The sequence below is a fragment of the Tupaia chinensis genome, unplaced genomic scaffold, assembly GCF_000334495.1.
Source record: "Tupaia chinensis unplaced genomic scaffold, TupChi_1.0 Scaffold000647_1, whole genome shotgun sequence".
Taxonomy (NCBI): Eukaryota; Metazoa; Chordata; class Mammalia; order Scandentia; family Tupaiidae; genus Tupaia; species Tupaia belangeri.
The window spans coordinates 3,132,196-3,196,505 of record NW_006160168.1 but is presented as its reverse complement, the minus strand read 5'-3'; the positions used below and the strand labels follow the sequence as shown (position 1 = coordinate 3,196,505).

Below are 64,310 nucleotides of genomic sequence, written 5' to 3'. Positions count from 1 at the left end.
TGTTGGATCTATAGAAATAACTTGAGCAGTATGGGGGTTAACTCTTCTTTAAAAGTTTTGTAGAATTCAGAGGTGAAGCCATCAGATCAGGGCTTTTCTTTGTTGGGAGTTTATTTATTACTGATTCAATCTCCTGGCTTGTTATGGACCTATACAGACTGTTTACATAATCCAGGCTCAATCTTGGTAGATTATATGTGGCCAGGAATTAGCCCATCTCATCCACATTTTCTTGTTTCTTGGCATATAATTGTTCATAGTATCCTCTAATGATGTTTTATATTTCTACTATGTCTGTTGTTATATTGCCTGCTTCATTGCAGATTTGATTTACCTGGTTCCTTTCTCTCTTCTTAATAAGTCTCGCTAGTGGTGTATTGATTCTGTTTACCTTTTCAAAGAACCAGATTTTACTTTAATTTATTTTCTGTATAGTTCGTTTATTTTCTATTTTATTTACTTCTGCCGGATCTTTATTATTTCCTTTCTCCTGGAGTTTTTTGGATATTTTTGCTGTTGCTTTTCCAATTCTCTGAGGCATGATGTTAGTTGATCCATTTGCCTTCTTTCCATCTTCTTCTTATGTACACTAACTGCTACAAAATTCCCTCTTATGACTGCTTTTGCAGTGTCCCAAAGATTACGGAGACTCGTGTCCTCATTGTCATTGGCTTCCATGAATCTTTTAATTTCTGTCTTTATTTCTTCAGTAGTTATGAAGTCATTCAGGAGTAGGCTATTCAGTTTCCATGTATTTGAGTATTTTTGAGAATTTCCCTTGAAATTAAAATCAAGTCTAATTCCATCATGGTCGGAGAAGATGCTGGGTATAGTTTCTATGCCTTTAAATCTGTAGAGGCTTGCCTTGTGCTCTATCATGTTGTCAATCTTAGAAAAAGTTCTATGTGGGAGTGAGAAAAAAGTATATCTCATGGTTTTTTGGTGGTGGTGAGAAAAAAGTATATCTCATGGTTTTTTGGTGGAAAGTTCTATAGATGTCTGTTAAGTACATTTGATTTATGGTATTATTTAGATCCTTTATCTCTTTTTTTTTTCTTTTTTATGGAGAGGTTATTGCTATTGGGCGCGTGCACTTGCCAGAAAGACTGAGACAGAGAGAGACAGAAAGCGAGAAATCACCCCCCAGGGGGGATGGTCATGCCCCAATCCCTTCTCCTCCATTCTCCTCTTGGGATCTTGGGCATGCATGCAAAGGCACTCAGTGTGACTTTAAGATACCAGATCCAGGACTCAAACTGTGGTTGACTACATGGGAGTCCAGTGACATAGCCATTATGCTAACTGCTGGTCCCTAGTCCTTTATCTCTTTACCTCTTCTTTTGTCTAGATGATCTGTCAAGAAGGGATAGTGGGGCGTTGAGGCCTCCAACCATTAGTGTGCTGCAGTCTATCTCTCCTTTTAGATTTAACAGTCTTTCCTTTACGTATTTGGGTGCTCCTGTGTTAGGTGTGTAGATACTTATAAGCATTATATCTTCTTGACTGAATGATCCTTTGCTACAATATAGTGCCCTTCTTTGTCTCTTCAAACAGGTTTTTTTTTAAAGTCTGTTTTGTCAGAAATTAGTATCACAATTCCAGCCTTTTTAGGTTCCCATTTGCATGGAAAATTTCCACCCTTGACTTTTAGTTTATGTATGTATTTACCCATGAGGTGGGTTTCCTGTAGGCAACAGATCGAGGGTTTCTGTTTTATCCATTCAGCCAGTCTGTGTCTCTTGATGGGATAATTTAATTCCTTTTTTTTCTTTAAAGAATTATTTTTATTTAACTTTATTTATTATTATTATTATCATTATTATTTTCCAGTTTGATCCGAGAGAGACAGAGAGAGAGAGAGAGGAAGGGAGGAAGCAAGCCACCAGGTCCGAGACTTGAACCATGGTCGGCCATGTGGGAGTCCAGCGCCTTTAACCACCATGCCACTTGCGGGCCCCTAATTCCTTAACACTAAATGTTGTTATCAATATTTGCAGATTTGTCCCAACATTTAAGTTGTATATTGTCTTGGTTGCCTTTTATTCCTTTATTTCTTGCTGTTTGTTCTTTAGTTATCCTAGTACTCTCTTCAGGGTTTCTTGAAGAGCTCGACTAATGTTGACAAATTCTTTTAGGTTTTTTTTGTCTGAAAATATTTTAATCTTTTTTTTTCCCATCTGAAGGATAATCTCACAGGATATAATAATCTTGGTTGAAATTGTTTCTCTCTTAACACTTTCAATATGTCTTCCCATTCTTTTCTTGCTTGCATTGTTTCCATTGAAAAGTCTAGTGTTAACCTGATGGGATGACCTTTGTAAGTCACTTATTTCTCTCTTGCCAGTTTTAGTATCTTGTCTTTATCTGTGGTCTTGGCCAGTCTGGTTAAGATGTGCCTTGGGGAAGACCTTCTTGGGTTGATTCTATTTGGGGTCCTTTGTATATCTTGGGTCTGGGTTTTAAGTGCCTCTCTAGACTTGGGAAAAGTTTAGTCCCCTCAGATTTCCCCATAACTATCTTGTGAAAAAAAAAAAAACAACAAAAAACACATTTTCTAAAAACCTTTTAACTACTGTGACAGCATCACTTTTCTTCACAGGAAAGTTCTTGCACAACTAAAAATATGTAAGGAAAATGACAATGAGTGACATTCCTTTATAATATTTATTTTATTTATTTATGTATTTTTTAATTTTTAATTTATTATTATTTATACATACTATTCAGTCATAAAAAAACATAACCCTGATATTTAATAGAAAGTGGACAAACATGGAAGATTTATTGCTGAGGGAAGCAAGTCAGGATATGAAACAGAGACACTGTATGTCTCCACTTAACATATATCAACTGTCTACAGTCTATGATAGAGACTGGAGGACACAAAAGTATTGAAAAATGTTATGGACACTGGGAAAAAAGTGAAAGGAGAATGGGAGAGGGGGAGAGTGTAGGAAGGGAACTTCGGGAAAAAAATGGAGTATATATGCATATTTTTTATTTTATACATTTAATTACTATACATCACTTTGTATATTGGATTTACCCAGCATGAATACACTTCACACCAGTCCAGTCGAGAATATAAAACACATTATCATCAAGAGATAATAACCCATTTCTGTGCCCCATAAATATCTTGTCTCTCCATTTTTATCCTTAATTTCTTTCCTTACACTCTCCCTCTTCTATCACACACTTCCCACATTGTCTGGCATATTAGATAGTGAAAATGTTTCTGGAGCTTTTACTGTCTTTCCTCAATGTCAAGCAAACAAAACATTGGCTATAAGAAATTTTAGAGCAGTCACTATACTAATACCACCATACAAACTATCAATACTTTTTATAGCAAATACAACAAAGGTTTAATATCACAAGTATATAAAAAGTTATAATACATTCATTTAAATATAAATATATGCAAAGTCAATTCACAAGATAGGAATTTTAAATAGCTAATAAACATATTAAACATCAATGTGCAAGCACTTTTCTGACTAAGGATTCTTATGTCCTTTGGGTAGATACCAAGGAGTGGGATTGGTGGATCATATGGTAGTTCTATTTGTAGATCTTTGAGGAATCTCCATGTTTTTCTCCATAGTGGCTGGACCAATTCACATTCCCACCAGCAGTGTAGGAGAGTTCCCCCTTCACCACACCCCTGCCAGAACTTACAATTTTTCTTTTTTTTTTTTTTTTTTTTTTTTTTTTAATCTTAGTCATTCTGACTGAGGTTATGTGGTATCTCATTGTGTTTTTTATCTTCAACTCCCTTAAATAAGGAATGTTGAGCATTTTTTTCATATGCCTTTTGGCTATTCATATGTCTTCCTTAGAGAGTAGTTTTTTCAACTCTTTCTCCCATCTTTTAATAGGGTTGATCATCTTTATTTAGGACAGCTGCTTGAGTTCCCTGTGTATTCTGGTTATCGGTCTGTTATCTGACACATGGTTGACAAAAATATTTTCCCATTCTGAGGGCTATTGATTCACACTGATTATTGTGTCATTGGCAGTACAGAAACTTCTTAATATGATGTAATCCCACTTGTCTATTTTTGGGATTATTGACTGTGTTTTGGTAGTCTTATGTAAGAAGTCTTTGCCTATGTCAGTGACTCCCAGAGTTTCCCCAGTGTTTTCCAGCAGTACTTTTATAGTTTGAGGTCTTAGGTTTAGACCTTTGATCCACTTTGAGTTGATTTTTGTCAATTGTGAGAAGTAGGGGTTTAGATTCATCTTTCTGCAGGTGGATATCCAGTTTTTCCAGCACAATTTACTAAAGAGGTTTTCCTTTTCCCACTGGATTGACTGGTACCCTTTATCAAAAATCAGTTGACTGTATGTTTGGGAGTTTTTTCTGGGATCTCTATTCTGTTCCATTTGTCCACCTGTCTGTTTCTGTGCCAATACCATGCTGTTTTCATTATCACAGCTTTGTAGTATGTTTTTGGGTCAGGGAGTGAGATACTGCCCACTCCACTCTTCTTGTGCAGGATTGCTTTGGCAATACAAGGTCTTTTATGATTCCAGATAAATTGTGTGATTGTCCTTTCTTCATCTGTGAGGAATGTCTCTGGCACTTTGATTGGGATTGTGTTAAATATGTATATTAATTTGGGTAAAATTGCCATTTTGATTATATTAATTCTTCCAATTCAGGAACATGGGATGTCCTTCCATTTTTTTGTGTGTCATTTTCTTTTTTTTAGCTTCTCATAGTTTACCATGTAGAGTCCTTTAACTTCTTTGGTTAGATTCATTCCTAGGTATCTTATACTTTTTGTGGTATGGTAAATTGACTTTTTTCAGTTCTATCTCAGTCTGCCTACTGTTCATATATAGAATTGCTATAGATCTCTGTATGTTGATTTTGTATCCTGCAAATTTACTGTATTTGTTTATTATGTCTAGGAATTTTTTCATGGATACCATTGGGTCTTCTATGTATACAATCATGTCATCTGCAAATAGGAAAAGAAGAGGTGAAATTATCTCTATTTGAATGCATTTTATTTTATTCTCTTTTCTGATTGCATTGGCAAGGACTTCCAGTACTATATTGAAAAGGAGTGGAGAAAGTGGGCATCCTTGTCTTCTACCAGTTTTTAGTGGAAAATATTTCATCTTTCCCCCATTCAGGATGATGTTAGCTATGGGTTTTTCATAGATAGAATTTATAGTGTTGAGAAATGACCCTTATATGCCAATTTTGCAGAAAGTCTTGATCCTAAAGGGATGTTGTATCCTATCAAATGCTTTCTCTGCATCAACTGATATGATCGTATGGTTTTTTATCTTTCTTTCTGTTAATATGGTGTATTACATTTATGGTGGTTGAACCAACCTTGCATCCCTGGAATAAAGCCTACCTGGTCGTGATGTATAATCTTTTTTATATGTTCTTGGATATGATTTGCTAGTATCTTGCTGAGAATTTTTGCATCTATATTCATCAGAGATATTGGTCTATAGTTTTTCTTCCTTGTTCTGTCCTTGTCTGTTTTAAGGATAAGGGTGATGGAGGCTTCATTGAATGAATTTGGGAGAGTTCAATTTATTTTCAGAATAACTTGAGCAGAATGGGAGTTAACTCTTCTTTAAAAGCTTTGTAGAATTCAGAGGTGAAGCCATCAGGATCAGGACTTTACTTTGTTTAGAGGTTATTTATTACTGATTCAATCTCCTGGTTTGTTATGGGCCTATTCAGACTTTCTACATTCTCCTGACTTGATCTTGATAGATTATATGTGTCCAGGAATTTGTCCATCTCATCCAGATTTTGTTTTATAGCATATAGTTATTCATAGTACCTCTAATGATGTTTTGTTTTTCTATTATATCTGTTGTTATATTGCCTGATTCATTGCAAATTTGACTTACCTGGTTCCTTTCTCTCTTAGTCTAGCTAGTGGTGTATCGACTTTGTTTATCTTTTGGAGAGGTTTTTGCTATAGGGCACGTGCGCTTGCCAGAAAGGCAGAGAGAAACAGAGAGACAGAAAGCAAGAAATCACCCCCCCGGGGGGGTGGCCACACCATAATCCCTTCTACTCCATTCTCTTCTCAGGATCTTAGGCATACACACACACACGTGCTCAGCATGAGTAAAGCCACCAGGTCGGGACTCGAACCGCAGTCAACTATATGGGAGTACCAGGACATAGCCATTATGTGAACTGCTGGTCCCCAAAGAACCAGCTTTTACTTTCATTTATTTTCTGCATAGTTTATTTTCTATTTCATTTATTTCTGCTTGGGTCTTTATTATTTCTTTTCTCCTGGAGTTTTTTTTGAATTTTTTGCTGTTGCATTTCCAGTTCTCTGAGGCATGATATTAGGTAGTCTATTTGCCTCCTTTCCATCTTCTTATGTGCATTATTTGCTATGAACTTCCCTCTCATGACTGCTTTTGCAGTGTCCCAGATTATAGAAACTCGTGTCTTCATTGTCATTGGCTTCCATTAATCTTTTTATTTCAGTCTTAATTTCAGTCTTAATTTCTTCAGTAGTTGTAAAGTCATTCAGGAGTAGGTTATTTAGTTTCCATGTATTTGTGTATTTTTTAGGATTTTTCTTGAAATTAATATGAATTTTCATTCCACCATGGTCAGAGGTGATGCTGGTTATAGTTTCTATGCCTTTGAATCCATAGAGGTTTGCTTTGTGCCTTATCATGTAGTCAATTTTCAAAAAGGTGCCATGTGGAGGTGAGAAAAAAGTATATCTCATGGTTTTTTGGTGGAAAGTTCTATAGATGTCTGTTAAGTACATTTGATTTATGGTATTATTTAGATCCTTTATCTCTTTTTTTTTTCTTTTTATGGAGAGGTTATTGCTATTGGGCGCGTGCACTTGCCAGAAAGACTGAGACAGAGAGAGACAGAAAGCGAGAAATCACCCCCCAGGGGGGATGGCCATGCCCCAATCCCTTCTCCTCCATTCTCCTCTTGGGATCTTGGGCATGCATGCAAAGGCACTCAGTGTGACTTTAAGATACCAGATCCAGGACTCAAACTGTGGTTGACTACATGGGAGTCCAGTGACATAGCCATTATGCTAACTGCTGGTCCCTAGTCCTTTATCTCTTTACCTCTTCTTTTGTCTAGATGATCTGTCAAGAAGGGATAGTGGGGCGTTGAGGCCTCCAACCATTAGTGTGCTGCAGTCTATCTCTCCTTTTAGATTTAACAGTCTTTCCTTTACGTATTTGGGTGCTCCTGTGTTAGGTGTGTAGATACTTATAAGCATTATATCTTCTTGACTGAATGATCCTTTGCTACAATATAGTGCCCTTCTTTGTCTCTTCAAACAGGTTTTTTTTTAAAGTCTGTTTTGTCAGAAATTAGTATCACAATTCCAGCCTTTTTAGGTTCCCATTTGCATGGAAAATTTCCACCCTTGACTTTTAGTTTATGTATGTATTTACCCATGAGGTGGGTTTCCTGTAGGCAACAGATCGAGGGTTTCTGTTTTATCCATTCAGCCAGTCTGTGTCTCTTGATGGGATAATTTAATTCCTTTTTTTTCTTTAAAGAATTATTTTTATTTAACTTTATTTATTATTATTATTATCATTATTATTTTCCAGTTTGATCCGAGAGAGACAGAGAGAGAGAGAGAGGAAGGGAGGAAGCAAGCCACCAGGTCCGAGACTTGAACCATGGTCGGCCATGTGGGAGTCCAGCGCCTTTAACCACCATGCCACTTGCGGGCCCCTAATTCCTTAACACTAAATGTTGTTATCAATATTTGCAGATTTGTCCCAACATTTAAGTTGTATATTGTCTTGGTTGCCTTTTATTCCTTTATTTCTTGCTGTTTGTTCTTTAGTTATCCTAGTACTCTCTTCAGGGTTTCTTGAAGAGCTCGACTAATGTTGACAAATTCTTTTAGGTTTTTTTTGTCTGAAAATATTTTAATCTTTTTTTTTCCCATCTGAAGGATAATCTCACAGGATATAATAATCTTGGTTGAAATTGTTTCTCTCTTAACACTTTCAATATGTCTTCCCATTCTTTTCTTGCTTGCATTGTTTCCATTGAAAAGTCTAGTGTTAACCTGATGGGATGACCTTTGTAAGTCACTTATTTCTCTCTTGCCAGTTTTAGTATCTTGTCTTTATCTGTGGTCTTGGCCAGTCTGGTTAAGATGTGCCTTGGGGAAGACCTTCTTGGGTTGATTCTATTTGGGGTCCTTTGTATATCTTGGGTCTGGGTTTTAAGTGCCTCTCTAGACTTGGGAAATTTTCTTCTAGGATTTCATGGTATGAATTTTCCATCCCCTTAATAGTTTCTTCACTTTCTGGGATACCAATTATTTGAATGTTTGGACATTTAATGGAATCTAGTATTTCTCATATATTATCCTTGTGTTTTGGTTTGTTTGTTTGTTGTTATTTTCACTATCTTTTTGGTGTTTTTTCAAGGACAGAGGTTTTATCTTCTACATCAGAGATTTGATCTTCAGCATGGTCTAATCAACTTTTAATACTTTTGAGAGAATTTTTGATTTCCTGTATTACATACTTCATCTCCAATAGTTCCATCTGATTCTTAGAGTATCCATTTCTTCTTTCATATTGTGGAAGGACTTCCTAATCTCCTATAGTTTGTTGTCTCTTTTCTGCTCTAACTCATAGAATTTTGTCACTATGAATGTTCTAAATTATTTCTCTGACATTTTGTTAACTTCCTTTGTTTTTTTTGAGAGATGGAGGGGAGTTACTGTGTTCTTTTGATGGAGACATATTTTCTGGTTTATTCAGACCTGAGGCTCTTCTACTTCTATCCATTGGGAGAATGAATTCACTTTTGAATTCCTATTAGGAGAATGCTTCTTCTACTAAGAGCAAGTGTGTTTTTCTTTTGCTGTGGACTGATGTGTGTTGAAGTCTCTCTTCTGTTGTGTTTAGCAATGTGTTCTCAATAGGAGTATTCTATTCAGATTTCTGAAGAGCAGTATCTCCTTTTTTACAGGTGGTTCAGTAAAAGGGAGGATCCCAGGGAGACTTTGATTTTTTTTTTTTTTGAGAGTTTTTTTTTCCTATTTTTCCTTTTTTTTTTTGCTATAGTGTGCGTGCGCTTATCAGACAGAGAGACAGAGAGACAGAGAGACAGAAAGCAAGAAATCACCCACGAGGGGGGATGGCCACGCCACAATCCCTTCTCCATTCTCCTCTCAGGATCTTGGGCATGCACGCACATGCACCCAGCATGAGTTTTAAGCCACTGGGTCCGGGACGCGAACCGCAGTCGACTATGTGGGAGTCCAGTGACATAGCCATTACACTAACTGCTGATCCCCCTCTCCCCCAGGGAGACTTTTAATACTAGGTTATTTCAGAACTGTGATTCTCAACCTCTGCAGTCCCTCTGGGAAGGTGGAGGATGTGGAGGAGACAATAATATAAGAGGGGAGAAAAGAGGATGAAGGAGAATAAAGAAAAAGTTGCACAGCGCACGATTTTGCTGGGACCTGGAGATGGAACTGGGGCTCTGCTGGAGAGCAGAGGCCAATCTGTGGGAGCAAGGAGGAATAGGAAATTAACAAAAGAGAGAAGAAGAGCAAAAAAAATTCCTGCCTACTTTTCTCAGAGGGAAGGTTCTGGGGCTGGGAGAGCTCGAGCTGGGGCTGGTGGTAGTGGTACCCCTGCCTCAATGTCCTCTGCTGGCCAGGCGTCTGGAAATGGCACTGGTGCTCTGCTGGAGAGCAGAGTCCAGTCTTTGTAGTCTATTCAGGTTTCTGAAGTTGTTTATTAACTGTCAAGAACTATGGAGTATGAGCAAAAAATTTTTTATATGTAAAGTAAATGTTTGTGGAAAAATGTAAAAATAAGTAAAAGCAATAAAAGAAAAAAACTCCTAAAAATAACAAGAGACTCATATTTTAGCACATATCAGTACTTTATTCCTTTTAATGATTGAACAATATTTATTTATATAGATATATCACATTCTATTCATTCATTACTTGATGAGCATTTAGTTTATTTCCACTTTTTGGCTATTATAATTAAGGCTGCTATGAACATTGTATTTGTGTTTTTTGTGTGGACATAGTTTTTCCTTTCTCTTAGGTATATATCTAGGAATAGAATTAGTAGATCATGTGGTAACTATATTTAAACCTTTTGAGGATCTGTGAAACATTTTTCCTGGGACCAGCAGGTGGCGTGGTGGTTAAGATGCTGGGCATTCCCACCTGGCCGACTGCGGTTCGAATACCAGACCTGATGGCTTGCTTTCTCACTTTCCCTCTCTCCCTCTCTCTCTCTCTCTGTGTGTGTGTGTGTGTGTGTATCTCTCTCTGGTCAAATTAAAATAAATGAATGAATAAATAAAATTAAATAAATTTTTTTTCTCAAGTGGCTGTATCATTTTATATTTCTATCAGAAATATATAGGTTTTAACTTTCTTTATATCCTCACCTATGCTTATTTCTCTTTTGTCTTAGCCACCTTAATGAATGTGAAGTGGTATCTCATTGTTTTTATTTGTACTTCCCTAATGGTTAATGATGTTGAGCATATTTTCATGTGCCTATGGTCCATTTGTATATCTTCTTTGGAGATCATCTATGCAAATAATTTAACACCAGTACCATAGTGTTTTAACTTTACTGTAATTTTTTTTTTTTGAGAGGTTTTCGCTATAGGGTGCGTGTGCTCGCCAGACAGACAGAGAGAGACAGAGAGACAGAAAGCAAGAAATCACCTCCCAGGAGGGATGGCCATGCCACAATCTGTTCTCCTCCATTCTCCTCTCGGGATCTTGGGCACGCACGCACACGTGCCCGGCGTGAATTTTAAGCCACCGGGTGCAGGACGCGAACTGCAGTCGACTACTTGGGAGTCCAGCGACATAGCCATTACACTAACTGCTGGTTCCCTACTGTCATTTTGTATATACATTTTAAAATCAGGAAGTATGATGCCTATAGATTTGATGTTCTTTCTCAGGATTTCTTTTGCTATCTAGAATCTTTTGTTGTTCCTACTAATTGTTTTTTTATGATCTATTTTCTATACATTGGGATTTTGATAGTGATTACATTGAATCTGTAGATTACTTTTAGTTGTATGGACATTTTGACAAAATTAAGTCTAAACAGCACTCACGTTCTGTTTTTCAAGTCCAATAAACTTGTTCTTTCTGAGGAAAAGTTTATTAATGACTTCACCTTACCCAATATTCTTTCCTTTTTCAATTTTTGGAGGAGGTTTTCTTTTTCTTTTTTTTTCCTAAAAGGCATCTGTCTTCACTAGAGAGACAGAAATAGAAGAGAGAGAAAGCACCTTTACCCCAAATGAGGAGTGGTCATACCACAATCCTTTTTCCTCCATTTCTCCACCCCATTAGGATTTTGGACATACTCCACATGAGCCCAGCATGTCATTCAAGCTCCAGTATTCTAGAACACAAGATTTCTAACCATTTATTTTTATTTCTTCCATCAGTATTTTGTAGTTTCCTGTACACAAGTGTTTCAACTTTTGGGTAAAGTTTATTCCTAAACATTTTACACTTTTGATGCTATTGTGCATATGATTGTTTTCTTAATATGAATGATTGTGTCCAATTACTTTCTATGAGCAATCTATTGTCATCAGAACTGACTCTCACCCATGAGAAAATATGATGTTGGTGAAAGGGCCAAAACAAATGCTCATTTTCAATGCATTTACCTTTAACTTTCTTATTAGTATTTATCAAGTACCCACTGAGGGGCAGGCACAGCATTAGACTCTCTATATATGAAACTCTTTTATCCTGGGTTCTCTTTAAAACAGATATTATTAGACCCACTTTACAGATAGAGAAACACATTTTTAGGGAAGTTACGTAGCTTTCTCAAATTCATACTGTTGTAAAGTGGTGGGGGTCAGGATTAAATTCTGATTTTCTTCTGAAGTCTGAGCTCCTTCCACAAATCCACACTGTCCTAAAATTTAAAATAGGCCTTACATAGTTCTACATGTAGTGAACAAGAAACTATTCCTAAAATTTATCAGATAACGGGTGACTCAAATTATGTTTGGTGTTATTTACAACTATCTTCAGGGTTAAGTTTTTCTGGAATGATTTTCTGTATTTTAGTAGTCTTAGTAAATTTTTCAGACAATAGGAAAATATTTTGCCTTGGGTGGGGGGAGGTGGTATTTAGTCAGTCCACACCCATAGGATTCTCTGATTCTTATTTCAAATTGACTCCTATCTCCTTAGATTATGAAGCTGGACGTGATCTTGGAAGTCACAAGGTCCAATCATTCGTTTTATGGATGAGCAACCTATAGAAAGGTCTATAAGGTCAATTTAATTAGTTAAAGTCATACGGCACTTAACAATAGACTTAGGAGAAATATTTAAACTTCGTAACTCTAAATTCAATATCTTGTTTTTAGTGAAATAGCTACTTCTGAACTAGGGCTTACATTTTTTTTTCTATAAAGCAAATTTGGCCACTTTTAGACTTCTTTCATGGATTGACTACTTCCCACATGACTACCACTTACTCTAATTTTTTCACATGAATAGCACATGTCCTTTAGCACATAGTCTAGTAAAAATTCTTACATGAATTGTATATGTAAGCCATCCAAACACACATTGCCTCTCAAACTTCTGCCTGGTCTTTTTATTCTGGAAACTAAATTTCCTGAGAAATTCTTTATTAACACAGTCATAGTATTTATAGATGCTCCTTAAACATAAGTTGACTATACTGCTTTCTTGACATTAGCAATTTTATTAACAGGCAAACCATAAACAGGTCAATGTTTTCATTACTCATAGTCTTATTGATACCCTTTGGACAAGAAGAGATAGAGGCACTAGTTTGTAAAATTATGAAGTTTTTGAAAAATAATAATGTTGCCCAACATATAAAAAGAATAATATTTTTCTACTAAAATAAAAAAAATACTGCACAAAAAGAGTCCTCATAATCTCAGACAATCATGTTGACAAAAAGGCTTGAGGGCAAAAAGGAACTCAAAACAGTATCCAGAATAAGTTTACTAAGTAGTTGAGCTATACCATGATGTATGGTCTTTGATTTAAACTTTGAAGAGCCGGGATTGAAGAAAGCATGAACAATCTTGAACTGTTAAGTTCCTTTGAAAAAATGAGTTCAGCACAGCTGAGCTAGAGAGTGAAAGCAAGTTGATTTATGTCGAAATAAATTATTGGGTGCCATGTCTGAAGACCCAGAGGACTCTGCAGGATGAATATTAGCAGGTTCATATCTAATTTTAGGGACCAGACTTTCTGTTCTCTTCACCATTTTTCTTGCCATGCAAAAGGAGATCAAAATAAGTGCCATCTACTGAGAACTAACTGATGGCTCCCCTAGGTTGCAATGTTTTAATTAGAGAGATAAAAAGAAAAGGCCAGTTTCTGCTGTTCAATGAAGGGAGTCTTTTATAAAAGGCTCATAAAAGCATGAGACAGATTTTTATTTGATAATGAGAAACAAAATGTGTAAAAAAGAAATTGGAAAAAAGACTAAGCAATGGAGTGCTATGAGATGGAGTTTCTTTTCATTTCCTTTTTTTTTTTTTTTTTTTGGTAAATAACTTTAGAGGAAACTGGCACATTATGAAACTAGATTTACTTTTTGTATATGGAAAAGCATCAAAATCTTTTTGAAATGACTATACCGAGAAACAGAGGACAAAACTTGGTCTCTGTAGTTTGTAATGTTTCCTTATATTGCTTTTCTGTCCTTTTCCAACTTTTTCCTCATTGTCTTTCTATAAGAAATAATTCTACATGAAAAGATTTCAAGCTATGAGGTTCATAAGGAGAAATACATTCTTTTGATCTCTGGATTGTAAAGAGATACTAATTTCAGTTGCATTATTTTAATTATGACAACAAACATGACTGGAAGCTCAAATAAAGTATTTTCTTGGAACCAGCAGTTAGTGTAATAGCTATGTCGCTAAACTGCCATGTAGTCAACTGCAGTTTGAGTCCGGGACCCGGTGGCTTAAACTCATGCCGGCACATGTGCATGCGTGCCCAAGATCCCGAGAGGAGAATGGAGGAGAAGGGATAGTGTGTGACCATCCCCCCAGAGGGTGATTTCTTGCTTTCTGTCTCTCTGTCTCCGTCTTTCTGGCGAGTGCACACGCCCTACAGCCAAGACATCGCCAAAAAAAAAAAAAAAAAAGAAAAAGAAAGTATTTTCTTAAGCCAATTTTATTTTATGCACAATATTTTTATAAATAATATTATAGACATTTTATAAAAATAATAAATTTGAATTTACATTAAATTTCAACTCGATTTTAACATGCATTTGCTAGATTTTTGACAAGAGATCTGCTTGATTAGAAATAAAAGGAATTATTTTATGATATGTGAAAAGAAAGCTTGGAAAATTTTACATTTACTTAAACACTTAAGGTAAACTATAATAAAAAGAGCATTTGATCTTTACTTTTTAAAAAATTACTTATTTAATTTTATTTATTATTACTATTTTTAACTCAACTAGAGAGGGACAGAGAGAGAGAGAGGGAAAGTGAGAAGCAAGCTCCAGGACTTGAGCCACAACTGGCCAGATGGGATTCCAGTACCTTAACCACCACACCACTGGCCAGCCCTGACCTTCACTTTTTCTATCCTTTTTCACAAAAATAAAACATGATGTCAGTATTATTTTGATAACTAGTATAATAATGAAAGCAAGTAAATAAAACATGCATCACACTTATTTATTTGGTCTCTTTAGGTTGTAGTCCTGGGTTAGGTCTGGATGTTTTAGAACAAGAAACCAGGTCTGCTTTGCCTTTCTATCTAATTTTACAAAAAACTAGGACAATGGCAACATGTCATCACTGAGGGCATGCTGCAAAAGATTTATCTTCCTGTGTTCAAACAAATCATTAGATTTATCTTTTTTGGTATCATAGGTCTTCATTGAGTCAAATAAACCGTATTTTGTTTACTACACTGGAAAGATATAAATGCTAAATACTGTTTAACTTTATTTTATGAGAGTGAATATTATATTCTTCTTCCCAGTGACCTTTCATTGCCTTGTGAATAAAGAAATAATTTGCTAGACAGAAATAGCAGCAAGAAAGTGATGGAATTTATAAGTAGACCAACTATCCTAAAACTGAGAGATAAATATGATGGTTTCAGAATAAAAATAGAGAAGGTTTCTGTACCTCATTGTCAAAACTTTTACAAACTTTATACTATACAGTAAATAACACGTAAGATTTGAATGGTAGATAGCTCATCAATCTTCCGTAACAGAAAAATAAAGCTGAAACCAGAGATAAATATGATACTTTTCAAACTCTTAAGAATTTATTCTCTAAAAAGTCTCAAAGAGAGGAGATAGTAAAATGGATAAGAAGATTACCTTTTACTAGAGAACAAAATAACCCAATAGCACCAGAAGGAAATAGCACAGCACTGTGGTCAAGTCTGGAGCCTTGGGAACTTGGTAGAACACTTTACAGCTATGTAGTCTGGAGCCTTGGGAACTTGGTAGAACACTTTACAGCTATGTAACTTGGGAAAGTCACCTACTTTCTGAACCTCAGGTTCTTGTATGAGGTGTTGATCACATCACTTCCTATCTCTTAGTGAAAGGACGAGAACTAAATGAGACTAGAGGTGTATAACATCTCGCACTGTGCCTAGCATATTCTGAGCACTTGATAAATGGTAGCCATTATTAAGTGCAGTCAACAGTGTTTTATTACCAGATCCGTGTAGGCCATGGTGGTATATAGTAAAATTGTGGCCACTCAGCAAAAATTTTTAAAAAGACAGACCAATAAATCATCATCTAATGTCTCTTAAAGCTTCTGGACTATCTCTTTCTGAAATTTTTTGGACTTAATATTGTATCAAAAATTTGTTGTTAGAGAAATAGTTTAAAAATCAAGTGTCTGGGGCCAGCAGGTGGTATGGTGGTTAAGGTTGGACTACCACATGGATGAACGTGATTTGAGTCCTAGACCTGTCAACTTGCTTTTTCACTTTCCCTCTCTCCCACTCTTCCTCACTCTCTCTCTGGTGGGTGATATATATATATATATATATATATGTATGTGTGTGTGTGTGTGTGTGTGTGTGTGTGTATTTAAAAATCATGTGTTCAGAGCTTTTGCTTGAGATGTGGAAAGCTGGAAGGAATATAGCTACCACGATTCCAAGAAGAAGATAATCTATGAAATGTTAACCTTCCCTCAATGCATCAGAATGCTGAGGGAAAGCCTGAAGCTGAGGACAGACAGAAACAATAAAAAAACACTCAAGAAACACAACTACTTCCCTAAGCACAATTTGTCACTACAGAAATTCCAACCCTGAAGGAAACGACAGCAAAAACAAAGCCCAAATCCAGGTCAAGTCATACCTATATTGACTTAACCTCTCCATGCTAATAACCTACCACGTGCTTAGTGTGGGTTCATTTAGGAGACACAAATGCCACTTACCTCAGACATACTGCTCTATACCAAGAGGTCTGGCAAACAAAATGATAGGAAATGGAAAGACGTGAGGGGGGAAAAGAAAAACATGCTGTCAATAAAATCTACAAAACCAGACTGTGATATGATCCAGATATTGGAAGTTACAAAAGGAATTTAAAAGAACTAAGATTAATGTGTTAATCTGATTAATAGTTGAAAATAAGTATAACAAAGAAGAAATGACAGTTCAAGGGAGGAAAAGGTGTTTAGTGTAGAACATGGTGCCAAAGCCATTAGATAACCATGTGAAGAAAAGTGAATCTTGATTCATATCCCAGACCATAAACAAAAATGAACTAAACACACATGTAATGTATACCACTTACAGAAGAGAAAGGAAGAAGCCTTTGTGACCTTAGGCTTGACAATGATTTCTTAGGTATAACACACAATACAAAAGGAAGAAACAATAATTGGTTTTCATCAAATTACAAACTTCTGCTTTTTAAATTTCACTGTTAGAGGATGAACGGACAAGCCAGCCTAGTCATCTAGTGGTTAAGAGAGTAGGATCCCACTTTGGATGACTGTGGCTGGAGTCTTAGACCTGATGGCTTGGAAAGCATGCTGGGCACATGTGTATGTATGCTCCAAATCTTGACAGGGTAGAGAAATGGAGAAGAGACTGTAAATGACCATGTTCTACTGGGGTTCTTTCTCCCTCTCTGACTCATGTCTTCGGTCTCTCCCTGTCAAGTGTATGCACCCTCTGACAATTAAAATAAAAACTTTTTAAAAAGAATGAATGAAAAGACAAGCTAGAAACGGGAGGAAAATATTTGTAGAGCACATACATAATAATGATTTTCTAGTTAGCATGTAAAAATAACACCAAAAACTCATTAGTAAAAGACGTAAACCAAATTAAAAATAGACAAAGGCTCTGGGTGGAAATGAAATTTCAACAAAAACACAAGACTAGTAAATACATGAAAGACTGACTATAAGTCAGAAGAAAATACATAAACTAAGGCCCAGAAAGAAAAAGAAAAGTAAAGCAAAGGGCATAGGAGACACGACATTCATAGCAAAAATTCTTCAAAATTGTGTAATTGAAGACTCAAAAAGAGAGAAAAGAATTTGGATGAGTCAATATTTGAAGGTAAAACAACCATATATTTTCCATAGCAGATAAAAAACATCAAGCAACAAGTTCAAGAAACCAAACTGTTGCAGAATATAGAAAGAAAGATACTGATTCTTTTTCGCAAAGCTAGAATAAACTTCATACCAACACCCTACAAGGACATTATAAAAAAGAGAAAATAAAGTCTGGTTCCTGTCATGATGTTAGATGCAAAATCTAAAACATAATATGATGGGGGTCTTCAAAAAGTTAATGAAAAAATGTGTATTAAAAGACTTTGGGGGGACCAACAGTTAGTGTAATGGCTATGTCGCCAAACTCTCATGTAGTCTACTGCGGTCTAAGTCCCAGACCCAGTGGCTTAAACTCATGCCAGGTGCATGTACATATGTGCCCAAGATTTCGAGAGGAGAATGGAGAAGAAGGGTGGCATGGCCACCCCCCCCAGGGTGTGTGTTCTCGCTTTCTGTCTCTCTGTTTCTCTCTGTCTTTCTGGTGAGCACATGCATCCTATGGCAAAAACCTCTCCTCCCCTCCCCCCCAAAAAAGACTTTGGGGACCAGCAGATGGTGTAATGGTTATATGGCTGGACTCCCATGTAGTTGACTGCAGTGTGAGTCCTGGACCTGGTGGCTTAAAACTCACACCAAGCATGTGTGTGTGCATGCTGAAGATCCCAAGAGGATAATGGAAGAGAAAGGATTGTGGCCTGGCCATCCCTTCCCAGCCTGCAAGTGATTTCTTGCTTTCTGTTTCTCTGTCTCTCTGGAGAGCACATATGTCCTATAACAAAAATCTCTTAAGAACAAAAAAAGAGAGAGAAAGGAAAGACTTGCATGGCTTTCAATTGTCTTTCACCAAAATAAACGTATACTTTATTCATTTTTCCATGAACTTTTGAAGACCCTGCTTATTAGAAAATAAAATATAGGAAGATAGATAAAAATAATGTAACATTTTCAAAGGATCTCATTTCAGGAATGTAAGGTGGTTGATTGTTTGATAATTATTTTAGCTGATCATCATAACTGACAAAAAATCATATGATTAACTTGCTGAAGAAAAAGCATTTGACAAATGTCAATATTCATTTATGATAAAAAATTTTGGTAAATCAAGAATAAAAGTAAAATTTTTCATTCAAACAAGATGAACTACTAGGGCTAGCAGGTGGCATGGTGGTTATGGTACTGGAATCCCATGTGGCCGATTTCAGTTCAAGTCCGGACCTGGTGGTTTGCTTTCTCACTTTCCCTTTCTCTCTCTTTCTCTGGACAACTTTAAAAACTAGTAATACCAAATGGAACTAAATAAATAATTCATAAAAAAAGATGAGTGCTTGCTTCAGCAGCACATATACTAAAATTGAAATGATACAGAGAAGATTAGCATTGCCCCTGCACAAAGATAACATGTAAATTCATGAAGTATTCCATATTTTTAACTTCATGTTTATTTCTTGGGACTTCAAGATGAACTTACACCCCTCCTCACCCCACCTGGAGATCAGTTCAAGCCAGCAGCATTGCCAGACGCCAGGCTGCCTGTGGCTGCAGACCCTAATGTCTGGGACCCATCACTCATCCCTGGCCCTTTCTCCACTTGCCTTTGGACTCTGAATTTCAGTGTTTTGAATAGCATGTGGTGATTTCTTTTCTTTTCTCCTGAGGTGAAGTTTATTAGTTCAGTTGGAGGCTCACCACTCCTTAGAAACAGGGAAGACTTCTGGGTCACCCAGGACCAGTGACAATAGTGCATGGTATAGTGAGAAACAGGTAGGCAGACCAGTAGAGAGATCGTCAATTTTCTAATTCTGCACACCTTTTAACACTCAGAGATATCTTGAATAAGTTAGGAAGGAACATATAGATAACCAGATGACTAGGAACAATCGCAGAGGCTCAAGAAATATGAGCAATCAATAAAATGCCTCTCCCCCAAGGCAAATCATCAAGCCCACATCACCCATAGTCAATACTATGGATGTGTTGGACATGTCAGATAATCAATTAAGAATACTTGTAATGACCAAACTAACAGAGATGGATGAGAAAAGAGACAATGAGCTCCAAGAGATGAGGAAGTCTTTTCATGATTTGAAAGAAGAAACAGACACATTAAAAAAGAACTAGATAGAACTTCTAGAGTTGAAGAATGTGACACAGGAAATCAACCCCCCCCCCTTGAAAGTATTAAAAGTAGATTAGATCAGGCAGTAGATCGAATCTCAAATGTAGAAGACAAAACATCTGACCTAGAAAAAAGTATCAAGAAGATTGAGAAAACAACCATGAAAAATGAGGATAACATATGGGGAATACTGGATACTATCAAGCACTCCAACATCCAGATAATTGGGATCCCAGAAGAGGAAGAAAGTAACAAGGACATTGTTAATTTATTCCATGAAATCTTAGAAGAAAACTTTTCAAACCTAGAAAGGCATTCAAATATCCAGACCCAAGAAATACATAGGATTCCATGTAGAATCAACCCAAGAAGATATTCTCCAAGGCACATTACAGTCAGATTGGCAAAAACAATAAAGACAAGATACTAAAGTGAGCAAGAGGGAAATGTCAATTACTTACAAAAATCACCCCATCAGGCTAACATAAGCTCTCTCAGCAGAAACAATGCAGGCAAGGAAAGAATGGGGAAATACAGTTAAAGCAATGAATGAAAAACAATTTCAATTGTTTTCAATTTAATTGTATTAAATTGAATAGTATACCCTGCAAGATTATCTTTCATATAGGAAAAAAAGATAAAAACATTCTCGGATAAACAAAATCTGAAGGAATTTACCAACTCCAGATCAGCTCTTCAAGAGGTTCTGAAGGTAGTGCTATACCAGGTAAACTAAAAAGTCAGATGGACAGTTAATGAAAAGCAACCAATAAAATGGCTCACTTAATGATAGGAACAGGTCTGGAAATATCAAAAATAACATTAAATGTTAATAGATTAAATTCTCCAAAGAAGAGACGCAGATTGGCCAAATGGATAAAAAAACAGAAACCCTCTATCTGTTGCCTACAAGAAATGCACCTTATGGAAAAAGATATGTGAAGACTAAAAGTGAAGAGCTGGAAAAAGATATTTCATGCAAATGAAAATCAAAAAAGGGCTGGAATTGCGATATTGATTTCAGACAAAATAGGCTTCAAGACAAAGGCAGTAAGAAGAAACAAAGAAGGGCATTATATAATAGTAAATGGGGTAATCCAGCAAGAAGACATAACACTTATAAATATCTATGCACACAACTCAGGAGCACCTAAATATGAGACTGAAGGACTGCTGGAGCTAAAAGGAGAGATAGAGAGAAACATAATTTCTGGGGATCTCAACACCCCATTATCTCCTTTAGACAGATCTTCTAGGCAAAAAATCAATAGGGAGATATAGGACCTAAATGATACTGTAAATCGAATGGGCTTGATAGATATCTATAGAACATTCTACCCTAAGACCACAAATATACGTATTTTCTCATCCCAACATGGAATCTTTTCAAAATTGACCATATGTTAGGATGTAAATCAAGCCTTTACAAATTCAAAGGCATAAAAACTATATCCAGCATCTTCTCTGACCATGATGGAATTAAACTCAAGATTAATTTCAAGAAATACCCTCAAAAATACACAAACACATGGAAACTGAACAACCTACTCCTGAATGACTTCTTCACTACTGAAGAAATTAAGTCTGAAGTAAAAAAAAATTATGAAAACAAATGATAATGAGTACACAAGTTTCCGTAGTGTATGGGACATAGCAAAAGCAGTCATAAGAGGGAAATTCATAGCAATTAGTGTGCATAAGAAAAAGATGGAAAGGTGGCAAATAGATAACCTAACATCGGGCCTCAGGGAATTGGAAAAACAACAACAATAATAAAAAAAAAGTGCCAGATGAAAAGAAATAATAAAGGTCAGAGCAGAAATAAATGAAATAGAAAATAAATAAACCATACATAAAATAAATGAAAGCAAAAGCTCATTCTTTGAAAAGATTAAAAAGATCGATGCACCATTGTCTAGACTGAAAAAGGAGAAAGAAAGCAGATAAATCAAATACGTGATGAAACAGGCAACATTACAACAGACATAATAGAAATACAAAATGTCATTATAGGATTCTATGAGTGACAATATGCCAACAAACAATAGAACTTGGAGGAGATGGGCAAATTCCTGGATACATGTAGTTTACCAAGATTGAATCAGGAGGACATAGAAAGCCTGAATAGACCCATAATAACTCAGGAGACTGAAACTTTAATAAATAACCTCCCAAAAAGAAAAGCCCAGGTCCAGATGGTTTCACTTCTGAATTCTACAAAATTTTAAAGGAAGAGTTAATCCCTATCCTACTCAAATTATTTCTGAAGATTCAAAAGGAAGGAAACCTTCCAAATTCATTTTATGAAGCCTCCATCATCCTCATTCCCAAAACAGATAAGGACATGATAAAAAAGGAAAACTACATACCAATATCATTGATAAATATAGTTGCAAAAATTCTCAATAAGATACTCACAAATTGTATCCAATGGTACATAACAAAGATAATTCATTATTACCAGGGATGCAAGGTGGTTCAACATACACCAGACCATAAATATAATACATCATATTAACAGAAACAAAGATAAAAACCATATGATAATTTCAATTGATGCAGAGAAAGCATTTTGTAAAATATAACATCCTTTCATGATTAAAATCCTCAGTAAGATTGGTATAGAAGGGACATTTATCAACAAAATAAAAGCCATCTATGAAAAACCTACAGCTAACATTACACTGAATGAGAAAACTAAAAGCTTTTCCATTAAAAAATGAATGGGGAAAGCTAAGAGCAAGGCAACCCTTTTTCTCCACTGCTTTTTAATACAGTGCAGTAAGTTTCAGCTAATACAATCAGAAAAGAGGACAATATAATAGGTATTCAAATAGGCAAAGAAGAGTTTAAAATATCTTTGTTTCCAGATGACGTAATGGTATACTTAGAAGACTCAAAGGTTTCCAAAAAGGTCTAGAAGTAATATATGAATACAGTAAAGTGGCAGGATACAAAATCAACATTCAAAAATCTATAGCATTTCTATATGTAAACAACAAGTTGAATGAAGTAGAGATGAAGAAAGGAATCCCTTTCACCATAGCCACAAAATGTATAAGATACCTAGGAATAAACCCGTCTAAGGAAGTCAAAGACCATGCAAAGAAAATTATGAAAATCTTAAAAAAGATATTAAAAGTGACATTAAAAAGTGGGAGGACATCCCATATTCCTGGACTGGAAGAATTAACGTAATCAAAATTGCAATTCTACTGAAGTTAAACTACATAATGCAACTGCAATCAAAATACAAGAATTATTCTTCACAGATCTAGAAAAGACAATGATAGAATTTGTCTGGAATCATAAAAGACCTCGTATTGCCAAAGCAATCCTGTGCAAGAAGAGTGGAGTGGGAGGCATGTCACTCCCTGATCCCAAGATATACTATAAAGCTGTGATCCTCAAAACAGCATGGTATTGGCACAAAACAGACATGTAGACCAATGGAATAGAATAGAGACCCCAGAAATAACCCCCAAAGCTTACAGCCAACTGATTTTTGACAAATAATACCTGTCAATCCATTGGGAAAAGGAAAATCCCTTTAGTAAATGGTGCAAGAAAACTGGGTATTCACCTCCAGAAAGATGAAACTGAGCCCCCATCATTTTTTTTTTTTTGGAGAGGTTTTTGCTATAGGGCGCGTGTGCTCACCAGACAGACAGAGAGAGACAGAGAGACAGAAAGCGAGAAATCACCCCCCAGGGTGGATGGCCACGCCGCAATCCCTTCTCTTCCATTCTCCTCTCGGGATCTTGGGCATGCACACACATTGTCCCAGAATGAATTTTAAGCCACCGGGTCCAGGACGTGAACCACGGTCAACTACATGGGAGTCCAGTGACATAGCCATTATGCTAACTGCTGGTCCCGAGCCCCCATATTTTACCATTAACAAAAGTCAACTCAGAAAGTATCAAAGATCTGAACCTAAGACTTCAAGTGGAAAATACTGGAGAAACTCTGGGAGACATTGGTGTAGGCAAAGACTTCTTAAGTAAGGCTCCCAAAATACAGGCAATAATCCCTAAAATAGACAAGTAGGACTATATTTGACTCAGACGTTTCTGCACAGCAAAGGATACAGTAAGACGTGTGAATCGACAATTCTTAGAATGGGAGAATATTTTTGTAAAATATGCCTCAGACAAGGGACTGATAACCAGGATACACAGGGAACTAAAGCACCTCACACACACACACACACACACACACACACACACACACAAAAGATTAACCCAATTAAAAGATAGGAAAATTAGCTGAACAAAAATCCAGAAATCTCTCTAAGGAAGACATACAAACAGCCAAAAAGCATATGAGGAAATACTCAACATCCCTCACCATAAGGGAGATGCCAATTAAAACCACAATGAGATACCACCTCACCCCTGTCAGAATGGTAAAGATTAAAAATATAAAAAGTGAGGTAAGTTATTGGCAGGGATGAGGTGAAAGGGGAGTTCTCTTACATTGTGGGTGGAAATGTAAACTGGTTCAGCCGCTGTGGAGAACAATATGGAGGTTCCTTACAGATCTGCAAATAGAACTAACATTTGATCTAGCAATCCCACTTCTGGGTATCTACCCAAAGGACAGGAGCATGCTCACTGGGAAAAGCACTTGCACATCAATGTTTATTGCAGCATTCTTCCTGATCACCAAGACATGGAACCAACCCAAATATCCAGAAACTGATGAATGGATTGAAAAAGTGTAGCACATATACTCTATAGAATACTACTCAGCCATAAAAACCAAGACCTTGGATTTGATAGAAAGTGATCAGATATGAAGGATCTATTTCCAAGTGAAGCAATCCAGCGTATGAAAGAAAAATATTTTATGTATCCACTTAATATATACCAACTCTCTGCACTTTGTGGTAGAGATTGAATATTGGAGGGCATAAGAACAGTGAAAATAGTGATGATGAAGACTGTGTGGAATGGGGCAGCAGAAGAGAAGAGTAAGGAGGATACCAAGAGTACAAATAGAGAGGCATGACATTCGTGGGACACAGAAATGGTTTATTACCTGTTGATGATGACGTGTATAGGATTCTCAACCGGACTGGTCTGAGAAGTATTTCATGTTGGATAAAGTCTTCTTACAAGCAAAATGATAAATAATGATTGAATGTTTAAAACAATAATTGGAATAATAATAATGATAATCTGGAAAAAATAATAAAAAGCTATTTAGTTTATTTTTTTACATTTTTTAATACATTCAATCACATTTTTTAGCTTACAACGTAATCATTTCAATATGTGAACATTTCTCCCCGGTCCAGTTGATCAAAATATAACAATAATAAAAGCTATTTGATGATGATGATGGGCATTTTAATGTCTTTGTATTGACTTATATGCATAGTATTCCTTCTGGAAAAAGAATGTAATATATAAAGTTATATGTGATTCAATGTAATATAAACAAGATTATGATAATAAAATAAAACAAAAAAACAAACAAAAAGAATTGGCAAGTCATGTGGAACAATTATGTGTAGAGAATGACCTATCAGAAAAGGGCTGGATCAGAAATTGGGACCCTCATTTATATCCAATATCATGGCTCATCAGCTCTACATGACCAGGACTAAATCCTGAAAGCTTTTCTCTAAATACTTCCCCCTCCACCAAATGTAGAGTTAAAGTCTTACAGAAATGAGATTCATTGTTTAATGAAAGAGTAGCCTCTGATAAATACTTAATGCAGTTCAATAAGTATGCATGGAATAACTACATTGAAAAAAACAGAGGAAATACTAATAAAACCTGTGGAAAACTTTATGTTTAAGGATGAATTATTGAAGTTTGTCTTATGAAATAAAAAAAAATCAAAGCTGATTAGATGCTATTTATCAGCTCATTTCAATATTATACTAAAGGTCTTAGCCAGTATAGCAATGCAAGAAAAATATTACAGGGATTAGGAAAGAAGTGGGAAAAATGGTCATTTGTAGATATTTTTTGTCTACAGAAAACCTACTGAAATTAATAAACAAGTCTATTACAAGGTTAAAATATAAGAATTAGTTGTACTTCTATCAAAGTCAAACAAACTAAAAATAAATTCAGAGATAATATCATTTATAATAACATCTAAAATATCAAATGGGAATTAACCTAACAAATGTCAAAAAAACATTACTGTACATTACTAAGCTAAAAACTACAAAATGACGTTGTGAAAAAAATTAAAGAAATCCTAAGTAAATTTAGAAATATGTCATGTTCATGGAGCTTAAGATTCAATATGATAACAATATAGTCTATCCCTGAAATGTTCCCTACATCGGGGCTTGGTGGTAACACAGTGGTAAAATGCCACTCTTTGTGAAGCTGACTCACATGTGAAGGTTCCAGGTTCGTTTCTGGAGACCTCCTTGGGTATGCCAGGCATGCGTGTGCCAGCAGTCTGGGGCTGGCTGAGGCTGGGGGTAGACTGTGATGTCAAGACCTTGTTGTGGGTGCCTCTCTCTCTCTCTTCTTCTGTCATGGAAGCAATAAATAAAATAAACTTGAAAAAAGGTATTTTACATGCAACAAAGAACATTGTATGTTCTTTCTTTTTTGTTTTTTTTTGTTTTTTTTGGAGAGGTTTTTGTTATAGGGCACGTATGCTCACCAGAAAGACAGAGAGACAGAGAGACAGAAAGTGAGAAAGCACCTCCCAAGGGGGATGGCCACATCACAATCCCTTCTCCTCCATTCTTCTCTCAGGATCTTGGGCACGCAGCACACACGCCTGGCATGAGTTTAAGCCACTGAGTCCAGGACTCAAACTGCGGTTAACTACATGGGAGTCCAGTGACATAGCCACAGTGCCAACTGCTGGTCCCAAGAACATTGTATGTTATTTCTAAAAGGAGATAAACATTAGAAATATATTTGTATATAATTAAAAGATTATATTAAGAATGTTTAAGAAATGCTATGAATCAATAAGAATAATACAAAAACAACTCAATAGAGGAATAGCCAAATAATATTTATGGCACCATATAGAAAAGAAAATCTAAAAGGCTATAAAAATATAAAAGATATTAAAAGAATGTAAATGCAGGTATAATTCAAAACAATCAGATACAGTTTTACATTAATCAAATTGACAAAATTTTAAAATCCTGGTAACATCAAGAATTGGCAAGCATATGTGGGAGTAGGCTCTTTCATATGTTAGTGGTGAAAATGTATTTTTAATACCTCACTTTATCAGGTAATAATTTCTAGTAAAGTTGAGAAAACATATGCCTAGTAATTTTCACTTCTGGGTATACAATGTAAAAGGTATTTAACAAGTATACAAAGAAGTATCTTGTCCAACACAGTATGGATTAATATAAATATTAACATTAAGGGAATAAATTATAATAATCAGTGTAATTGATACAAATTAAATCACCATGAATGAATCTCAAAAGCCTAATAAAAGATTAAAAGTTATAAAGTTAACTAAATTCAGTTGCATAGCAGTCTATTTCTTAAATTGACTTAATTATATATGTTCATTATGTTTTCTTATATACATCAGATTTTGAGTTGCTATACTAATAATTATTTAGAGAACTAACTAGTGAAGTACATACTTCATAGATATATGAAGATATATGTATTCTTCATAGATATATGTATTCTTCATACATAGAATAACTATGTAGCTAATATAGACTAAATAAACATGTGTATTTTTCTAAAAAAAGTTATAAAAGGATATACATAATATATCACTTATGAAATAAAAAATACTATCACACTCTATTGTTAATGTATCCATATTTATTCATAGTACAACACTGGCTGAAAAGAATGTGTCCAATTTCAGAATAGTTGATACTTCTGAGGAAAAGAAGGAGATGTATACAGAGTTACTCAAAAAGTTATTGGAGGGGCCAGACAGCGGTCTAGAGGTAGAATGTAAGGTTCTCTGTGAGGCAGTTCCACATGGGAAGGTTCCCTGTTCATGTCTGAAGCACACTCATGTGGGAGCCAGTTTCCCATGATCCAGTGCTGGCTGAAGGCTAGGGGTGGATCATGGCATCCAGACTCAGTATAAGGTACTCGTGTGCTCTGTCTCTGCCTCTCTTGCTCATGGAAGAAATAAATTTTAAAATTTATAAAATGCACACTATGAAGAAACTATACATAGATTTCAAATGTTTTTGTACCAAAATAAACTCACAGTTTAATTTCATCTTTCCATGAACCTTTTGAAGTCCCCTTGTGGTATTGATGATAACCGAGATGAAGTGACATTTTAATGTTTTATGTCTGTTTAATAATGGTATCTATAGGACTGGTCCTCTGGCCTGGTAGTTGAGGGAACTGGATCCCACATGACTGACCATGTACTTTGAATTCTGACCCTGGTGACTTGGAGGACATGCCAGGTACATGTGTATGCATGCCTAAAGTCCTGACACGATGGAGGAGTGGAGGAGTACGGGATTGCAGCATGACCACACCCCATTAAAGGGTGCTTTCTCCTTATCACTCTCTTTTTCTGGAAGCTATACATACTATCTAGCAAAAAAAAAAAAAAAAGAAGGGGTGGCGATGAAATCTGTAGTGACAAAAACATTAATATTTGTAATATATGGGTATTTTTCATAGATATCTTACATTTATCTATATTTTTTTAAAGTTTGAAAGCAAAGAAAAATAATTAGACAATTAGTGAACCTGATCCTCACTAATAGGTAGTTCAAATAGAGAGATAAGAAACAATGGAAGAAACTGAACTGGTTAAATTTTTAAGTCTTAGCACCTGCTTAGCCAGTAGACTAGAAGAGGAAGGGAGGGTAGGAAGGAGAGAAAGAGAAAAGGGAGGCAGAGAGGGAAAGGGTGGAGATAAGAGAGAGGTATCAAAGAAAAAACTAAGGTGTTAATCTTAGGTGAGAAGGGATGTGGGGGGTCAGGTGGAGAGTGGTGCTGGATCGTGGATAATGGTGAAATTAAAAGAGGCAGAGAATATGGGGCAGGGGCTCTCAAAGGAAAGAATGAGTTTATTTATTTATTTATATTTACTTTGAACATTTTTCCCCCCAGAGAGTATGTATACTTGCTGGAGAGACACACAGAGAGAGGAACAGTGAAAGGGCCTTCTCCTGCCCCTGCCCCATGTGGAATGGTCATATTGCAACCTCTTCTCTATTTTTCCCTCCTTTCAGGACTTTGGGGACACACACACATACAACCAGCATGTTTTCTTTTTAATTAATTATTTTATTTTTTATTATCATCATAATCTTGTTTATATTACATTGAATTGCATGTAACTTTACACATTGTTTTATTTTTAATTTTTATTTTTATTATCATCATAATTTTCTTTATATTACATTGCATTACATATAACTTTACAGTGTATTACATTGCTTTTTCCAAAGGGAATACCATGCATGTCAGTCAATACAGAGACATTAATCTCCCCAGTTCATCATTCAATATCTTTTCATTGTTTTTCCCCATCATTATTATTATTATTCCAATTATTTTTTTAAAGTCAATCACTATTTCTCATTTTGCCAACTGGCATGTTTTTTTTAGCTGCCATATTCAGGACTCAAATTGTGTAGTTGGCCATGTGAGAGCCAGTTGCCTTAACCACCCCATTGGCCAAGTTTAACTTGTAAAAACTGAGTAGGAGATGTTGATAGGACATTCAATTACAGATTTCAACAGGTAGTTACATTGCTCAAAGTGGGGAAAGAAATTGGGGATGAAACTATCATGTTTGAGAACAATAGAAGTGATAACCAAAACCATCGGTTAGACAAGCTTCCAAAGAAGTAAAGATTATGAGAGGAAGAAAAAGAACCACAGTAAAGTCCTTGGTACAACATCTATGTGGTGGTGTATCATGGTAAAGGGCCTGTGAAAAACACAAGCCGGGGCAGGGGAGGGGAGGGACTTGGGAGGACATGCAGAAGAGGGCCTGGCCTATAAGCTAGTGGAAAAGGGAACTTCATGAAATAGTAGCGGTCTTCAGTGGTCATATGCTGAAGGGAAGAAGGATGTGAATGGAAGTAGAGCTACTGTAGTTACAACTAGAGGTTGCTTGGGAAGGAGAGGAGGAAAGAAAAGATCATGATGGCTACCAGGTGAAAGTCTGGCTAACAAATGCATACAGAAAGGATCGTGGGCAAAAGCAAGTCACGGCCCCCTGAACTCTGGGTCAGTGGCCATCATTCATCCTCTGTGCCCATTCTGGGTATTGCTTCTGAGACCGGCATCCTTCCAGACTCAATGAGAGTTCCCCCAGCTATCACATGAGGTCTTCAGAAAATGCATATTATGAAAAAACGATGCAAGGATTTCAAATTTTTTTTTATATAACAGAATAAATTTTATTTTTAATTTTAATTTTTATTATCATCATAATTTTCTTTATATTACATTGCATTACATATAACTTTACAGTGTATTACATTTAATTCTATTCCTCCCCAAACTTTTTAACTGCTAGAGGGTGCCATCCTCTCACCTTCTTCCTGAGGGTCTGAGCTGAAACAAGTTGGAGAATTGACTCAAAATAAAACTGTTTATCCCAGCCCTGCATAAATAAATGTCACTTCACTATTCCCTGCGTCTGAATCACCAATATCCTGTATTTTGCAGATCGTGCTTATCCTTGAAGTTGTCCTCAAATATTTTCTAGTCTCCTGAATTGCATACAAATGGATGAATATTTGAGAAACTGTAATTGCTGTTGTTTGTTATTTTGTCCTGCCACTGTGCTTCCTTATGCCATCTGGACTGGAGGTGGACTTGTTAAAAAAAAAAAAAAAATCAAAAGAAAGAAAACCACCCAGAAAGGACAGTTTCACTAACTTGAGCCTTAAAGAGAGAAGGAAGTCCTAGTCTCTCCCCAGAAAAACAGATTTTAGCAGAGTTTCCTGGCCAAACATCCAGCCAAGATCTTGCTAAATCTGGGACGTTTATCAAGTGCAAACTGCGAGCCTTCTTCTCACAACTGTGTTCAAGCACACATGGTCTGTTTGCTGCTTTAAATGAACATCCTAGGAATGATCAGAACACACAGCTACATGATACTGTGCACGTGTCCATTCGTTTTTGCTTACATGTGATACCCTCACTACCCCAACAACTCTGTGAAGTCCTGAGGCACTGAGAGGTTCTGTGTTGAAGGTGGAGTCTAGGTGGCCTGTGGACTCCAGATTCCCTCTCCAGTGCTCTTCCTACCGTGGCTCCTCTTCAACAGTCACCATGGCTGAGACTTGAGATGACTATCTTTGCTATGACTGCTATTAGGGAGGAAGAAAGGGGTCAGTTTCCACCCAACATGGGGACCAGCAGATGTGTAACAATTATGTCGCTAGACTCCCACAGTTGACCACTTAAAACTCATGCCAGGTGTGTGTGAGTGTGTCCAAGATTCCAAGAGGAGAATGGAGGAGAAGGGGCTGCAGCGTGGACATCCCCCCAGGGGATGATTGCTTGCTTTCTGTCTCTCCAGTGAGTATACACACCCTATAACAACAACAACAACAACAACAACAACAACAAAAACTCTCCAACAAAAAATTTCCACCAAATTTGGATACATGATTGCTTCTCTATTTCTTTATGCAAAAGGTGGAACAAGATAAATTCACCATTGTTCCTTTTACAAAAAGGACTATGTGAGCTTGGAGGGAATTCTTTAGGAAGCCAACTGTTATAGAAGCCTAGATCACAATGTAACTCAAGTTTACCCCATGAGGGGCAAGGAGAGAAATTTTTCAGTTAAATCAGAAGAAAGAAGATAAAGAAGAAAAAAGCAACAAGGGTATAGGTCCAGGGAAAGACAGAAGCCTTCGTATTTTGTCTTATGACATCTCTCCCTGACCCCCCCAAATTTGCAGGTGAATTACAAAGTACATGGGGTGCATGTCTTATAGACAATAGGTTGATACTCTGTATACATATTTAGGAGGATGGAGCCACCAGGGGCAAAGAGAAAAATGAATGTTCAATCAAGGATGCCAGAAAAATTGTGGGTAGACTCTACATTGTCACAGGCTGTGGATTTGGGATTTAGGCCAAATTCAACCACATTTATGAAGGACAGGTGACTTCAGCAGGCATCTAAGTGATGTCAGAAATAAGAGAGCATTTTTAAGTATTTATTTGCATGCCTTTGATTAAGTGCCTAATTAAATACATAAAAGAAAACAACGCAACACACACACATATACTCACAGGGTCTTCAGAAAAAAATGCATGCATGGGTTTCGAAATTTTTTTTAATAAAACTGAACTTTAATTCCATTTTTCCCCAAGCTTTTTTCTTTTTTTCTTCTAGAGTTTTTTTTTTTTTTTTTTGTAGAGGTTTGTGCTATAGGGTGCGTGTGCTCACCAGAAAGATGGAGAGAGACAGATAGAAAGTGAGAAATCACTTCTCAGGGAGGATGGCCATGATGTAATCCCTTCTCCTCCATTCTCCTCTTGGGATCCTGGGCACACACGCACATGCACCTGGCATGAGTCTATGCCACTGGGTCAGGGATTCAAACCGCGGTCAAATACATGGGAGTCCAGTGACACAACTGCTGGTCCCACTTCTAGAGGTTTTTGCCTTAGGGTGTGTGTGCTTGTGTGGAGAGGGAGGAGAGAGAAAGAGAGAAAGAGAGAGAGAGAGAGAATGAAAAAATCACCCCCTAGGGAGGGTGGCTGTGCTGCAATCCCTTCTCTTCTATTCTCTTCCTGGGATCACATTCACCCGGCATGAGTTTTAAGCCACTGGGTCCAGCACTAAAACCACGGCTGGCCATGTGAGAGTTCAGTGTTGTAACTGCTAGACCATCTGCTGGCCTTTCCTCAAACTTTTTAAATGCTAGAGGGTACATACACTTGCCAGTGAGGGAGAGGGAGAGAGAGAGAAAAAACACCCAGAATGGGGCGTGGTCACACAACCCTTTTCCTCTATTTTTAAAATTTTTTTTCTGATTTAACTGATTTATTATCACTTGGTTTAATAGGTAGCTTAATATTGATTTTTAGTAAATCATGATTTTATCTTAAGTGAGTTTAAGTATCCTGATAATTTCATATTTTTCCTTTCCAAAATTGTATTCTAAGTAATATCTTAGGCACTTAGAATTGTCTTTGAGATACTCTATAAAGCCCTTACAAAAATCACAATGGATTTATTATTATAACTTATATAAAAAGAGAAGCAAGAAAGAATTAGGCTATGATATGTGATATATTATTATTGATGATTTGCATGGGAAAAGTTGTCATATTTGGAGAGTGATTTAGCCTTCCTTGAGTTGAATTTGTATGGGAAAATGCTATGACTGTATCAGGGCTCTCCTGAAAGATGGTGACTCTGTCTGTCTAGCATTGCTAAAAGAGGGTTCGTGTGGATAGACTCAGGGGCACCAGGCAGAGGATTTTGGTCTCCATCTATAATAAAGAAAAAACAAGCAGTGGCTGAGACAGTGAAAGAAGTGCAGAAAGAACCTGCCTTAGTTTGTCTCCCCTTATGAAGCCAAACACTACCACCTGAACATCTCGAGTTGCTTGGAATCCTGTGTTAAAGAAGTTTCCAGTTCAGCTGTTACTAGTAATGGGCAGGACAGGTACCTGGAAGAAGATCATCTGAAGTTCAGTCTCTTGAAACATTTAGCTATGGCTTGGGCCATGCATTGCCTAACTCCAGGCTTCACCAGATGTGTAGGATCAGGGATGTTCTTGATTTCTACAATGTTCAAGACAGATCTAAATTTGATGAAATTAATGTCAGTAATTTGCCTCTGAATTTGAAAATCATTTGGAACCAGTGTGCAATTCAGAAGAGGAACACATTTAATTTTTTTTCCCCTTGAGCATGGGGAGCCACTTATTAGACCGGTTTTTTTTTTTTTTTTTTGTAGAGGTTTGTGCTATAGGGTGCGTGTGCTCACCAGAAAGATGGAGAGAGACAGATAGAAAGTGAGAAATCACTTCTCAGGGAGGATGGCCATGATGTAATCCCTTCTCCTCCATTCTCCTCTTGGGATCCTGGGCACACACGCACATGCACCTGGCATGAGTCTATGCCACTGGGTCAGGGATTCAAACCGCGGTCAAATACATGGGAGTCCAGTGACACAACTGCTGGTCCCACTTCTAGAGGTTTTTGCCTTAGGGTGTGTGTGCTTGTGTGGAGAGGGAGGAGAGAGAAAGAGAGAAAGAGAGAGAGAGAGAGAATGAAAAAATCACCCCCTAGGGAGGGTGGCTGTGCTGCAATCCCTTCTCTTCTATTCTCTTCCTGGGATCACATTCACCCGGCATGAGTTTTAAGCCACTGGGTCCAGCACTAAAACCACGGCTGGCCATGTGAGAGTTCAGTGTTGTAACTGCTAGACCATCTGCTGGCCTTTCCTCAAACTTTTTAAATGCTAGAGGGTACATACACTTGCCAGTGAGGGAGAGGGAGAGAGAGAGAAAAAACACCCAGAATGGGGCGTGGTCACACAACCCTTTTCCTCTATTTTTAAAATTTTTTTTCTGATTTAACTGATTTATTATCACTTGGTTTAATAGGTAGCTTAATATTGATTTTTAGTAAATCATGATTTTATCTTAAGTGAGTTTAAGTATCCTGATAATTTCATATTTTTCCTTTCCAAAATTGTATTCTAAGTAATATCTTAGGCACTTAGAATTGTCTTTGAGATACTCTATAAAGCCCTTACAAAAATCACAATGGATTTATTATTATAACTTATATAAAAAGAGAAGCAAGAAAGAATTAGGCTATGATATGTGATATATTATTATTGATGATTTGCATGGGAAAAGTTGTCATATTTGGAGAGTGATTTAGCCTTCCTTGAGTTGAATTTGTATGGGAAAATGCTATGACTGTATCAGGGCTCTCCTGAAAGATGGTGACTCTGTCTGTCTAGCATTGCTAAAAGAGGGTTCGTGTGGATAGACTCAGGGGCACCAGGCAGAGGATTTTGGTCTCCATCTATAATAAAGAAAAAACAAGCAGTGGCTGAGACAGTGAAAGAAGTGCAGAAAGAACCTGCCTTAGTTTGTCTCCCCTTATGAAGCCAAACACTACCACCTGAACATCTCGAGTTGCTTGGAATCCTGTGTTAAAGAAGTTTGGTTTTTTTTTTTTTTTTTTGTAGAGGTTTGTGCTATAGGGTGCGTGTGCTCACCAGAAAGATGGAGAGAGACAGATAGAAAGTGAGAAATCACTTCTCAGGGAGGATGGCCATGATGTAATCCCTTCTCCTCCATTCTCCTCTTGGGATCCTGGGCACACACGCACATGCACCTGGCATGAGTCTATGCCACTGGGTCAGGGATTCAAACCGCGGTCAAATACATGGGAGTCCAGTGACACAACTGCTGGTCCCACTTCTAGAGGTTTTTGCCTTAGGGTGTGTGTGCTTGTGTGGAGAGGGAGGAGAGAGAAAGAGAGAAAGAGAGAGAGAGAGAGAATGAAAAAATCACCCCCTAGGGAGGGTGGCTGTGCTGCAATCCCTTCTCTTCTATTCTCTTCCTGGGATCACATTCACCCGGCATGAGTTTTAAGCCACTGGGTCCAGCACTAAAACCACGGCTGGCCATGTGAGAGTTCAGTGTTGTAACTGCTAGACCATCTGCTGGCCTTTCCTCAAACTTTTTAAATGCTAGAGGGTACATACACTTGCCAGTGAGGGAGAGGGAGAGAGAGAGAAAAAACACCCAGAATGGGGCGTGGTCACACAACCCTTTTCCTCTATTTTTAAAATTTTTTTTCTGATTTAACTGATTTATTATCACTTGGTTTAATAGGTAGCTTAATATTGATTTTTAGTAAATCATGATTTTATCTTAAGTGAGTTTAAGTATCCTGATAATTTCATATTTTTCCTTTCCAAAATTGTATTCTAAGTAATATCTTAGGCACTTAGAATTGTCTTTGAGATACTCTATAAAGCCCTTACAAAAATCACAATGGATTTATTATTATAACTTATATAAAAAGAGAAGCAAGAAAGAATTAGGCTATGATATGTGATATATTATTATTGATGATTTGCATGGGAAAAGTTGTCATATTTGGAGAGTGATTTAGCCTTCCTTGAGTTGAATTTGTATGGGAAAATGCTATGACTGTATCAGGGCTCTCCTGAAAGATGGTGACTCTGTCTGTCTAGCATTGCTAAAAGAGGGTTCGTGTGGATAGACTCAGGGGCACCAGGCAGAGGATTTTGGTCTCCATCTATAATAAAGAAAAAACAAGCAGTGGCTGAGACAGTGAAAGAAGTGCAGAAAGAACCTGCCTTAGTTTGTCTCCCCTTATGAAGCCAAACACTACCACCTGAACATCTCGAGTTGCTTGGAATCCTGTGTTAAAGAAGTTTCCAGTTCAGCTGTTACTAGTAATGGGCAGGACAGGTACCTGGAAGAAGATCATCTGAAGTTCAGTCTCTTGAAACATTTAGCTATGGCTTGGGCCATGCATTGCCTAACTCCAGGCTTCACCAGATGTGTAGGATCAGGGATGTTCTTGATTTCTACAATGTTCAAGACAGATCTAAATTTGATGAAATTAATGTCAGTAATTTGCCTCTGAATTTGAAAATCATTTGGAACCAGTGTGCAATTCAGAAGAGGAACACATTTAATTTTTTTTCCCCTTGAGCATGGGGAGCCACTTATTAGACCTTTTGATTGACACTTTACCATGCTAAATGCCATCAGATCAGTTCTCTATGGCAGAAATGGAAAGACTGGAAGATATAAAAGCATAGAGAACAATTGTGGATACTAGAGGCAGTGTGGGAGCTGAGTGAGAAATGGGAGATGGGACCAGCAGTTAGCGTAAAGGCTATGTCACTGGACTCCCAAGTAGTCAACCACAGTTCGAGTCCCAGACCCAGTGGCTTAAACTCACACCAAGTGCGTATGTGTGCATGCCCAGGATCCCAAGAGGAGAATGGAGGAGAAGGGATTGTGGTGTGGCCATCCCCCCCAGGGGGTGATTTCTTGCTTTCTGTCTCTGTCTCTCCCCGTCTTTCTAGAGAGTGCATGTGCTCTATGGCAAAAACCTCTCCAAAAAAAAAAAAAGAAAAGAAAAGAAATGGGAGAAGGGAATCAAAGGGAAAAAGAAAGAAGCAAAACATTTAAGGGACACAAAACTAGAAAATTATCTGTTGATGATAACGTGTATGACAATATGTGTTGATGATAACGCTTATAATCTTTGACTGGACTCATATACAATGTGTTCATGCTGGGGAAATTCATCTAGGAATTCTGTAATGATATACAAGTGATTGAATGTATAAAAAAATTAAAACAAACTAGCATCTTAGAAAGTACTAGATTCAAATTTAAAAAGTAAAACTACAATCAAGTTAACATTTTAAAAAGCAACACTGAAGTTACCACTGATAATATATATTGATGGGGTCTGCTTTCAATGAAAACAGCCCCAGAACTTTTTTTTTTTTTTAAGAGGTTTTTGCTATAGGGCGCATGTGCTCACCAGAAAGACAGAGAGACAGAAAGTGAGAAATCCCGCCCCCACCCCCCAGGGGTGATGGCCATGCCTCAATCCCTTCTCCTCCAGTCTCCTCTTGGGATCTTGGGCACACACACACACACACACTTTGTGTGAGTTTAAGCCACCGGGTCTGGGACTTGAGCTGCGGTTGACTACTTGGGAGTCTAGTGATCAGCCATTACGCTAATTGCTGGTCCCATAGCCTCCGAACTTTGATGAAGAGAAACATATCAGTCATTGAAAACCTTAGGAGCTTCCCACAGAGCATGCAATTTCGGAAAAATTCTTTTCATTTTAAGTCTACTTTAATTTCATAAGTGATTAATCTAGAAGGATCAGTATCATTTTCTCTGATTTCTTCCTGTGCAATAAAGCAAACAGGAAATACTTTTCTATAATACACACCACAGACTTTTATGTTTCTTCTATAAATATCCAATCCCATGCGAGTTTCTGTATTTGTCTATGTGCTATATATAGCTCCATTTTAGATTTAAAAATCCTAATAAGATTAAAACATTATTTTGCAACTATTATTTTATGCCTATCAAAAGTAAAGACTATATGTGACCTTGTAATGGCCTCTTGTCTAGAACCCAAATAAAGTGTCCTCCAAAGATGAAAATTTTCATAAATTATTAGTTATATGCTTCCATAAAAAAATGGTTTCAGTGCATGAAAAGAAGAGAACCTATCATTTCTTTGCAGTTCACGATATCAGAACTTTAGTTTAAGCCAAGAAGAACATTCGAGTTTCATGCAGATTCTCTCGTAACGGCAACTTTGGCTAACAATGAGCACATGCTCATGGGAGACTTTCAAGAAGATGCTGATAATATCTCAGAAGACATTGGAGAGAATCTGTTCATTGGCTGTACCATTTATTCCCATCAATTCTAAAGTACATCCTTTATTTATTCATTTTTTTATTAAAACAGGAAAACAAGGGACATGAAGTCATCAGAGATGCAGTCTTAGGTAACTTCCGACTCGTAATAATAGCAAAAGACAAGAATAGCAGAGACTTATACATGATTTAATCATTTTTTTTTGGAGGTTTTTGCTATAGGGCGTGTGCGCTTGCCAGAAAGACAGAGAGAGAGACATAGAGACAGAAAGCGAGAAATCACCCCCCAGGGGGGATGGTCACGCCGCCATCCCTTCTCCTCCATTCTCCTCTGGGGATCTTGGGCACACACGCACACACGCCCAGCGTGAGTTTTAAGCCACCGGGTCCAGGACGCGAACCACGATCGACTACGTGGGAGTCCAGCGACATAGCCATTACGCTAACTGCTGGCTCCCTACATAATTTAATCTTAAGCTTTAATTTTTGACAAGATAGATATTTCCTAATTGCCTAATATGAGTTTGATACTAAATCTACTTGTTCTTTGACTCCGATTAATGAGATTCTGAAAAAAAGTGTTGGAGAAATATTGATATGCTCACAGTATCCTTTTCAGATCCTTTATTTCACGCTAAAGCTAGACCTTTCCTCTTTCTCCTCATTGTTGAGAGAAGAGATGATTGCCTATTTTTTCATTGCAAGAGAGATGTTTTAGATAGGTGTTTCATGAACTGAAACAGGGATATCAAAACAAAATAAAAACCCTGACAATAAACAAAGCCTCTCTTTCAGCTTTGTGTAGTAACACCAAGCAATGAAACTGAGCCAATAGACTCTGCTGTCAGGTGAAAAAGGCAGGTAGGCAGAATTGGCACCAAGCAGCCTGTGAAAATTGTGGAGTGGAGGGAGAGGCAGTAAAATTTAAATGTGACACTGATAAGACCATAAGCTTGCACTTAAGAAATTTTTTTTTGGAGAGAGATTTTTGCAATAGGGCGTACGTGCTCCCCAGAGAGAGAGAGCGAGAGAAAAAGAGAGAGCGAAAAATCACCCCCTGGGGGATGACCATGCTGCAATCCCTTCTCCTCCGTTTTCCTTTAAGGATTTTGGGTACATATGCACACATGCCCGGAGTGAGGTTTAAGCCACCAATTCCAGGATTTCAACTGCAATCGACTAAGTGGGAATCCAGTGATGTAGCCATTATGCCACCTGCTAGTCCCAAGCTTGCAATTTCTTGACACAGGAAGGAAACAAATTTAGGTAGAGTTGGTCCCTGCAATGAAGGAAGTGAAAAGAGAAGCAAAGAGAATGAAAGAGGTATCACAGTCAGTCAAGGGATGTGAGACGTGTTATGTGTTTCCTTTTTGATGCTGTGACAAGTAACCCCAAACACAGTGGTTTAAAACAACAGAAGACTGGCTCCATAGGCTACTAATGGATTGAATCCCACATGGCCAACTAAGCAATTTGAATCCCAGACCTGGTGGCTTGAAGAAACAAAATAAAAAACTCCAGATGCTTGCGCATGCATGCTCAAAATCCTAACAGGATTGAGAAATGGAAAAGGGATTACAGCATGACCATCCACCATTGGGAGGTGCTTTTTCTCCTTTCTTCTCTTTCTCTCTGTACCTCTTTCTGGTAAGGGCATATGTCTTTTGGGGAAAAAGAAACAGACAGAGGAAGAGAGAGAGAGAGAGACTTAAAAAAATAACCCACAACAACATAAACTTTCTGTCTTATAGTTCTGGCATTCAGAAGTCCAAAGTCAGTCTCGGTTGCAGGACTATGTCCTTTGTCAAGCTCTACTAGAGAATTGAGTCCTCGCCTTTTTCAGCTTTTAGTGGCTGTCAATATTCCTTGGCATGTGAGGGCTTCGCTCTAACTACTGCTTTTCTGGGCACCACGCCTTCTCTGACCCTAACCCTCCTGCACCCTTCTGAAGACTCCCTGTGATTACATGGAAACTACCCGGATAATATCCATACCTCAAAACCCTTAATTAAATCATACCCACAAATTCCTGTTTACCATAGGAAGTACATATTAAGTTTCTGAGATTGGAAAGAACTCTTTGTGGGGTGCATGAAAACATCCTCAGGAATGTTTGTGATCATTGCTTGGTGTATAAGTGAGCACTTTAGTAAACAGGAAATGACAAGCTCAGTTACTCTAGACTTCTCCCTGTGGAGTAAACAGTCAATAGTCGATGTCAAATGAGAGGACTTTAAACAATTTCACAGAAAAAAACCTGAAATTAAAATAAATTTTAGTTTTGTATAAAAAATTAAAATCCATACATAGTTTTGTTTTTCTGTTTAATTTTCGTCAGATTGTGCAAGTACTTGCTGGAAAGAGAGAAAGAGAAAGCGCACCCCTCCAATGAGGAGTGATCACACCACCATCCCTTCTCCATCTCTCCTTCCTTTCAGGATCTTGGGCATGCATACACACACACCTGGCATGATTTTCAAGCCTCTGGGTCTAAGACTCCAATCACAGAGGCATGTGGGGTCTGGCTGTCTAAACCACCAGGGCACAGGCTGGCCCAATGGGACTTTTTAATCATAAGCATTTTCCATGAAATTTTGAAAGACCTTTAGTAGTCACTGTTAGGGTATTATCTTAGGCCAGGTATTTTCTTAGTTTCAAAGACTATGAAGAAGAAATAATTTAGTTTTATCCTAGCTACGGGGAAATCTCCTTGCCGCTTTGACATTCTTGTTACTTTCCTGAGAAATGATTCTGTTTTCAGTTCTTTACCCAGATATTCATTCTCTTTATGACATTCAAGAAGAAAAGAAAGGATATTTTCTTTCTGAAGCTCAGGGAGGCAGACTCAAAGATAACCACGTGTGAAGTCCATGAGCCTGACCTGTCCTCTCCTCCCCTTGATTGGGCCTAGTAGTGTCTGCTCTGAAATTGTGATGTGTCTTTTTTATTGAGGTAGTTTATGGAAGGAGAGGAAAGAGAAACATCTCAACAATGATTGGAGAAACAGTACTAAGGTAACCTTAGGGTATTATCTGCTTCACATTTGGAGACCCACCTGAATATGCCGGGCATGCATTTGTCCATGATCCAAGCTGGACATGGATCGTGGTGTCAAAAGTCTGTTAGGGATGCTGTCTGTCTGTTTTTCTCTCACTCATGGAATAAATAAACTAAAATAAAGCAGTCTGCTTTTCCACTACTTAGCATGAAAAAATATGATTTTCCATAGGTTAAGTAGATACTGAGGGATATGGCTTAAGTCAACTTGTTGGAATTCTTTTGAAAAGCATTAAGACCCCCGTAATTAGAAGGCATTCAACAACAAACATATGTCATGAACTATGGAATGGCAGGAGGATGGTAGAACTGGTGAAACCAGAACTCAATTTCCCATCTTATGAAGAGAGTAGTTGGAAAATCTTACAGGCGTTGCTTATGAACCTGCAGGAGTGCTACATGTGCATCTCTACAACTGACCACTGTCCATTGCCACACCCACCACACAGTGCACGTCCACATGTGCCACATAGACCACGTCCACAAGCAGTCACCTCAAGAAACTCAGTTAAGTAAAGACATTTTCCCTTTTTCTTTTGCATATTTATTTGATTTTATTTATCATTATTATTTTTTAATTTGCTACAGGGCATGTGCATTCACCAAAGGAAGATAGAGAGAGGGCAAGAGAGAGAGGGGGAAAGTAAGAAAACAAGCCATCAGGTCCAGGACTCAAACTGTGGTCTGTCATGTGGGAGTCCAGCACATTAATCATCACGTCACCTGCTGGTCCCATATTTTCCCTTTTCTAGCTCCTCCCTCTCAGCAGTCCCTAATGAAGAAGGAATCAAGACCTCAAAGAGAATGTGGGAAAAGTGTATGAGAATCAGATAACTTCCCTTCCTGCGTTCCCTATGGAGAGTTGAGAAAAAGATCTTGGAGTCAGATGTGAAACTAAAAAAAAAAAAAAAGAAAAAGAAAAAGAAACAGGACTGGACCAGTCAATAGCATGGTGGTTAAAGTGGTTGGATACCACATGGCCAACTGCATGGTTGGAGTCTTAGATCTGGTGGTTTGAAAAAAAAAAAAAACAAAAACAAACAAACAAAAAAACCACAGGGTGAGTGTGCATGCACACCCAAAACTCCCAGAAGAAGGGAAAGGTATTGTGGCATGGCCATTCCCTAGGAAAGATGCTATCTCCCTTTCCCTCCCTCTCTCTGTCTCTCTCTGGTGAGCACGTACATTCTCCAGAAAAAAATTAAAAATATATATGTTTATAGAAACAGGACTGAATTTTAAATTCTGGAATTTAAACAACTGCCCATGTCAGGTAAAGTACAGCATCTGGCCAACATGTTATTAAGGAAGGTTATTCCTTGAATAAGCCATTTAATTTTTATACACCAGCGGATTAGTCCAGTTCATAAACCAATTACAGAAGATTTAGGTCATAGGATTATATTTAATTCTTTTTAAAAATTACTGGGCTGGCTTTATGGCACAGTGGGAATACATTGCTCAAGAAAAGCTGCATCCCACATGGCAACTGCGGTTTGAATCTCCAATTCAATCTTCCTGAACCAAGCCATGTATATATATGAGTGCCCAGAATCCCGCAGGCTGGAAATTTCAAGGATGGGGATTGTAGCATGACTAGGTAGCTGTGGAGGGAGCTACTCTTCCTTTCTCTCCCTCTCATGTGTATGTGCACATGCTCTATTATGAATAAAGAAATGTATTTTAATTAATTATTTATTTCCAGAGAGAGAGAAAGGGAGTGAGAGAGAGGGGCACCCTCAATAGGGCTCTCAAATGGCAATCCCCCTCTAGCCCTGCAGCCAGCTGGGATGATGGGTACGCCCATGGGCATGCCCAGTGTGTCCAGGCTGACCTATGGTACAACCATGTGGCCATCCCATAATGCCTTCCCAGCATTATATGGCGCCCTCTACTGGCTACAACATTGCAACGGGGTCTTCTTTACTTTGTAAACTCCTTGAGAGCAGGAACTACTGTATTGTAGAAAATATTAATTGCTGGGATCTTAACCCTACTCAAATTACTTCAAAAAGAATGTGTTTGTTATAAACTTAGGGCCCTCACTGAAATCAAAGAGGAGCAGAAATAGGAGGCTTTGTGAATAAAGTAAAGTAATAAATTCTGGGTTGCTCAGCAACTGGGAGTTCAGGTTCATGAACCTTCAAATGAATGCTTCACCTGTAATGAGACTCAGTCAGCATTTGGCTCAGTATTTGTATATTTTACTTCAAATTAGAGAGGGAATAAGAGAGGGAGGGTATGGTAAAGGGAAGGGGAGATAACGAGAGATATACTTATCCAAGCCCAGGAACTTGATCAGTTGACATGCATGAGGGACGGGTGTGGCATCCGTAGCATGTTCAGGTCATATATATGTTATTGACTCATTAAATAAATGGAATGTGTTGGGCTTAAGCAGTTTAGATTTTATTGGCTCATGATAATCACAGTACTTGGATAGTTAGGATGTAAATGTCCCCTATTTCAAAGGACTATATTTTAAATAGAGATATATCAGGAAAAACTCCATATCCTACTTCTTGTCTCATTGAAAGTTTTCATAATCAATACTTTCTTGGTTAGCATTTTACTGTAAAGATAACAACCAGCTGCATTGTCAAGAACTAGTCAGTTTGCCACTATAATTTTTCAACCTACTTTTGAGATGTTTATCCTGAAAAATTTCTTCTTTTCCTCTTTTCATGACATTTAGGTATCTAAGAAAAATCATCTTGTTTGAGAACATCATGGAAAACATGAAGAAATTAAGAAAATGGCCCTGAGTGGGTTAGCTGTACAATCAGAAACAGGACTGAGAAGCAAAGAGCTTATCCCCTCAAGGAGTTTCATCATATAGAATGTGAAATTTTCAAACTGCCAATCTTCTTGATACCAGAAATTTTTAAAAAGTTTATTTATATCTTTCTTGAGAAAAAAAAAAAGGCAGAGAGAAGAAAAGAGAGAGAAAGAAGATAGCAATCCTCTCTCCCCATGGAGTCTCAATGCTATGATCCATCCCCAGCCTTCAACTAGCCTTGAATCACGGTCAAGACTCAGGGAGGTCTCTGGACTTGAACTGGGAACATTCCCATGTGGGACTGCTTCTTAGAGCATCAGTGTTTTGCCACTGTAGTGCCCTTTCCCTTACCCCATTCCCGAAGAATGAGAAATTATATCCCAGTGTGATATAATTCTACCTACCACCTACCCCCAGCCTCTCGAGAATACTTCTTCACTGAGTCAATGACAGCAGGGCTGAGACACAATAAAACCGAGAACATTTGAACTGGGTCAGTTATTGCCTGTTAACAATTACAGGAAGGCAAGATGATATAGAACTGTAATTACATAATGAAAGCAGCAAGTTGACAAGAGATAGTAACCAGAATGGCTTTAAATCTACTTTCTCAACTTAGGAAAATTCCAGACTGGCTCTTACAAGGTTGTCCTTACACGATTGTTCAAAGGTTAATGGCTTTGTCTTTAAATGTTATTTATAGATAACTTCAAGTTCATATAAGTTATTCATGTTTTTAAATTCACAAAGACTTCTATATAAACCTTGATGGAGAGGGGAAGAGAGGAAACATATGGAAATGTCACAAGGAAGGTTCTGTTATAGAGAAAGCAGATCTAAACTTAAGATGTCAGGAGATGATGGAAAAATACAGCAAAGTAAGCCCATCCCCTTCTGGCACAGTGCCAATTTGTGACTCCTTTGGCATGATGAGCAAGCCCTAATCTCAGAGCCTCTGAAAAGTTTCCTACTTTTTCTTTCCCAGATTCCAAACTGCATTACCTTCACTTATCCTGCCAAGGGAACTACAAAAGCTTAAGAAGAAAAAAATAATTGTCAGAATTGAGAAAACTGAAAAGAATTATCAAAATTTATCATAAAGTAAAAAGGCATATGTTAGATACACGGAAATAAAATTTATAGATCATAATTAATGATAGTAAAAATATATAGATAACTCATAATAGTAAAAATAGCTCCCCCAGTTTATAAACATGGAATAGGCAATGAAGCACACCTCCTTCATATAATAAAGAAGCTCTGAACTATTTACGGATTTCAATTCTTTTTGTGTCAAAATAAACTTTAATTCCATTTTCCATGAAATTTTTGAAGTTCCCTTGTATCATTCATGCTCATACTGTTCTCCAATATCTAACACCCTGTCCTCTATTTCTTCAGGTGTAACTCTTACTCAAGTGTCAACCTTCAGCTTTGGTGAAAATCAAGGCAGTGATAAATAAATTATAATCCAATATTACTCATGTGTTCTCAGTTTAATACTCAGGCACTAAGAAATACACAGTAAACCAAAATCCTCTCTCATCTTTTTTTGGTTCTTCAAGAACTGAAAAACTTAGTTGACTCATGAGGAAATATGATTTTCCTGGAATCAGCACAAAGATGCCATAAACATATTTTTCTTTTATTCTGTGGGTAAGTGGTTTTCTAGCATTACATTTTTAGATAAGAAACTCCTTTGGCAGATAAACTCTTACATAGAAACCTGATAATCTAAAACACAGATCAATAGGGAGCAGTACCCCTGTGCTCCCCTCAGAGTATAATTTATAACAAAAGGAAAAAAAATACTAAGAACTAAAACTGAAAGGTAAAAGAGAGAAGTACTTCCTCAGAGACCTTCAAGTTCTTCATGAACACATTTTGAATTGGTTACCCCAGGTGATTGGCATATTAGAAAAATAAAAGTCTGCTCAGTCTTTCATTTTTTAATATCTTGTTTCAATTGATGAGGAAAATGATCTTATATAAATATAGATTATTCTGATCTAGCCTGTAAAATATATGTATAACATTGTCACAACATTGCATAGTAAAATTAATGGCATTACATTTATTCATCTGTAAAATGGCAATGTATATTTTGCAGACTTCATAGCAATGACTAAAAATCATTCATGGAAATAAAAATGAAAGCACATTGCAAATAATAAGGTGTCTCATTTTTGTTTCTTTTTTGTATTTTTGACAATAGATGTGAAAATGTGGGACCTCTGGATTAAGAGGAAATATGGTTTTATTGAAATTAGCAGAATGTGACCATAGATATATTTTTCTCCTTTTCATGTATTTGGACACAGACTAAACAAAGCCTATAAAACTTATACAAAAGTCAGTTCAGTGTTTTCTTCTCTTCTCCTGTAAGTCACCCCAAATCTAATGGAGGATAAAAAGTAGTAAAATGCATTTTCAGCAATTTTAGGAGACACATTTAATCAACAGTGGCCAACACTGTATGAAAGCTGCCAAAAACAGCTGAGATCAGGCAGAAGCTGTGCAGAAGAAAGAGATAATATACATGGGAACTGGAAAGGGTCTCAGCACTATCAATATAATAATAATAATAATAATAAATACCCATATTAAAGTTAAGGATTTTCTTTAAAGTATAGAAGCCATAACTTTTGCTTGCAAAAATGAGTATAGGAACTTGGATGAGAAAAGTTGGTAGTAGGAACCATCTGGAAGGTGGTTAGGTTTGAAAAACAGAGCAAAATTATATAAAGAATGTTACAGAGAAACAACTTCAGGAGCCAGTAGTAACAGAGATGCAAAATATCTTTGTAATGAGAAACCTGAGTAGTCTAGAAGACTGTTCTGGATAACCTTGTTTGCCTACTCTTCCATCCCAAACTTGTGCAAATATCTGGTCCAGAAAAAAATTAATCTTACTCTATAATGACTAAGAAAAAAGAGCTAATCTTGTATTAATTTAAGGATAACTAAGAAAAAATTGGGGGTAGGGGGAGTAATATTTATTGAAAGAAAAAGTACATAAAAATATAGTCATGGTACAGAGCAAAACTGTACCAAAATGTTTTGCCAAAAATATTGGACACTTAAATGGCCAATTAAAGTCAGTTTTCACACAGGAAAATCAAAAGCAGTAATACAAGAACTCACAAAAAAAAAAAGATAGTAAAACAAGAGGATGAAATACAAGTTAGAACACAGGAAGGAAATAGAAAGAGCTTCATTTCAGAAGGAAAGCCAAAATGAGAAGGAACACAAGAGGCAATAGGTACAAAGAAATACAATAAGAAAACAAGTCATTGAAATAAAATATAAATTAAAATGCTAAAAATTGGATAGAAATAAATGACAAAGAAGACATAATATAAGCATAATTGTAGCCACTGATGAGAACCAAAATAATGGCCAGAACCATGTAACAGGAAAACACATCTAAAGATATAATTCCAAAAACTGGATAAAATAAGGAAGACTTGAGTCTACATTTTGGATGAGCACACTGTGTTCTGAAATTGCCTCTAAATTTCAATTAAAACTACTGTAAGAAAATTATTGAACTTCAAGGCTAAAGAAAATTATTTTTGCCAAGTATGCAGAGGATCATGTCAATTTATAATTCTAACCAAGGCATTTTATATAATTTATAATTCCGACTAAGGCATTTTTTTAAAAGAATGATTTTATTTAACTTTTTTTTTTAAATTTTAATTTGACCAGAGAAAGAGAGAGAGAGAGAGAGAGAGAGAGAGAGAGAGAGAAAGTGAAAAAGCAGGGTGCCAGGTCTGGGACTCGAATCATGGTCGACCATGTGAAAGTCCAGCACCCTTAACTACCACGCCACCTGTCAGCCCCCAAACTAAAACAGTTTTGAAAGTGAAAGTGGACAAGGGAAATGTTACATACAGTAAGTTGTTGAGACAGGCAAGTGACAATAAGGTGCTGGACAAATCAGGACCTATACTCATCCCACTTTTAGAGGAAAATATTAGGCTGACATCAGATTTCTCAACAACATTCAACATTTGAAGACAGTGAAGCAACATGAGATTTTCAAAGAAAGAAAGCCAGCAACCTAATACTTAGAATGTTTTCAAGTTTGTAGACAGAGACAATGAAATGTTCTAGAATTCAAGTCATATCTTCTTCTCCCTAACAAACACTTCTTGAATACAATTTTAGGGGTTGACTGGTCACTCAAGGGATGACTTGAAGAATTATGGTGAAATACTGTTGGTAAGTAGGGAAAATATTTCATTCAAGAATTAACATTTGAACAGCTATGGTAATTAGGGTGGCAGAAAAGAAAATAAATCTTACATATCCTGCTAATATAGCAATGAATACTGCAAATATCAAAAATAGTAAGGGAAGAGAAAAAAATGGGAAGTAGAGTTCACCTATTCAATAACCTATGATAGTTTGGAGTTAACAGATATCACTTTAAAAATTATTTATTTATTCCATGAGAAACAGAGAGAGAAGAGGGAGAGATACAGCATCTCTGACTGAGTGTAGACTCTGCAGTCCATCCCTAACTCCAGCCAACTTGGATCGTGGGCACACACATGCTGGTGTACTCAGGGAGGTGAGGTGGACCAGTCATCTTCCCACGTGAGTCTGCCTTGAAGAGCATCATGTTGTATTGCAGCACTACCACTCAGCCCCAAGCAGATCATTTAGACAACAAATTTGGTCTTAAAAAACAAAACAAAACAAAATAATAAAAACCAGGAAGCAGGTTAGGATTTTCAAATAGTAGTTACCTTGATCTGTCGACAATGAAAGAGAAGACAAAAATCCTTATCTCTGGACTACAAAGCATAGAAAAAGATCAATATTGTTTTAGTCAAAAGCCATAAAATTCTATTTTATCAGCTCAGTCTTAAGTACCTAGTATCACTTCTGTTGTGGTCCAAGATTTCCATTTAAATTCTAGAGAAATGGGGATACGCACACACACACACACACATACACACACACACACAAAAAAAAACGAAATGGAAAATTATTTATGATGATAACATGTATGACTAAGCCACTATACAGTGTATTCTGGATGGGAAACTGTATCTTGTATTCTGTAATGATGTTCAGTGAATGAATGCAAAATAAATAATTAATATAAAAATAAAAATAATAAAAAATAAAACTTGTAAAAATTTTAAATTATTTGGGTAGAAAAGTAAACACTAAACAAATACTGGCTGAGTATTTTCCTATTCTTTGGGTAAATATCAGACAATGGGACTACTGGGTCATATGGTGGTTCTAGCTATATGTTTTTAGAAACTCCATATTATTTTCCATTGTGGCTGTCCCAATTTACAATCCCACCAGATGTGTAGGAGGGTTCTCTTCACCACAGCCTCACCATCTCTTCTTTATTTTCTTGATCAAAACTATTCTTACTGGGGTTAAGTGATGTTACTATGGTTATTATCCTTGGTTTGATTGTCCCATACTGCATGTTTGAAAGACCATATTGTGCACTACAGAAATGTACAACAATTAAATTGAATAAGAAATCATAAAATTAAGACAAAAGGGGAAATATACTAATGACTGAAATTGAAGGGTAGAAGAGAGAAGGGGCAGGGAATAAGATGGAAGGGGCGGGGAATAAGATGATGTGATCGATGGTTTTGGCAAGAGACTAAAGGTATAATATAAAAGTATAAATAAGAGCATTCATAACCAATTAAAAATGTTATGTACAGAAAGAAATAAACTTTAATAAAATAAAGCATAGTAAAACTCTCACAATATTATTAAAGAACTTAAAATGGCTAAGAAAAAAGCCAACAACCCCAAAGAATGAACCTATATTTGAATGGAGTTTGCAGTAAAGGGAACTTTTTTCACTTGTAACAGGAGAAATAAAAAATTACAACCACTGTAAGATATTATTATCATTTATGTTTGGACAAAAATGCAAAAGTTTCATCATCTATTTTATGAGTGAGTCTTCATAGAGGTGTTTTAAAAATAGGCTTTTTAACAAATTTTTTTAGAGGTTTTTGCCTTTGAGTTTGTGTGCTCACCAAAGACAAAGACAGTGAGAAAGAAAATGACAAATCACCCACCAGAGTGGCAGGGGATGGGGGGGGGCGGGGACCGCCTTGCAGCAATCCCTTCTCCTCCAGGGATCTTGGGAATGCAGACACATGCGCCCAGCATGAATTTCAAGCCACAGGGTCCAGGACTCAAACTTTGGTTGGCCATGAGGGAGTCCAGCGATGTAACCACATGACCCCCAAAATGGACTTTCTTTTTTTTTCTTTTTTTAAAATTAATTTACTTATTTTTCATTTCATTTTCTTTTATACATTTAATCACATTATTATTTGTCTTATGAAATGGATATTTCAACAGGTGAACATCTCTCCCCAACACAGTTGACAAAACCACAAAACATCCTCAACAGGCAATACCAGACCTCCCTGTGACATCAATACTTTGCCTCCCTATTTTTCTTCTAAGTGTCCTTCCTCAGACCCTCTTCTTGCATACATACTATATCTGGTATTAAAGAATGGTTTTAGGTTAGCAGCAAAACTGAACCGCATGTACAGAGATATCCCTTATACTCCCTGTCTCCACACATGCACTGTCCTCCAATTAACATCCTACACCAGAGTGGTACATTTATTGCACTCAATAAACTTCATTGATCTATCATTATTGCCCAAAGGCCATAGTTTAGTTAGAGTTAACTGTGGGCATCATATATACCAGGGGTCCTAACCCTACTTGGACCCCCCCACAGTCCTGTCCATGGCCTGTTAGGAACAGGGCCATACAGCAGGAGGTGGGCAGCTGAGCAAGCGAAGCTTCATCTGTATTTATAGCTGCTCCCCACTGTTCTCATTACAGCTGAGCCCCACCTCCTGTCCAATCAGCAAGCAGCATTAGATTCTCGTAAAAGTGTGAATGCTATTGTTATATAATCATTTTTTATATATTACAATGTAATGATAATAGAAATAAAGTCGTCAATAAATGTAATGTATTAGAATCATCCCCAAACCATTCCCCGACCCTCCTGGTCTTTGGAAAAATTGTCTCCCATGAAACCAATTACTGCTTCCAGAAATGTTGGGAACTGCTGGTATAGGCTATGGGTCCTGACAAATGTATAATATGTATCCATCATTATAGTACCAGACAGAGGAGCTTTATGGCCCTAAAAATACTCTGTGCTCTGCATATTCATTCCTCTCTCCTTTCACTCCTGACAACTCTGATCTTTTTGCTATCTCCATAGTTTAGCCTGTGAATTATGCAATATGTAGTTTTGTCAGACTGCCTTCTTTCACTTAGTAGTAAACATTTAAATGACCTCTTATGACGTTTTGTGACTTGTTTCTTTGGAGAAACTTTTTTGTTTTTTTCTGAGAGTCTTGTTGTGACACTCTTGGAAGACATTTTAGCACACCTACCAAAGTTATAAATGCTGACACCATTTGGTCTATCTTTTAGTGAGTTCACACTGAAGGGCAACGAATACCAGTCTGAACTCTCTTACGTAGTGGGGAGACCTGGAGATTTATCAGTATGGAAGTGATTTAATTAAAAGGAATTAAGCGGTGCATGGTGGTAAAGGTGCTGGACTCCCACATGGCCAACCAAAGTTGGAGTCCTGGACCTGTGGCTTGCTTTCACACTTTCTTTCTGTTTCTCTCTGGTGAATGTGCATGCTCTTCAGCAAATTAAAAATAAAGAAATAAGTAAAATTAAATAAATATTTCTTTAAAAAGGAAGAAAAAAAGAGCTAAGTGGTAACAAAATGTAGGCTATCATGGATCAAGAATAAGTAGAATTGGAGTAACTAGGTAGGTGACTATCTTAGTTAGGTATAAGATAATAAAGGCAAGGATTGAAAGGGTAATGGTGGAAAATGAAAAGAGGTGATTAATAATAATTTTGTTTAAATTATCAAGGGCCTAGACAATGGTTCAGTGGTATTCATAATGTTCTGTGAGGGGTCGGTAGGTGACATAGTGGACTCACATGACTAACTGTGGTTTCAGTCCTGCACCTGGCAGCTTGCTTTCTTACTTTTCCTTCTCTCTCTTTCTCACTCTGTCCCTCTCTGGTAAAATTTAACAAATAAACAAACAAACAAACAATAAATAAAGTTAAATAAAAATAATTCTAAAAATAAAAAATAATGTTCTGTGAGACTGACTGACATGAGAAAGTTCCAGGTTTGACCTCTGAGATCTATCTAAGAATGCAGGACATGTGTGTGAGCATAAACTGGGACTGGTTGAAAATAGATGTGGATTACAGGGTCAAGACTCTATGGGGTGAATGTCTCTCTCTCTCTCTCTTACTCATGAAACAAGTAAATAAACTTGTAAAAATAATTCCAAAGAAATAAGCAATACAATTTCAAATAATTTTGAACATTAAAGAAAATAATTTTTCTATAAGTCATGTGTCCTTGCTAGAAAGACAGAGAGAGAGAAAGTGGGAAAGCACCCCTTGTGGGGGTGGCTATGTCATAATCCTCCTCCATTCTTCTCTGAGGATTTTGGGTATGCATGCACACACACCTAGCGTGTTTCTCAAGTCACTGCATCTAGGACTTGAACCACATAGCCATGAGAGATCCAGCCACCTTAACCACCATGCCACCTGCTGGCCAAATTTTGAACATCTTTTAAAAAGAATTTATTTATTTGGGACTGGCAGGTGGCACGGTGGTTAAGGGCACTGGACTCCCACATGGCCAACCAGGGTTCATTAAGTCCTGGACCTGGCGGCTTACTTTCTCACTTTCTCTCTCTCTCTTTCTCACTCTGGTCAAATTAAAATAAATAAATAAAAGTTAAAAAAAGGATTTATTTATTCATTCACTTACTTAACAAAAATTCTTTGAATTCTCTTATGCATTACCTTTAAAATCAATGCTCAAATACTGGGTTTGCTTTAAGAAAAAAATGTAAGCATAACTATGTTGTAACACATTGGAGGTGAAAGTCTTAAAGCTCAAGTAGGAGCTTGTACATAATATAGACTATGGGAGGAAACTTATGGCAAGATAGTGGACTAGAAGTGCCTAACACACTACTCTCCTGTGAGTAAAGGACCAAATAAATAAAAGCAGCTATTTCTAGCTGGAGTTTGAGAGAGAGTGCTAGAATGTCGTGGCAATGTGATGGACATTCTGTGAGCATAGCAACCCAAAATGGCCTTACAGAGTGGAACACAGTATCCTGCATCTGCTGCCTCATCACCCCGTCAAGATATGCTTGGATCCAAAAACGCTTCTCACAGCAGAGAACCACAGCAGCACCCTGTAACACCTTGGACATCTAGACTTTTCTGCAGGGAAATCCTGCAGCCTTCACAGGACACGAGCCTAGTTATTTATTTATTTATATATATATATGTATTTTTTTTGGGGGGGGGATATTGAGGTAGGTGTCTGGAGGATATACACTGTTGAATTATCCTAGAGGAGTTCATACAACATTGTACCCTTCCTCACTCAGGCAGTGGCTGAAAACCATCTTGTGGCAACTTCCACCTGTTTCCTGTGGGAGCAGCCAGGTGAGCAATACAGCTGTCATGGCTTGAATGGTGGCTTGTCCCCAAAGGTTTTTAAATTTGGATGTACCCCAAACATTCATATGTGGGGAAGTGATTGCCTTGTAAGGTATTAAGTGAAAATTTATCCTTTCATGGTGTTCCTGGGTGGGACCCTTGGGTATGATAATGTCATTAAAGCAGGATTAAAGCAGGGCTCCTATGATTGAGTTCTGTTGTGTATATAAGTGGACAGAATGTGGGACCAGCAGATGGTGTAATGGCTACATCACTGGAATCCCATGTAGTCAACCATGGTTTGAGTCCCAGACCCGATAGCTTAAACTCACGCTGCGTGAAGTGATCTCATCTACAGGAGCCTATGCCAGGAGCCACTGGAGCAGTCTCACCTTTTGCATTCCACGGAATGGCCCTGTCAACCTGCAGACACTGGAAATTTCTGAGTGACTGACTCCCTGCTGCATGTCATACCCATGAACACTGGATTAACCTTGCCCATCCAAAAATACACCTTGCCTTTAGGGGAGCTAGTTCCCAACTAGCAGGCAAGCCCCACAAACTCCTAAAGCATAGGCACTAAGGTACTCTCAGGCATTGCTGATATTGATTATAGCTAAAGAAATTAGACAGAGACTATACTCTTCATGCCTATCTGGAATCAAAGACAATGCAAACTGTTCAACTGACATCCTAGAACCTATCTACAGGAAAAAGTCTTTCCCAATAAAAGCTACCCTACAAAATCTGTCCCACCAATATGCAAATATTAACTTTAGAATATTAAAAAAAACCCCAAAATATAAAAAAGCATTGCATATGACATCTCCTAAGAAACACAATAATTCTTTAGCAATAGACCCCCCAAAGAAGGAAATTGACAAAAAATGAAATTCAAAATTGTAACCATAATAAAACTCAGTGAGATGCAAGAGAATATAGAGAATTCAATGAATTCAGAAGAATGAACTGAATGAAAAATTTAACCAGTAGATTAATATGATAAAAAAAACAAACAGAAATCTCAGCACTAAAGAATTCAGTAAAATAAGTGAAAAGAATACAATTGAAAGTTTCAACAACAGTAGAAATAATTTCTAAATTTGAAGTCAGAATTTTAAAAATGATCTTGTCAGGAAAAAAAAAAAAGTCCTCAGGGCCTATGGGACACTACTAAGTGAAGAAATATTTACAAATGGAAAACCCAGAATAAAAACAAAAAAGCACTGAAGAAAATTTTTTATGAAATGGTAGCTGAAAACTTTCTAAGTCTTGAGAGAGATCCTAACATCCAGATTCAGGAAGTTCAAAGATCCCCAAGTAGATTCAACCCAGAAAGATTCTCTCTGAGGTCCATCATAGTAAACTGCCAAAAGCCTAAGAGAGAATTCTAAAAACAACAGGATAAAAGTTTCAGTCACATATAAGGGAATATTAATTAAACTAACATCAGATTTCTCAGCAGAAGTCTTACAGGCCAGGAGATAATAAAATAATATATTCAAAGTGCTGAAAGGAAAAAAAAATCTGCCAGCCAGGTATATTATATCCAGCACAACTATTCTTCAGGAGTAAAGAAGAATTAAATTCTTACCCAGACAGGCAAACACTGAAGGGATTTATCTCCACTGGCTTTACAAGAAAATTTTAAGAGTTTTAAATTTGGAAGTGAAAGAATGATAACTACAATAATGAAAGCACACAAAAGTATAAAACTCAATGCTAGAACAGTTGTACAAATGATAAGGAGAAAGGAATCAGACCACAACACTAGAGAAAACTACCAAATCACAAAGATAAGCAATACGAAAGAAACAAAAGGAATACAAAATAATCAGAAAACAACAAAATGATAGGAATTAAGTTTTCACCTACCAACTATAACTTTAAATGTAGGTGTATTAAGCTCCCAAATTAAAAGCTATACATTGGTTGAATGAATTAAAAAAAAAAAAGACCCAACTATGTGTTTCCTATAAGAAACTCAAGTTACCATAGACTGAAGGCAGAGAGATTGAAAAAGAGATTCCATTCAAACAGAGACCAAAAGTGAGCAGAAGTATCTATATTTACATTAGTTAAAACAGACTTCAAGTAAAAAATTGTAAAAAGAGACAAAGAAGGTCATTACATAATGACAAAGGTATCAATGCTACAAGAGGCTACACAATGGGGTGTGTGTGTGTGTGTGTGTGTGTGTGTATATGCACTCAACAATGAATACCCAAATATATAAAGAAATTATTAGATCCCAAGGGAGATAAAGACTCCAATACAATAATAGTTGCATATTTTAAATCCTACTCTCAGCATTGGACTGATCATCTACCAAAAAAAAAATAAATCAACAAATAAATATCTGCTTTAATCTGCTCTATAAATCTAACAGTCATTCATAGAACATCTCATCTGAGCTGCAGATTATACTTTCTTCTTAGCAGCACATGGAATGGCCTCCAGAACAGGTCATATGACAGGCCACAAAACAACTCTCAACAGATTTAAACATATTAACATCATATGAGGTATCATTTCTAACCACAACAGAATAAAACTAGAAAAAATAATAGAAACTTTGGAAACTGTACAAATATAGGAAATTAAACAACATGCTCCTCAATGGCCACGGAGTCAATGAATAAACTAAGAAGGAAATTAAGCCCAAAATTGCAGTGGGGCAAGTGGGCACTGCTGTGTGAAGGCTGGGGCTTTCTTTATAGGAGGCCCAATTCAGTTTTCAGTCAATCTAAATGGATGAATGTAATGGCACATGCCTCTGGTCCTAGCTGATAACTGAGGTTGGTGCAAAGCCTTGTCAAAAATATCTCTTTCTCTCTCTCTCTCTCTCACCCATTCTTCTTCATGCATATTTTCTTGTTCTCTTTCTCATAAAAAATAATGAAGAAAATTTAAAAATGTCTGGAAGGAAATGAAAATACAACATACCCAAACCTATGTGATACAGAAAAGCAGTATGAAGAGGCAAGTTTATATCAATAAATGCCTACATCAAAAAGTGGAAAGATTTCAAATAAACAACTTGAAGGAGCTAGAAATGTAAGAACAAATCAAATCTAAAATTATTAAGTGAAAGAAAGATCAGAGCAGAGGTAAAAAAATGACAGTAGATCAATGAAACAAAGTTTCATATTTTGTTTACAAAAGAACATTAAAAATAATAACTGTTTTGCTAAGTAAGTAGTTTTTAGCTGCTCTTGTCACAAAAATGTCGATTGATACATTAATCCATTAATCTGCTTCATTATGCTAATCATTGTACTATTTATACACATAGTTATATGTATTATATATATATTGCTGGGGAAGGGAGCAGGAGACATGTATATCGTATTTTCATGTAGCCTATAAAATATCACATTGTAAACCTCAAATATATACAATACAATTTATTTTAAAAAACAGACTGATGTTTGAGAGTCATCCTCTAAGGGATCATGGGTGAAGCAATGTAGCAGGGGTAGTTTCCTCTTTTTATACAACTAGAGAGAGGATTAGAGACAGAGACTATTTAAGAACTGGCTGTAGGTATTGTTCAACAATTATGGGGTAGAAGAACGAATAAGACTCAACAGAACAGATACAAAATAGAGATTCTGTAATGTGCTTTACTATGGCAACAAAATCTGAGGAAGATCCAAAAATGAGATGACCAACAATATCAAAATTTATAGAAAAATCTCTAAGGAAAAGTTCACTTAATTTGACCTGAAACGTGTCATCAGTCATTTTAGAGTGTAGAAGCAGAAATTCAAAGACATGGTAATGAACAGATGTTGATAAAATATAAGAGTAAAAAGAAATTATGAATTTGAGAACTAAACATAAGGACAGTCATAAGAAGATTGACAAAGGAGAAAAAAACTTTAAACTTCTTTGAAAATAATTATTTATTTAATTTTATTAATTATTATTATTATTTTTAAATTTGCCACAGAGCACATATACTCACCAGAGAGAGATAGAAAGAGAAAGAGAGAGAGTAAGCTGCCAGGTCCAGAACTCAAACCAGTCCGCCATGTGGGAATCCAACACCTTCACTATTAAGCCTCCTGCTGGCCGCAAAACTTTAAAATATTTTTAAGGTAAGTGGAAAATTGTACGTGTATGAAGACATTGGGGAAGGTATCTGTGAAGTAGAGATTTAAATGTCAAGAGAGGGAGAGCTATAATTATGGTACTAAGGTCTATGGGACAGATATTTTTTATCTAAAATTATGTCAAAAATTGCCTTATAAATAGCAAGACAGAAAAAAATTAGTTGTAAATAATTGGATCAAGAGTGTGGCACATGTATCCAATATGCACTATATATTAGATATTAAGAGATATTTCTAGACAGAATGGTGAAGGAATCCCATTATCTATTGCAACATAAATATTGTTCTACCTAATCCTCTTGCCTGGAAAAAAAATGAGCATTCTCTATTTTTTTTTCTTGTTCCATGTATGTAGGTCAAGCCACATAACAGTAGGCATCATGTATACAGCTCATAGAGACATAAATGTTTATTTTCAAAGCAAGAGTGAATATAGTTTTCTCAAGATTCTGATTACCAATAATTCACCAAGTGCGATCACTTCACAAGTGACAAGAATGGAGTTAGAAATTTTCAGAGTATGATAATTATATTTTACATTCCATAATTGACAGGATAAGTAATTGAAAACTATCTCGAATGTATCCCATTCTTCTCTTGTGGTGGCAAATGTTATCTCAAATTTTAAATTACTACTGTATTAAAGAAGGTTGACCAGTCAAAAAATTCACGTGAAGAGAAGGCCATTCTGGTTGATGAGTGGATGGCCTCATACTTAAATTTGTCACATTTCTCCAATAGCCCACAAAATGTCAGATTGCATTATTTTCTTTTTTGGGACTCTAAAATGTGAATCTCTTTCTTTAATTGAATACAAGTTTTTTTTTAGCCATTGAGTCCTAAATCCCATGATATTAGAAATCTGTTTATACTGTAATACTTTATTAATTAAAGATCTTATAATAATTTCAAGAACTTAGAATAAATTTACCATGTAGGGTTATATTGGGATGTTGGAAAAGTCATGACTAATTTTTGCATAGAAAAACAGAAAAGTATGTCATGACTTTTCCAATGACCCAGTAGTTCATCTATAGTTATAGTGTTAGAGTTTGCAGGCCTATAGTTATATTTTAAAATATGGGGGACCAGCAGGTGGCATGGTGGTAAAGGTGCTGGACACTCCCACATGGCTGACCATGGTTCAAGTCCTGGACCTGGTGGCTTGCTTTCTCCCTTTCTCACTTTCTCTCTGTGTGTGTGTGTGTGTCTCTCTCTGGTCAAAATAAATGAATGAATAAATAAAATAAATCTTAAAAAAATAAATTAAAAAAATAAAATACGTAATTTTATCCCTTCAGAGTACTGATTTGTCATTATTTATACTTTAAATTGCAACCTTCACATATGAAGTAAAAATAAAATTACATAGCATTATAAATTATCTTAACTAAAATTGAAATAGCATAGAGAAATGTATTAATGGGGACCAGCAGATGGTGTAATGGTTACATCACTAGACTCCCATGTAGTTGATTGCAGTACAAATCCCAGACCTGGTGGCTTAAAACTCATGCCAGACACATATGTATATGTGCCCAAAATCCCAAGAGGAGAATGGAGAAGGGAACTGTGGCATGGTCATCCCCCCTTGGAGATGATTTCTTGCTTTCTGTCTCTGTCTCTCTGGTGAGCGCACACACCCTATAGCAAAAACCTCTCTTAAAAAATGTGTTAATGATTCTCTAGCCATATCTCAAACTTGTATGCCTATACAAATTTGCTTCCAGGTTCCACTTTACAATCTATGTATCTTTTATGTTTTTTAATATCTGTGTTTTGATGTAAATAGCTATGACATATAACACTCTTTTTCATCGAATTTTAAAGATGCCATATTAGATCTATTATGGACAGTATAGCAGTTTATTTAAGAAAACTTTGCAACAAAATCTAGTCTGAAATGATCATTTATTGTTATTATTATATTGATCATTGATCTTTTTTTTTTTGAGCTCCCGTTTTGAAAGAGTTAGGCAGTTGGGCTATCATGAGATATAAAACAAGTCCTTGGTCTTGTTCTCCAAGCATTTTCAAACTAGGTGAGAAAATAAACTAACAATAATGAAAGCTTCATATATTATCATATGGTAGTTGATAAAAGGAATATCCACTAAGCCCCTTGAAGGCCGTAAATGAAGAATAGAACCACCTAAACATGTGAAGATGGAACAGCATGAGTGAATTAATCTGTTCACACTCCTAAGTAGTTAATTACACACAATTATATGCCAAACTAATTAATTCATTGTCATTAACAATAGGCACACAACAAAATGCAAAAGAGCATCATCCCCCAGGACAGTAGGATTATATGAATAAATAATTCTTCAAAGAAAGTTACATTTCCTGAGTGTTGATATGGTACACATGCTCTCTTATTCATTCAATTCTCTAGATAGACCTGTGGCTTGAACTTAGAGATCAGCAACTTCCTTAATGTCATTCAGCTAGTGAGCATCTAAGCCAATATTCAAACCTAGCTTCATTTGACATCAAATCCAATGTTTCTTCCACTATATTTATGCCTTAATTTCCTTTAAAACACAAATCACACATGGTCCCTTTACATCTATCAAGGCGTATTCCTTCACGGAATAGACCCAGCCTGGGTCAGATCAATGTCTCCTGGATGTTATTAATTACATTTAGTAAAGTTGGTATAAATCACAACTCTTGTGAGACCACTTATGAAACAGTCCCTCTCCAACAAAAGCACTAGTACTTTATGGAGTTCTGGGTGTGTACTATTTCCTGTCGCAGAACTTCTTCTTATCAAATTAGTCCAACTTAGTTACACAACATTCACTACTCAAGTCCATCAACATGGGGAAGCCCTCCACTATCTTCCTCAACTGGTCAGTTTTCCTTCTTAAACACACAGGAGTTTTCCTTGGATTCTGGTTTCTAGTCTAGCACATCAGAAACTTGAGTCTTATCACTCTGTGCTAACGACAAGCAAAAAGCTGTCAGACCACAAAATCAATAACTCTTTTTTAATAGTAAGAGAAGCAAGGTCACAAAGCAAACAACTGTCCCACCAATTGGAGAGACCAGCAAGAAAATGTAAAGAATCACAACTTACCGGGCCAGTGAACTCCACAGGAACCAGTGTCAGCTTAGGAAACTTGAACTGTAATTGACGAATTGCTTGAAGCTCAGAGCCGATGTGTCTGAGAGGTACAAATTCCAGGGGGACCCAGTCACCAGGGCCTTTCTATTTTTTTGAATTTTGCCTCCTGAATCTCTGTTAGGTCCTCATAAGTGAATACTGGTGAAAAGAGCCTTTTACTTCCACTGGGGGAGAAGAATGCGCCATTTTGTAAAAGGCCAAAGCATTTTCTGTTCGTAACAAGTTTTGTCCTCAGGTGAAACTCCAATAAGAGCTTAACCTCTCTAGTTATCAGAGATGAAATGACCTTGGGGAAGAAATACATCCAATGCCAGCTCTTCCTAGCCTTCTGGGTGGGAGTGGGGAAATACAGTAGTTCATCTTTGTGATTTTACTTTATGCTGCCATAGTTACCTGTGATCATACATGTTTCAAAAATAGTAAATAAAAAAATTCAGAAATAAACAAACAATCAGCTTTAAATTGTTATTTAAAATGTGTCTCAGCAGCATGATGAAATCTCATGCCATCCTGGTTGGTTTCACCAAGAACACAAATCATCCTTCATCCAGTGTATCCATGCCAGTGTAGATCTCCCATTCACCTGTTATCACTTAGTAATCATCTCGGTTATCAGATTGACGATATTAGTATCACACAGCTTGGGGGTCAAGTAACCCTCATTTTACTTAACAGCCCTAAGTACAAGAGTTGTGATGTTGGCAATTCAGATGTGCCAAAAAGAAGCCATAAAATGCTTTATTTAAGTAAAATTTCTTTCCTTGACTTAATAAGGAAAGGAAAAAATTGTATGTTTAGGTTGCTAAGGTCGATGGTAAGATCAAATCTATCCCTAAATTGAAAAATAAATTTGTAGTAATTTTGCTGTTGCACTCAAATTGCAAAAGTTACAGCCACATTGCATGATAAGTGCTTAAATAAGATAGAATAGGCATTAAATCTGTGGGTGGAAGAGAGTAACAGAAAACATGTACCAGAAAACAATGGGTGTGTATGAAGACTTCAGCAAGGTATCCCCTGGAACAAGTGACACCAAGCATGGGAGGTTTGGTACTACCCAAGATTTCAAGTATATACTGAGGATATTAAAATATATCTCCTGTAGGTTAGAGGAGATTACTGTACTGAACTCTAGCCCACTGAAGCCATCCTGTGCCACCTAATGAGGAGGAAAGAAATTGAGAAGCATGTTAAATTCACAGTACAGAAGTACTGGCTCACTAAATGACTGAGAACTAATCATGGGACTATCAACACTTCCCTTCTCCCACACCTGACCACCATTTTGCTAATGGCATATTTACAGTAGTTCTTATAAAGTATATTATATTCAGCTACCAAGAAAAATTAGAAGACATACTAAAAGCAAAAATCAAAGTTGGAAGAGACAACTTTGAGAATAAGCATGAGAACAAGACTCACAAATGGCAGGGATGTTAAAATAATAAGACCAGGAATTTTTTTTTTTTTTTTTTTTTTTTTTTTAGAGGTTTTCGCTATAGGGCACGTGTGCTCGCCCGAAACACAGAGAGGTAGATAGAAAGCGAGAAATCACCCCCGCCTCCAGGGGGAGATGGCCACGCCACAATCCCTTCTCTGCCATTCTTCTCTCGGGATCTTGGGCACGCACGCACACACACACACGCCTGGCATGAGTTTAAGTCTCCGGGTCCGGGACTTGAACTACGGTCAACTACACTGGATTCCAGTGTCATAGCCATTACGCTAACTGCTGGTCCCAAGACCAGGTATTTTAAATAAGTATGACTAAGTACTCTAATGGATAAAGTAGACGGTATGCAAGAACAAATGGGCAATTTAAGTAAAGAGATGAAAATGCTATGAAAAAACCTAAAAGAAGTGCTAGATATCAAAACCATTGTTAATGGGGCTCTTTTTAAAAAGAATTATTTATTTAATTTATCATTATTATAATTTTAAAATTTTTTACAGGGCATGTGTGCTCACCAGAGAAAGAGAGTGAGAGAAATTGAGAAAGCAAGCTGCCAGGTTCAGGACTTAAACCATGGTCAGCCATGTGGGAATCTAGCACTTTAACCACCATGCCACCTACTGGCCCCAACAGATCTCTTATTTATAAGGTCGGAGATCACTTACATATGAAAAATAAAGAGAAAATAATTTCAAATTTTCTACTTTGAAACTGATATTATTAATTGAATGGGTCGTGGTGGTGTGACAAAATAGAGACCTTTGGAGGAGATGAGTTTAGCATACACAATGTTGATGACATAATGAGTTTAGTTTGAGACATATTCAGCTTGGGTAATCTGTAAGGTATTTAAAGGAGGGCATAGTTTATAAATGAACATTTAAGCCTGAATCTTAGCAGAAGACTATGCAAGGCATATGAATTGGGAGTTATGAAAGGCACGGGACTGTGAGAAAGAGGGTGGAGTTAGGCAAGAATAGAAGCAAGGACTAAATGATTACATAGACCTATATTTAATCCCAGATAGGAACCGCAGGTACTTTGTTCTCTAACCCCAGTACCAAGTGCAATGTCTGGCTCACAGTAGACAATACTTGTCTTAATAGATGATAAATAAATGAATGAACAAAAGGAAGAGGAGTTACTAAGTCTAGTCTAAGGGGAAAAAAAGGACAAATACAAAATTGGTGAAAGGGAAGCTGAAAAGTACCGTGTTATTGGACCGAATGAGAGGATTTCAGGACAGAGGAAAGCAATCAATATATCAAATGCTCCTACTAAAGTATTTGCATTAAATTAGCCATTATATGCATACATGTCAAATTCAGATTCCCTAAATGTTCTATTTTCAAATCACGCTGTTACCTTTCTGAAAAACGTGAGACGATTTCAAAAAGATAAAATTCAGACTTCTCCGTGGGACAATTAGGCTCCTCTATGATCTGACCCTAGCCTGTTTTCATCCTTACTGCTCACTGTCTTGAATCCTTCCTTCTCTCCATGTTTCTGTCTGCACTCTTTTCCTGAGCAAGTTACTACCTGATTCTAATAAGGCTTTGTTCCTCTTTTTCTCTGCCTTTTAAAGTTTTCCCTCCATAGCTCAACGGAAGTCCCATTTTATTCAAGAGAGCCCTTTGACTATTTTAGCAGACACTCAAGTAATCTTTTGATTCACTCTTGCCTAGGTTATGCCCCTGACATCAACCGTTCAAGGATTTATATTAATAAAAGCAAAGAGTAACTGTGGATTATCATGTAATAAACCAAAGCCAGAGCTTCTGTCCCTAGGTTCTATAGGGCTGCGTCAAGTAAGAGCTGCTCCTCTAACTTTGAATCTCCCTGAGTGCTCACAACCACTGCGACACTAGACACAAAACACACAAAACAAACAAACAAACAGCAAAAGGATAGCTGCATGGGAACCATTTCCTTTAAACCTTGCTATGTTTCTACCAGTCATTCTGGGAGCTAATAAAACTTGCCTTTTTTTTTTTTTTTCTTTTTAATCTTTCTATTGGCTTATCAGGTTAGAGCCAGTGATGGGAGACTGTAGACAAGGATGCTGTATGGGGATATTCATGGGAGACTGTCGGATTATCATGTAATAAACCAAAGCCAGAGCTTCTGTCCCTAGGT

The 64,310-nt window shown here is 36.9% G+C and overlaps 1 non-coding gene and 2 pseudogenes across 1 annotated transcript; all 3 read left to right on the top strand.

Annotated features, from left to right (window-relative positions):
- The first annotated feature begins 18,932 nt into the window (after positions 1-18,932).
- On the top strand, positions 18,933-19,039 carry LOC114009873 (U6 spliceosomal RNA). The gene has a single exon (XR_003551270.1). It is a non-coding gene; the product is annotated as a U6 spliceosomal RNA (small nuclear RNA).
- Positions 19,040-33,084: 14,045 nt separating this feature from the next.
- On the top strand, positions 33,085-33,576 carry LOC106736116 (39S ribosomal protein L50, mitochondrial pseudogene; annotated as a pseudogene).
- Positions 33,577-35,884: 2,308 nt separating this feature from the next.
- On the top strand, positions 35,885-36,376 carry LOC102493466 (39S ribosomal protein L50, mitochondrial pseudogene; annotated as a pseudogene).
- Positions 36,377-64,310: the final 27,934 nt, after the last annotated feature.